This window comes from Drosophila suzukii, assembly GCF_043229965.1.
Source record: "Drosophila suzukii chromosome 2 unlocalized genomic scaffold, CBGP_Dsuzu_IsoJpt1.0 scf_2c, whole genome shotgun sequence".
Taxonomy (NCBI): domain Eukaryota; kingdom Metazoa; phylum Arthropoda; class Insecta; order Diptera; family Drosophilidae; genus Drosophila; species Drosophila suzukii.
In genome coordinates, this window is record NW_027255896.1 from 22,496,671 (window position 1) to 22,568,759 (window position 72,089).

Genomic DNA, 72,089 nt, shown 5'->3' on the forward strand with positions numbered 1-72,089 from the left:
AGGAAACGGAAACTGGCTAGAATCTAAATGGAATTTATCGAAGTTTGTGAATATATACGGTCACACTATTTGATAGGCAGATTCATTAAATATTTATTATATCGGATGGTCGGATTTATGCAAAGAACTTATAAAAATTTGCCAGGCCCACTCTAACGACCATAACACTTAAATCTGTCTGGCGCAATACAATCAAGCATTGCTGCTTGCATGTCTCTATCTCCCTTTGGTCCTTTGGTTTAGCTCAGTAACGGGTATCTCATAGTCGATGTGCTCGACTATAGCGTTCTTCCTTGTTTAGGCTAAAAAGGTGGAGCAAATTTTAAGAACCCTATTCAATTTATTTGTGTTTCAGCAGTGCCAGGAAAAGCTAAGTCAGTTAAATGTGTACGCGTAATAATTATTACTTTAGTACATGGTACTTTGTGTTTTATTCTTTTGCGCCTTATGAAAGTGGTGCCACATGTAGTGTATGCCAACAGTAGGGTATAGTGACAAATATTTTGAAGGGTATAAAGATTTAATTTTTGTTTGTTATTTTTTGACATTATATATTTTTATTCCTTCCATTTCTACAGCTGATAACTTAAACAACAATTTTTTTTGAAGATTTTAGTGAACTTAGAATTGAACAACTTAATTTGTTCAATGCAAGCCCAGAATTGATATGTACAATATAATAAGAGCGTAAGCTTTGGTGGTTTTTTCGAGCACATATAATTCAGGGTAGGGTCCCAATTCTTCACAATAACGCCTGAAATATGTAACGAAGTTAAGCCACCTTGAATGGTGCGTTAAAGTTCCTTTAAAGCTGCTCCAGACTTTTGACTTTTCAGGTGACTGTTCACCTGCAATCGCTTATTTTCGAAACGCTCTGTTAGGTTTTAACAGGCTGCGCGAAAGCCATCATTGGTGAGTGGGGATATCGAAACCATAGAATGAGCCTCTCCACTTTTTTTTCCCATAAGGCCTAGTATTAAACCTGACAAAAAGTCGTCCAATACCAAAAACTTTATATAAAACAAGGGAGAACGCTATAGTCGAGTACCTCGACTATCAGATACCTGTTACTCAGCTAAAGGAACCATAGGGAAATGGAGATATGCAAGCATTAAAGCGAGATTGACATGCGCCACCTACCCGCGATCTCAATATATGGTTATGTGGGCGGGAGACAGATTTAGGTGTTATGGGCGTTAGAGTGGGCGTGGCAAACTTTTTTTGGGGTCAATCGATAGGCATTGACGAGACTAATACGTTTCAGTTAAATTTTTTTATCTATCATTAAAATTGTGGGCACCACAGATTTGGGCGGTTTGTGGGCGTTAAAGTGGGCGTGGCATCTTTGCGTGACAAACTTGCACTGCGTAAAAGGCCAATCCAAATCTGAAGTCCCAATTCTCTATCTTCTATAGTTTCTGAGATATACGCGTTCATACTTACGATTTTTTGAAGTTTGTGGGCGGTCTGTGGACGTTAAAGTGGGCGTGGCAAACTTGTTTTGGGTTAATCGATAGGTATTGATGAGGACAAAACATTTCAGTTAATATTTTTAATCCTGTTGGAACAACAGTTTTGGGCGGTTTGTGGGCGTTAGAGTGGGCGTGGTACATTGCTGAAACAAACTTGCGCTGCGTAAGAAGCTCAGGAATTTGCATGCCAAATCTCAATATCCTAGCTCTTATAGTTTCCTAGATCTCAGCGTTCATCCGGACGGACAGACAGACGGACAGACGGACATGGCTAGATCGGCTCGGCTAGTGATCCTGATCAAGAATACCCCTTTACTCTACGAGTAACGGGTATATTTAAGCGTGTTTTATTTAAACATTAATTTCAGGTATTAGAGCAGCACCCCATGGTGCAAAGCGGCGACCCTGTCTCGCTTAAGAGATCTTTACAAACTTGTCGGTTCTGCATTAGATCAGTGGAAAAAGTTGGCGTTAACCTCTAATATCAAAGTCATGTCTTCGTCTACATGGTGACTAAGGAATTATCTGCGGAACTGTGGTTGGACTATGACATTGCTTACTGCAGCCACTGGCGAGAAGACAATATTGCCTAACATGTAACGAAAGGAAGGAATGGTTCATCTGAGAGAGGCGAGATGGAAATATTCTTTTGTTGCCCGATCGGATGTGAAATGCGTAATATGTGGAAAGAATGGTTCTTTTGTTCAAGACTGCTGGTTTTACACTACAGTTCCAAGCATTTCTGGACCATGGATCGCAAGCTGCGTTTGCATCGGATAACGGACTGGCGAAAGCCCGAATTCGTCAGTGCTATTGAGTTTTAGATCAAGGTTTGAGCCACAGGCAAAGTATAATGTGACTGTGCACGTTTTGCCAAGGGTGAGTAAGCACATGCCAAATCGTCGCTTAGCGGGTGAAAAATAATCTCATTTCAAACATATTAGCCTTGCTGATCCTAATTATTTTTGTGATAGTGTGAATTGATGTGAAATTGAGTGAAATGTATCGTGGACCTGCTGGCTCTGCTATTGGCCAAAACATACGACTTGGATTCATTATCTCAGGAAAGGCAATGAATCTTTCACAAACGTTTCGGTACACACAGTTACCGTAGTCAATGCTAAATCGTCTGCAGAGTTAGATGGATGAGGCAGCGGAAGTTCTGTCCATAGAAAACTTGTGATGTGAAGATCATTTTGTTAATCCACACGTGTGGTTACCTTCAGGGAAATACATCGTGTGCGATTGCCATTCCTATCAGCTTTGGATCATAAGTACACGGAGGTGTATTTCAAACCAGGAATATTTGGAGTTGGGTCAAATGGAAAAGGTTCTTACACAACCTGTTCAAACGGAAGAATCAGATTACTCGGGGGGAGCCCCCAATGTTATTTGCCTCACCACCCAGTCATCAAGGAATCATCATTGACCACAAAGGGCCGAAATAGCATATGGAGCTTCCAGCGATACTGATTTATTGGTGTGCAATTAGGTAGAGAAAATCTACAGGTGCATTAATATACATAAGAAAGATGTTCAACTTCAAAAAAATTTTTGGAAACCGTACAGCAGCGACCAAATAGAAGAGTTTGCTTCTTGCACGGTGACGTTTAGCACGACTATCTGGCTTTTAGAGTTATGCAACAGTTAGCCAAAGATGAACAGCATAACTGATCGCAGGCAGCCAAAGTACTTAAACGGCCACATCCAAGGACGATGATTTATTTGGGGCGAATTGCATGGCAAAAGCAAAAGAACTTCAAGCGCAAGTTATAGGTATGATGAGAAAATGATCTTTTGAGTTGCGGAAATGGTCCACCAACTGCCCTCAACTATTGTGAGGAATACCTCTAGATTAGGGTGATGAGACAATTAGAGCATTAGGGTTATATTGGACACTCCATTCGATTATAAATTAATTTTGATCTTTCCTCAGGTACACCAACGAAGAAAAAGATTCTTTCGACGATTGCAAGGTCTTTCGACCCAATGGAATGGTTGTGCCCAATCACAGTTATTGGAAAGCGAATGGTTCAAGCTCTGTGGAAGACAAAACTTTATTGGGACAAACACTTACCGATGGATTTTCAGAAAGAATGACAAAAATTCATTCAAGGGCTGCCAGGTTTGTCTAATATTCATATACCACGCTACATTATTTGGGGACTCCACAGTTACACATTTTTTGAGACGCATCTGCGAATGCCTATAGGAAAGGACGCATTTTATGCGGAATTAGTTTTAGCGAAATGCAAGGCAGCCCCTATAATGCCGCAGCTCTCGATTCTCAAAGCGGAATTGTGTGCCTTAGTCATTACTGTAAAACTGTTCAAGTATCTTAAGGATCACTTAACTATTCATAGTAATATTTCAGAGGCTGTCTTCTGGTAATATTCGATGATCGTCTGGAGCTGGATTCATGGAGGTGCTGCGAGATGAAAAGTGTCCGTTGCCAACCACATATGCAAAATTTCGGAGATATGCGATGAAAAACAATGGCGACATTTATTATCTGATGATAATACGGCCGAGATGCTGGAAACTATACACGAGTCACCAGCGAACGGAAGCAGGTACACTACAACGCTATTTCTGTAGCGAAAGAGATAGGATCATTTATATTAGAAACGTTCTCATCGTACACAAGTCTCATTCGCATCCTGGCATATATTCAGACTACTATCGGAAGGAAAAAGGTTACCTAACCAAAGCTCGCTATCACCACTCAACCCGTATAAAATGCGGGAAAAGCATTCGACTTGGAGGACGTATTGTTGTCAATTGCGGAGAAACACCCATACATTCCTTACAGCCATGCCAATACCATACATGGAGGTGCTGCCCTTTCGCTAAATTATATGAGGAAGAAATGTTGAATCCTAAATCGACGTAACGCCGTACGAAGAGAAATACATAAATGTTTTGTTTGCTATAAATGTAACCTTAGCTTCACAGCCAACAGATAAGTAGTTTAGCACCGGTAAGAATTCGACCACAGAATGCTTTTACGTCAGTTGGGATTCACTACGCGGTACCGATCAACACATCACCATCTAAAGGGAGAGGATGGACTTTGGTTATGGGCTATAACGCTGTTTTCGTTTGTCTTGTAAAAAGGCCATCCATCTGGAACCAGTAGGGGATTCTACAGCAGACGAATTTATTGAAGCACTTAACCTTTTCATCGGCCGACGTGGGAGATGTGTTTATATTTAAAGCAACTTCGGCACGAATATCGTTCGTTATATCTCGAGAAACAATTCTTGGTAGGCTAGCTGATGACGGTATTACGGGACATTTTAACTCTCCCTCCGCTCCACATTTTGGAGGATTGTGGGATACGGGCGTTAAGTCAATGAAACACCACTTGAAAAGGACAGTTGGTGATCGTACGCTTACTTACGAGGAGTTGGCCACTGTTTTAGCCCAAATCGAAGCTTGCTCAAATTCTCTTCCATTGTATCCACGAAACAGTGAAGGAATATCTGATGGTCTTAGCCCCAGGTCAATTCTTAGTTGGAGTTACTCGCTCTGCCAGCAGGCCAAGCAATAAGCTGTCTGTCACAGAGAGATGGAGGAACTGTCAGCGCTTGGATGAGCAATTTTGTAAGCAGTGGTCTCCAGATTATTTATCATGTTTGCAACGAAGACAAAAGTGGTTGGAAAAGAGGAAAAACTTGCAGGCTGGAGTTATAGTACTCGTTAAAGATGAGCGTTTGCCGTTCAATATACGGGCTCTTGGTCGAATTACTGAAACTCATTTCGGTCAAGACGGTTTGGTCCAGGTAGTTACACTTAAGTCTCAGGGTGGTGTTATCAAACGGCCAGTAGCAAAATAGTGTCCACTACCTATAGAAACAATTCTAGGTTGCACAATCTCTTTCAGCGTTCAGCATCCCAAATACCGAAGGCGTTAAAAAGGCACTTAATGATATTCCTATGCACACATCATTAGAGGGAGAATGTATGGACTGTAAAATTGTCGAGAACTTTCATCGTAACTGACATCACACACTGGAAGCGCTCTAGTAACAGACATTCTTCTTTACCCTTTATTTATAGTCTTGTTCGAAATACCGAACATATGTATATAGATATAGTCTGCGAGCGACAGTCAATATATATAGACGCACACTGCGTGCTCTTTTACTTTATATAAGACAAAAAGTTGGAACCTCTTGACTTTCCATTTCGGACCCTGGCAAACAGATCTCCAGACCGAGGAACTTCAACGCCGTCACAGGTGGACAATCACTCTGTGCTGAAGATTAGGGCTCAGTAGTAACGCAGTCATAGCGAACACATTTTGGTGCTGAGACCCGGGAAGACTTATCTTGGACTGTTTGGAAGCTATCTGCGGGTCACTTCTTCTACTACGTTGGAGCGCGAGGAGGTTTTTTATATAAGGTAAGTGCACTTTGTTTGTTGTGAGAAAGAGGGTTAAGTCACGGCTAGGACTTCTGAGGAATTGATTGCGGAACAATCAGCTTTGGTTTATTCGGTGCACCGCATATTAGAAAACAATCTCAATGCCTGAACTAACACATCGGAAGTGCACACGGAGACTAGGTTAGATTCTCTGTCTACTATTCGCATGGAGTTCCGGGACAATCATCGAAAACTGGTGGAGGCAGATCTGAAAGGAAAGTTCCAAGAGGCGTATAATGATACTAAAGGTCGTCTTCTTGCATCGACAGGCATTAACAATCTTAATGATTTTTAGGTTTTATAGCACCAGAAGAAACCAATGTAGTTGAGATTATACTCCCTACGGTTAAGTTTCCTATATTTAGCGGTGAATTCGTAGATTGACCGGCATTTAAGGAAATATTTGGTGCTCGGGTCCACAATTGCCCGAGACTCACTGATCTGCATATATTTCACTATCGGAAAGATTTTCTTTCAGGGAATGTATCAAAGATATACACCATCAAACTCTGATCGAAACATTTTCTCATGTAGCTTGACAAATGTAAATAAACTTATATTAAATTAAGCGTGATTTATTTAAACATTATATTCAGGTATTAGAGCAGCACCCCATGGTGCAAAGCGGCGACCCTGTCTCGCTTAAGAGATTTTTACAATCTCGTCATTCCTGCATTAAATCGTTGAAAAAATTTGGCGTTAACCTCTTCCATTAAAGTCATGTCTTCGTCTACATGGTGACTAAGAAATTACCTGCGGAACTGCGGTTGGACTGTGACATTGCTTACTGCAGCCTCTGGCGAGAAGACAATATTGGCTAACATGTAACGAAAGGAAGGAATGGTTCATCTGAGAGAGGCGAGATGGAAATATTCTTTTGTTGCCCGATCGGATGTGAAATGCGTAATATGTGGAAAGAATGGTTCTTTTGTTCAAGACTGCTGGTTTTACACTACAGTTCCAAGCATTTCTCGACCATGGATCGCAAGCTGCGTTTGCATCGGATAACGGACTGGCGAACGCCCGAATTTCCGAAGCGTCTTCGTCCGTGCTATTGAGTTTTAGATCAAGGGTTGAGCCACAGGCAAAGTATAATGTGACTGTGCACGTTTTGCCAAGGGTGAGTAAGCACATGCCATCTTTGCCTTGTGGATCCTAATTATTTTTGTGATAGTGTGAATTGATGTGAAATTGAGTGAAATTGAGTGAAATGTATCGTGGACCTGCTGGCTCTGCTATTGGCCAAAACATACGACTTGGATTCTTTATCTCAGGAAAGGTCAAAGAATCTTTCACAAACGTTTCGGTACACACAGTTACCGTAGTCAATGCTGAATCGCCTGCGGAGTTAGATGGATGAGGCAGCGGAAGTTAATCCACACGTGTGGTAAATACATCGTGTGCGGTTGCCATTCCTATCAGCTTTGGATCCTAAGTACACGGAGGTGTATTTCAAACCAGGAATATTTGGAGTAGGGTCAAATGGAAAAGGTTCTTACATAACCTGTTCAAACGGAAGAATCAGATTACTCGGGGGGAGCCCCCAATGTTATTTGCCTCACCACCCAGTCATCAAGGAATCATCATTGACCACAAAGGGCCGAAATAGCATATGGAGCTTCCAGCGATACTGATTTATTGGTGTGCAATTAGGTAGAGAAAATCTACAGGTGCATTAATATACATAAGAAAGATGTTCAATTTCAAAAAAAATTTTGGAAACCGTACAGCAGCGACCAAATAGAAGAGTTTGCTTCTTGCACGGTGACGTTTAGCACGACTATCTGGCTTTAAGAGTTATGCAACAGTTAGTTAACAGCATAACTGATCGCAGGCAGCCAATGTACTTAAACGGCCACATCCAAGGACGATGATTTATTTGGGGCGAATTGCATGGCAAAAGCAAAAGAACTTCAAGCGCAAGTTATAGGTATGATGAGAAAATGATCTTTTGAGTTGCGGAAATGGTCCACCAACTGCCCTCAACTATTGTGAGGAATACCTCTAGATTAGGGTGATGAGACAATTAGAGCATTAGGGTTATATTGGACACTCCATTCGATTATAAATTAATTTTGATCTTCCCTCAGGTACACCAACGAAGAAAAAGATTCTTTCGACGATTGCAAGGTCTTTCGACCCAATGGAATGGTTGTGCCCAATCACAGTTATTGGAAAGCGAATGGTTCAAGCTCTGTGGAAGACAAAACTTTATTGGGACAAACACTTACCGATGGATTTTCAGAAAGAATGACAAAAATTCATTCAAGGGCTGCCAGGTTTGTCTAATATTCATATACCACGCTACATTATTTGGGGACTCCACAGTTACACATTTTTTGAGACGCATCTGCGAATGCCTATAGGAAAGGACGCATTTTATGCGGAATTAGTTTTAGCGAAATGCAAGGCAGCCCCTATAATGCCGCAGCTCTCGATTCTCAAAATCGATAAAACTGTTCAAGTATCTTAAGGATCACTTAACTATTCATATTAATATTTCAGAGGCTGTCTTCTGGTAATATTCGATGATCGTCTGGAGCTGGATTCATGGAGGTGCTGCGAGATGAAAAGTGTCCGTTGCCAACCACATATGCAAAATTTCGGAGATATGCGATGAAAACAATGGCGACATTTATTATCTGATGATAATACGGCCGAGATGCTGGAAACCATACACGAGTCACCAGCGAACGGAAGCAGGTACACTACAACGCTATTTCTGTAGCGAAAGAGATAGGATCATTTATATTAGAAAGGTTCTCATCGTACACAAGTCTCATTCGCATCCTGGGATATATTCAGACTACTATCGGAAGGAAAAAGGTTACCTAACCAAAGCTCGCTATCACCACTCAACCCGTATAAAATGCGGGAAAAGCATTCGACTTGGAGGACGTATTGTTGTCAATTGCGGAGAAACACCCATACATTCCTTACAGCCATGCCAATACCATACATGGAGGTGCTGCCCTTTCGCTAAATCATATGAGGAAGAAATGTTGAATCCTAAACCGACGTAACGCCGTACGAAGAGAAATACATAAATGTATTGTTTGCTATAAATGTAACCTTAGCATCACAGCCAACAGATAAGTAATTTAGCACCGGTAAGAATTCGACCACAGAATGCTTTTACGTCAGTTGGGATTCAACACGCGGTACCGATCAACACATCACCATCAAAAGGGAGAGGATGGACTTTGGTTATGGGCTATAACGCTGTTTTCGTTTGTCTTGTAAAAAGGCCATCCATCTGGAACCAGTAGGGGATTTTACAGCAGACGGATTTATTGAAGCACTTAACCTTTTCATCGGCCGACGTGGGAGATGTGTTTATACTTAAAGCGACTTCGGCACGAATATCGTTCGTTATATCTCGAGAAACAATTCTTGGTAGGCTAGCTGATGACGGTATTACGGGACATTTTAACTCTCCCTCCGCTCCACATTTTGGAGGATTGTGGGATACGGGCGTTAAGTCAATGAAACACCACTTGAAAAGGACAGTTGGTGATCGTACGCTTACTTACGAGGAGTTGGCCACTGTTTTAGCCCAAATCGAAGCTTGCTCAAATTCTCTTCCATTGTATCCACGAAACAGTGAAGGAATATCTGATGGTCTTAGCCCCAGGTCAATTCTTAGTTGGAGTTACTCGCTCTGCCAACAGGCCAAGCAATAAGCTGTCTGTCACAGAGAGATGGAGGAACTGTCAGCGCTTGGATGAGCAATTTTGTAAGCAGTGGTCTCCTGATTATTTATCATGTTTGCAACGAAGACAAAAGTGGTTGGAAAAGAGGAAAAACTTGCAGGCTGGAGTTATAGTACTCGTTAAAGATGAGCGTTTGCCGTTCAATATACGGGTTCTTGGTCGAATTACTGAAACTCATTTCGGTCAAGACGGTTTGGTCCAGGTAGTTACTGTTAAGTCTCAGGGTGGTGTTATCAAACGGCCAGTAGCAAAATGGTGTCCACTACCTAAGAAACAATTCTAGGTTGCACAATCTCTTTCAGCGTTCAGCATCCCAAATACCGAAGGCGTTAAAAAGGCACTTAATGATATTCCTATGCACACATCATTAGGGGGAGAATGTATGGACTGTAAAATTGTCGAGAACTTTCATCGTAACTGACGTTACACACTGGAAGCGCTCTAGTAACAGACATTCTTTTTTACCCTTTATTTATAGTCTTGTTCGAAATACCGAACATATGTATATGAATATAGTCTGCGAGCGACAGTCAATATATATAGACGCACGCTGCGTACTCTTTTACTTTATATAAGACAAAAAGTTGGAACCTCTTGACTTTCCATTTCGGACCCTGGCAAACAGATCTCCAGACCGAGGAACTTCAACGCCGTCACAGGTGGACAATCACTCTGTGCTGAAGATTAGGGCTCAGTAGTAACGCAGTCATAGCGAACACATTTTGGTGCTGAGACCCGGGAAGACTTATCTTGGACTGTTTGGAAGCTATCTGCGGGTCACTTCTTCTACTACTTTGGAGCGCGAGGAGGTTTTTTATATAAGGTAAGTGCACTTTGTTTGTTGTGAGAAAGAGGGTTAAGTCATGGCTAGGACTTCTGAGGAATTGATTGCGGAACAATCAGCTTTGGTTTATTCGGTGCACCGCATATTAGAAAACAATCTCAATGCCTGAACTAACACATGGGAAGTGCACACGGAGACTAGGTTAGATTCTCTGTCTACTATTCGCATGGAGTTCCGGAACAATCATCGAAAACTGGTGCGTTCGGATGACAAATTCCTTAAAAACGATTATATGGAGGCAGATCTGAAAGGAAAGTTCCAAGAAGCGTATAATGATACTAAAGGTCGTCTTCTTGCACCGACAGGCATTAACAATCTTAATGATTTTTAGGTTTTATAGCACCAGAAGAAAGCAATGTAGTTGAGATTATACTCCCTACGGTTGTTTCCTATATTTAGCGGTGAATTCGTAGATTGACCGGCATTTAAGGAAATATTTGGTGCTCGGGTCGGGACTCACTGATCTGCATATATTCCACTATCGGAAAGATTTTCTTTCAGGGAATGTATCAAAGATATACACCATTAAACTCTGATCGAAACAATTTGTCATGTAGCTTGACAAATGTAAATAAACTTATATTAAATTAAGCGTGTTTTATTTAAACATTATATTCAGGTATTAGAGGAGCACCCCATGGTGCAAAGCGGGGACCCTGTCTCGCTTAAGAGATTTTTACAATCTCGTCGTTCCTGCATTAAATCGTTGGAAAAATTTGGCGTTAACCTCTTCCATTAAAGTCATGTCTTCGTCTACATGGTGACTAAGAAATTACCTGCGGAACTGCGGTTGGACTGTGACATTGCTTACTGCAGCAAGTGGCGAGAAGACAATATTGGCTGAAATGTAACGAAAGGAAGGAATGGTTCATCTGAGAGCGGCGTGATGTGAAATATTCTTTTGTTGCCCGATCGGATGTGAAATGCGTAGAAGATTGGTCATTTTGTACAGGACTGCAGGTTTTACACAACAGTTCCGAGCATTTCTGGCCCAAGTATCGCAAGCTACGTTTGTATCGGACAATGGACTGGCGAATTCCCGAATTTCCAAAGCGTCTTCGTCCGTGCTAGTGAGTTTTAGATCAAGGTTTGAGCCTCAGGCAAAGTATAATGTGACTGTACACGTTTGTCAAGGGTGAGTAAGGTCTCATTTCAAACATCTTTGCCTTGCTGATCCTAATTATTTTTGTGATAGTGTGAATTGATGTGAAATTAAGTGAAATACATAGTGGACCTGCTGGTTCTGCTATTGCCCAAAGCATACGACTTGGACTCATTATCTCAGGAAAGGTCACAGAATCTTTCAAAAACGTTTCGGTACACACAGTTACCGTAGTCAAGGCTGAATCGTCTGCGGATATAGAAGGATTACTTCGCAGATTCTGGGAGTTTAAACATATGGATGAGGCAGCGGAAGGTCTGTCCAGAGAAAACTTGTGGTGTGAGGATCATTTTGTTAATACACATGTGTGGTTACCTTCAGGGAAATACATCGTGTGCGGCTGCCATTCCTATCCGCTTTGGATCCTAAGTCAGTAATTGGGTCGGGGTGTCAAGGTGCTTTGAAACGGAGGTGTATTTCAAGCCAGTAACATTTGGAGTTGGGTCAAATGGAAAAGGTTCTTACACAACCTGTTCAAACGAAAGAATCAGGTTAATCGGTGGGAGCCCCCCAATGTTATTGGCCTCACCACCCAGTCATCAAGGAATCATCATTGACCACAAAGGCACGTATCGTGTTCGACGGATCGATAAAGACAAGTAATGGATAATCCTTGAATGAAATCTTAGAAATCTAAACGTCCACATACAAGGACGACGCTTTCTTTGGGGCGAATTGCATGGCAGAAGCAAAAGAATTTCAAGCGCAAGATATAGGTATGATGAGAAAATGATCCATTGAGTTGCGGAAATGGTCCACCAACTGCCCTCAACTATTGTTAGGAAGACCTCAAGAACAGGGTGATGAGACGATTAGAGCATTATAGTCTCTCCAACTCTCCCGTGTGCAGTCGCTTTATTGAACGCTCTATAAAATAAACGATATTCCACGGAAAATAAAATTTATAAAACTGAAGAAAGTCTATAACCGCTTATAATGCCACCAGCTCTATCCGCGAGCAACACAACATAGTGCTAATAAACAAAGTTGACTCTGTAAATCAGAAAATTAATTCAGCAAGAGCTGAACAACAAGTGCGGCTGTGCGTGCACCTTCAGTGAGAGACAATCGGTGCGGCAGCATCTTCGGAGTGCAAGAAAAAAAAAAATTTGCCCCATCAGCTGCGCTATCGCCGGTAAGGCAGCTATTGACTATTGACGATAAAGAAGTTTGTAGGTAAAGCAGTGTGTGGTTGCAAGCTAAGCTACAATTTAAACTTAAAGACTAAATTCGAAAGATACAATACAAACACAACCGACAAATACACCTAACTTTAATCAAATCAAACAATAAATACACTTACAAAAGTCATGGGTTCTTCTGCTCCACCCACTAAACGTACCCGCAACAATGCTGGAACTGCCAGCGAATGCATTTCGGAGGTCAATTCGCCACAGCTTCTGGAGACTCGCTTCGAGGAACAAACCAAGAAAAGCGTACAAACCGCCGCTGCGAAAACCGCCGCTCCCGTATATTCCCACTACTCGACTGAAAAAGGCAAAAAACGACGATGACCGCCGATACCGTAATTAGTATAAATTTGGTATCACTGGAAAGCATTTTTTAAGCCCTTTCCAATGAGATAATTTCTCTGTTCTAAAATAAAAATTGCACATTTTGAACAAAACTCACAAAATTAAAATTTCACACCTTCGCGCACAAGCAGTCAAGAGCAAGGACTCGAGGGTAGGGGGTGAGATTCGGGTTCGTGGGTACGCACGTTCACTTTCTCCTGCTCATTCTCAGAATATATCGAGGGGTCACAATATTTGAAATGCAATGAAACGGGAGGGTTCCGTGGAATACCAAACACACTGATTATGGGATGAGTATACGCTTGCAATTAAAAACAACTCATACAAAATACATTTAAAATCGCCTAAAAACCTCTGCAACCGCTTTAAATAGCTACTCTAAACTTAAGGCTTAGGAAATTATATTCGAGAATTAATCGGATTGGTTCTATGAGTACAACATGCCTGTATGCTTTTTACATTTTCAACGAGTGGGTGAAAATTGTTAACAACATTACAACAAATAACAATATATTTTTTTGAATTAAAAATTAAAACTAAGACCCTAAAAATGAAGTCATTCATTGCTTGTGATTTGTGCACCAACAATTTAGAGATGAGTGCCTTCGAGGTTTTAATGTGTATATCAAAAATAAGGTGTGACTTATGCTCTACCTTAGTTCATAATTATTTATTTGACGAGCACTAACCAAATTGTAATGGACCTAAAAATGCATTCAATATTTTAATGAATGTTGAAAACGGCAACCACAAAACAGAAGGCAAAACCATCTGAACGATCATCCCGCAACATCATCAAATGCTCTCAAACGTATGAGAATGGATGAAAGTAAGGAAGTACTCAGCCAAGAAAAAAAAGATTAAGATTAGCGAAAATAAAAAGGATTTATAAGTAAAAAATAATGAAAATATAATTCTTCTTAACTGTTTTTCCAGTAAAATCATATCGAATCAATAGTACAGACCAAAACACTATTGATTTAAAAGATTTTTATCAGCATTGCCAAAAAATTATAATTGAAATTATAAAGCATTGCATGATAGAATATAGAGCCATTAAATTCAATATAAGAGTTTAGGGTACCTATATTAAACAAACAGACGAAGGAGTTACTGTCGAAACAACAAAACATTTTGGGACTGCATATAAATCTGTATACCAAAATGAAAACATTATCGATGCACTAAATATGGCAGTAGATAGCTTATTAGCATCGAGCAGTGAGTTTCAAGAAAAAAACTCTGGTTGGGCAATAAAAAATATCAATTATTTTGAAATTACTATAATAAAGCTAGAAAACATTTCTGCTAGCGGATACATACAGGCCCCGAAGAATATAAGAGCCCGAAATGCACTTATAAACGTACAGAATACTGACGTATTTTGTTTCAAATGGTACATACTGGCATTCATAGCTACCAAAACTAATGAGAGTGCTACCTTTACAACAGCAAAGTAAAAAAAGTGTTCACGAGAGAATATGACAAAGCCCACAATTTACCACATAAGTATTAATAACGAAATAATTGTTTATGACGGAATAAGATTGGATTTTTCAGGACTCGAGTTTCCAATCACGAATAAACGGATTATTCATTTCGAGAAAAATAATAAAGATTTTAGTATAAATATTTATGAGATCGATGCTGATGGTGACAAAAATATCGATCCAACGTTAACAACTAAATGTATTCGAACTGATCAGATAAATATATTGGGAATAAATAACGTAATACAAGAAAGTATGCATTACGCTTACATAACAAGTGTAAAAAGATTATGCTATTCACAACATTTCAAGGCCAAGTCAGGAGGATATTTTTGTGATAATTGTCTAAAGTTTTTCACAGTTAACAATACTACCCACAACAAACTTGAATGCGGAAAAGTGGCCTCGTTTTACCCTGAACCAAATACTACAACTTCATTCAAGGGCTTTCACAAAAAATTATCTCCTCCGGTGGTGATATATTCCGATATCGAGGCTGTTCTTGAGTAGTAGGGAAAGACGGGTTCTGGGGCAATTAGCATATTAATGGCCCCCGACCCCCCTCCCTCTCATTAACATATGCGGGTTCTAGGACAATTAGCATAATTCAATAAATTAACTGATTTTAATAGGCTTCGAAGTCATAAAAATGTCACGATCATGTCCATAAAGAGTATACTTAATTGCCTCCACATACCCATGTGACAATATTAATCATGAATCCTTTCCCTCATTAATATTCAGCAGGTGTTGCTGTACACGGGAGAAAGGTCGCACACTTCCCCCACTTCCCCATGTGACAATAATGATCATGTATCCTTTCCCTCATTATCAGCAATTAATATTCAGCAGGTGTTGCTGTGCATGTGAGAAAGGTCGCAAACCCAAAAAATCTAAAGATGGTTGTTGGGGAATAACATTTAATATGATTGTAAAACTAATTTAAAAATCAATAGAACCCCAATAAAATAAATCTCCCAAGACATTTTTTTTTCGCCCTAGAATGTTTAGCTGGTAAATTTTCCAAGATCTCTCCTTTCCTTAGACGGGTCATAAACATATCATAAAAGGGATTCAAGCAAGAGCTACCCGAACATGCGCACCTGTCTATTACCTGACCGGAAAAAAAGGCCGAAGGCGCACGCTCATTGACAAGATCATGGGCTTCACGCCAACGATCACACGGCTGACTGCTACCTCTAATACGTTCCCTAAGGGTTGAAATAGCGACCGCGCCATAACTCGCAAGTAGCCGACATACCTCACTCAAGGAAATATTTTCCATTTTCCGTACCTGTAATTTTAACTCGAAATAAAAGGTCAGAAGTTCATTTTGTAGCATAAAAGTATATTAATTCATTTATTTTGGTATTGCGAACATGTTTTATTATATATTGAAATTAATTTTCTGCTTTGATTCCGGCGATTTGCATAAAAGAGGCAGGCGCACGTTTACGACGTCAAATCAGGATTACAAAATTTAAAGTGTTCAAGAAAACTCGTAGTTTTGAGATCATGTCAACCTCGATTCATGAACATAGTTTTTGTCCTTAGAAGGTAATGAAAATGCTGACCAATTATCTGTCCTTTAAATTGTTCAATAAACTGATCAATTTGCACATCTTTACACATCTAGTCTCAACTTTAAAATAATGTATAAAAATTATTTTATTGTTTTGGAGCTACATTAAAAAAACGTCAATATAATGTATACATTGTTAAGAGCACAAACCCCACCTTTAAGGTGTGATTCACAATAGGGAAACCGGTTTCCTTTAAACCGGTTTAATGATCGACAGCCCATTTCCTCGATATTAATGAGCTGATGACTCCCAAAAAAACGTCTGCAGAAATCGTTTCTTTTTCACACCTTTACAAATAATTTGTTTTTCCGCTTGTAATTGTCCTAAGATACTTTCGAGTTTGTAAAAAACTATTTTCTCCATCGTTCCAAAAAATTTTGTGATGTGTATTGGTTAACCAAATTGCAGTCTTTCGAGATTTTGTATTTAGCAAAGTAAAATCATATTTTCAAAACAATTCAAATTTCCTTTAAAATAAAATTATTATTAGTATCAAAGAAACCTTGAACATAAATCGAAACAGCATCTTTCAACATTTTTCTAATGTTAAACAACTCGTTGTACTAGTCCGTTTAATGGGTTATACTCAACTAAACGGTCATGTATGAGGAGATAGTAAGCTTGGGTATTTTCATGACTTGGTTTCTTCAGTTCTATTGAAATTCTCACATCAATAGGGCCAGTTTTTACTGATTCGTTTTGATATGAAAGATCAACCACAATAATAGGGTCCTTCAATTTAAATTCATTTGGGGTCAAAAATGGTTGTGACTCACGATTATAGTGACTAGATTGAAATCTTGTATACATTTCATATAGGTGAGCATACTGATTCTTACTAAAATCAACATTCAGATTATCATATGGATATGACTCAGAATTCAAGTGAACTTTCAAGTTTGATAAGTTATTTGTGATAAGTTCTCCATTTAGTGTAAATCCAATTATGGCAAGTCTAGAGAGTCCTAATGGATTAAAATTCGAAAATGTTTATATATTTTCAAAAAGCTTATATCAACCTAAATATGAGTACTTGGAGAAATTAATCAAACCGATTAAAGGAATGGGATATCAAACATTCTCCCATAATGAGGGTGTACTAGACCCCAGTGAAGCTAAAAACAATTCCATTATGATATTCGATGACGTAGCTTGTGAAAAACAAGATAACATAAGATCTTTTTTTGTATGGGTCGACACAAAAATATCGACTCTTTATTTATGTCAAACGTATAGTCATATTCCTAAACATCTGATTCGTGACAATGCCAACTTTATTATAATGTTTAAGCAAGATGATTTAAATATGCGACATATATATCGGGACCATATGATATGAATTATGAAACATTTGTGAAAATTTGTCAAAAATGTTGGGAGGACAAGCACGGATTCCTATTAATTAGCAAGGATAACGATATGGATAACGGAAGATACAGAAAAGGATTTGATCAATTTATTATGAGTTAAGGAGTAATTTCAATGTAAAGCTTGGTTAGATACTTACAATCCCACAGTTTATCAAGAGCTTTCAATATGTCTAGATCGCTTGCATTATCCTTGAATGGAAATAGTTCCATTATAAATACAAACTTTTTTCCACCTATCGAATTGAATGGTCGATATGAGTGCGCTCTTATCGATTTTAATATGTATAATTCGATTCCAAATATTGATGAAAAAATACCCTCTTCCACATCGGTGACAAGGTTAATACAATTCCAACTGGATCATATGAATTGAATGATATCACCGATTTTATTTACAATAAACTAAAAGACTATAACCTGGAAAATACATTTAAAATTCAAAGTAATAATAATACACTTCAAGTTGAAATAACTACCATGCGAGAGTCAGTTTACTTTAATAAGGAAAGAACGGTTGGACAACTGTTTGGTTTCCATCAAAAAGTACTAGAGCCACATCCTACAAAAACCTATCGATCAGATCAGACCGTGAACATATTAAAAATTAATACAATTCGTTTGGAATGTAATATAATCAGCGGTTCATATGTAGATATTACACCGAATCATATATTACATGAGTTTGGTATTAATGTTCCGCCTGGGTATAAAATGACAGTGACACCACAAACCCAAATTTATTTACCCATCAACTGTGACGAAATAAGCACACTATCTATACGCATAGTTGATCAAAACGGTGATTTGGTGAATTTACGTGGTGAAAACGTTTCTATTCGCATGCACATTCGGTTAATAGAATGATTATTTATAATAAAAGACGTAGCTTAAGTCCTCAGCCAAGCATTACTAATTGTAAAGCTATAGAAAGAGGATCGACAGTAAAAAGAAGCTCACTTACTTTGAAAAATAAACTATTTTTAAAGTCGTTAGGCTTAAAGCTTCGAGTATAATATAAAAGGTGGAAAGGAAAACAATGAACGAAATTTTAAATGTTCGAGAAAAGGTTTACTCAGATGTGAGTATTTCGAAAAAAGAGTTTCATACTTATTCACCGTATAATCAAACATTTAAACCAAACGATGAAATTCGAATTACTATTCAAAATCAAGACTTGTACGTGCTTCCTCACGAAAGTTACCTTAATTTTCAAGGAATTATTAGAAAAGATTCACCGAATGGACCTACAACTGATAATGTTACCACTTTTTTTAAAAATAATTGTATGGCTTACTTTTTGGATGAAATTAAGTACGAAATAAATGGATGTAAGATTGATTAAGCACGATTTGTCGGTATGACTACAACCCTAAAAAATTATATATCTCTGGATAATCTTCAAAGTCAAAATCTATTAAATTCCGGATGGAGCAGTGGGGACGAAATTTCTACGGGACCCCACTTTAACTTTTCTGTACCATTAAACAATTAATTGGGATTTGCTGAGGATTATAAAAAAGTATTGTTAAATTGTAAACACGAACTAGTGTTGATGCTAACTAAGAATCTTGGTGATGTGTTTGAACAAACCAGAAATGAACAAACTTTTAAGTTGGAAATGACGCATATAACCTGGAAAATCCCCCATGTAACTCCGAGTGATTTTGCAAAAATTAAGATGTACGATATTATTAAAAGTGGTGTAAACCTACCAATCGCATTCCGGAGTTGGGATTCATATGTTAACCCCAAATTGGGGTATGGAAGTCAACACAGCTGGAATGTGAAATTGTCGGCTAACCGCGAAAAACCAAGATTTGCCATAATTGGATTTACACTAAATGGAGAACTTATCACAAATAACTTATCAAACTTGAAAGATCACTTGAATTCTGAGTTATATCCATATGATAATATAAATGTTGATTTTAGCAAGAATTAGTATGCTCACCTATATGAAATGTATACAAGATTTCAATCTAGTTACTATAATCGTGAATCACAACTATTTTTGACATGACATACATTTACTCATTACTGAAATAGAAGGAGACTTCAGCCCCATACCCTGTAATAAAGAGTTTTATATAGCGCTAACGTAGACAATTAAAATAAATGCCTCAAATAGATATAAAATAAGATATATCGATTCGATTAGATTTTTAAATTCTAGTTTAGAAAAACTATCGAGCTACATGGAGAACAAAGATTTTAAAATTCTAAGTACTAAATTTCAGGGAGAAAAATTTAAGCAAATGCGTAGGAAGGGTGTTTTCCCTTACGATTATTGACATTGATAGTTTTTACAATTCTCTCAGCGAAGAAAATTGTGGTATAGATAATAACAATTTTGCCCAAAAGGTTTGGAAAACTTTTAATTGTAACACTATAAAAGATTATATAAAACTTTATTTAGAAAGTGATGTTTTAATTTTAACCGATTTTTTCGAAAATTTTAGAAAAATGTGCCAGAAAATTTATTAGTTGACCCTATTAACTATGTTACAGCACCGTCAATATCTTGGGATGCTATGCTCAAGTATACTAATGTAAATTTAGAACTTATTAGCGACGGAGACATGTATAATTTTTTAAAAAGAGCGATAAGGGGTGGGTTAGCTCAATGTACTTGTAAAATGTACTACTGAATTTCTATAGCTAATAATAAATATATAACTCACTTTGATTCAAGTAAGCCAACTAACTATCTGAGCTATATTGATGCACGTAATTTATATAGTTGGGCAATGATTCAACCCTTACCGATTTCAGGATTTAAATTTTTAAGTAATGATCAATTAGAATCGTTCGATATATATTAGAAGTTGATTTAGAATATCCTACTGATCGGCATGACACACATAGCTACTTGCCTTTCTGTCCAGAAAACAAAGTTCGTCCAAAGTTCCTTTGTATACAGCATGGTTTAATTGTAAGAAAAATGCATAAGGTTTTAAGCTAATGAATAATGCAGTATTCGGCAAAACCATGGAAAATGTCGCCAAGCATAGAAATATAGTATTAGTAAAACAATATAAGTCAAGACAAAATTCGCCAGGCTTCAGGCAACGCATAGCTAGACATGATTTCCATAGCGTTGAGATATTCGGGACAGATCTTGCAGCGATTGAATCAACACCATCAAAAATTATGTATGATAAACCAATATACATAGGAGTTGCTGTTCTAGAATTATCTAAATGGTTAATGTATGAATTTTATTATAATTTTCTAATACTTAAAAGTCCTCCTTCGAAAATAATTTATATGGATACGGATTCCTTTATTTTATCTTCAGAGGAAGACTTTTACGAAACTATAAAAGAAAATCCCGAACGATTCGATACCTTAAATTATAATCTAGACAATCAATTTAATAAAGTTCAAGCTAATAATAGAAACCTGGACAAATTAAGGATGAACATGCAGGAAGGGTTATGACTTCTTTTGCGGGACTTAAGGCTAAGGAAAACGAATGTATAAAAAAAATTAAAGGAGTTTAAGAAATCTGTTATTAAAAAACTGAATCATGAAGATTATATAGAATGTATAACATATAAAAAAACATTTTATGGATCCCACCGAGTTATTCGAAGTAGGTCGCACATCCCATATACTGAAATTATGAACAAAATAAGCCTTAATTATAAGGATGATAAGAGATATATTTTACCAGATAATTGTAATACATTGGCTCATGGACGTTATAATATTGAACATATATTAAATAGTAACCAAAATTAAACCCATTATTAAATAAATGTTTATATATTAATATTATAAGAATAAAAATTTGTAAATAATTAGATAAAAAATTAAACTTGTTATTGTTGCGTTTTATTACTTTAGCAGGTAATTTACAGATATCCATGAGTTGTGGCTGGAATCGAAACCGCTCCATTTTACAAGCACTTGATTATTTTTCCTTCTTAGTATTTTCTCTACTAGGAAAGTATTTTTGTCTTTCACTTTATGAAGTTCCTCTTCATAAAGTGACCCATTAATAGGGGTACCCAGATAATCTTGTATTTCATATGTTACGGGGTATGTATGTTAACACTGTTAAGGAGTAATTATAAGTCGATACAGATCTTGGGTGATTTTTGGATCACCCTAGTGTTTAGTTGCAAAATCAGCATAAACATCTTTAGGGGCCGTGCCTGGTTCTTATTGGTGCATAGCTTACGTAAAGTCAAATATGTTTTTAGTTTTACTTGGACATTCATTAAAGAGCATTGGCTTGAATATAAAACTCCGGCATTGGCCGTCAACATTTACTTTATTAATTGAAATTGGTTATCGAGCCTTAAGGGCCGTTAGCAACGGAGTTAGTTACTCCCGACGTAATCTTCATAAGAAGAGAGCCAGTGGCAACCGCCCAGCTCATCCATAATAGCAGCCAGCCACGGCGGCAACTGTATCATCACCCCTTCCCCCGGACTAGCCACGGTGGCAATTGGATCGCAACCCCTCACCCTCACGGACAGCGGCGAGGGATAGATCGTGGCTCCAGAATTAAAACATAATTGGCACCCAACTTTAACACGAATTCACGGCACAAAAATATGTAAGTGGGCTGATCAAAATTAATACAGTCAAACTTCAAATACATACAGGGAAAAAATAAATAAGAATCCCTACAAATTATTTACACAAAATTAAAAAATTTTACAGTTTAAATAAAGCAATTGTAAACGTGACTTATAGATAAAGTGAATTAATATCAGCCGTCCCTAAATAAAATTTTCTTTAGGACGCCAAGCACCCGGTTATTAATATAAAATTTTAATAAACAAAATTCATTATGTAAAATTAAAACATTCGGCCTTCCAATAACTTGTGTTTAGTGTCAACTAATTAGTGGCCTTATGAGTTTTCCAGGCCCATATAGGGAAACTAAAAAAAGACTTGACAGTGACAGTGAAGAAGAATTAATCCGTAGTTATCAACCAGCACGGGCACAACAAGAAAATAACGCAGAAACCATGAACGCGGCACAAATAGAGGCGGTAATTCAGGCCGCATTAGCTAACCAAGAACAGAGGCTCAGAGCCGAATTCGCGGGTCAGATCAATGCCGTTAATCAACAGCTTCAGAGCTTGCGTATAGAAGCGCCAGAGGTAGAATCTTACCAGAGGGTAAAGGTAGTACCGGGAGCACCACAGTGCGATATACCATTACATATAGTGAAGTCAATTCCAGATTTTACTGGCGTACAAGATGAGTACGTGGCATGGAGGCAATCCGCCACCGATGCCTATGAATTATTCGAGTCTTACGAGGGCAGTTCCGCGCATTACCAAGCCGTTACTATTATTAGAAACAAAATTAAGGGACCTGCGCGCGCGCTGCTAGTTTCTTATAATACAGTGCTTAATTTTAAAGCCATATTAGCTAGATTAGACTGCTCCTACGCAGATAAAACATCTTTGCGCCTATTACGGCAGGGACTCGAGTCGATCCGCCAGGGCGACCAAACACTTATGCAGTATTACCATGAGGTCGAACGAAAATTGACCCTCGTTACGAACAAAATTGTCATGACACATGACGAAGAAAGGGCTTCATTACTTAATACAGAAGTTAGGGCTGACGCCCTACACGTATTCATTTCTGGTCTAAAAAAATCACTTAGGGCTGTTGTGTTTCCAGCACAGCCAAAAGACCTGCCAGCAGCACTGGCATTAGCTAGAGAGGCAGAGGCCAGCATTGAACGAAGTATGTTCGCGGCCACATATGCCAAGGTAGCCGAGCCAAGAAATCAGAATACTGATTTTCACAAGGGCCAATACCGAGCGCCCGAGAAATAGGGGAAAAATACTGGTGCCGACCGCGAACCGGAAAAAAATCCCTATTTTTTCAGAAAGCAAAACATAGACCAGAATAAACAAAACCAATCCACGGAACCTATGGACATCATCTTCTAAGTTCCGACAACCTTCAAATTTTAGAAAGGGAGAACTATAAAAATCCTTTTAGACACGGGGGCGGCAAAGAGTTATGTAAAGCGTTTAAAGGAGCTCAAGAACATAATGCTTGTTGACTCCCCATTCACTGTGAGTTCCGTTCATGGCTCCAGTACTATAAGAGAAAAATGCTTTATGCACATATTCGGCCTAAAGGCTCCATTTTTTTTACTTGATACTATCAACACTTTTGATGCCATAATTGGTTTCGAGTTGCTAACGCAGGCCGGAGCGGCATTAGATTTACGTAACAGCGTAGTCAGGTATGGAAACATATCTGAACAGCTCATATACCACGAATGCGATAACGTGAACTTCACAAATATCGATGACTTAATAGTCCCAAATTCAGTGAAAGCTGCATTTAAAAAAATGATCCTTAAGAGGAAACAAGCGTTTTCTCACTCTAACGAGGCGCTACCTTTTAACACCTCGATCATTGCAACAATTCGTACGGAGACTAACGAACCCGTATATTCCAAGCTATATCCCTACCCCATGGGAGCAGCAGATTTCGTTAACACAGAAATCAAACAGCTGCTAAAGGATGGCATTATCCGACCTTCTAGGTCGCCATTTAACAGCCCAACATGGGTTGTTGACAAAAAGGGACTTGATGCAGATGGCAACAAGAAAAAACGGCTGGTGATCGATTTCAGGAAACTGAATGAACGAACTATCGCCGACCGTTACCCTATGCCAAGTATTCCTATGATTCTAGCGAATCTGGGAAAGGCAAAATTTTTTAGTACCCTCGACCTAAGATCGGGGTACCACCAGATTTATCTGGCTGAAAAAGACCGCGAAAAAACTGCTTTCTCCATAAACGGAGGAAAGTATGAATTTTGTCGTCTACCCTTTGGACTGAAAAATGCGGGAAGCATCTTTCAAAAGGCGATCGATGACGTACTACGTGAGCAGATTGGGAAGATTTGTTACGTCTACGTAGACGACGTGATAATTTTCTCCCAAAACGCTGCCGACCACGTTATACACATTGACACAGTCCTTAAATGCCTGTGCGAAGCCAACATGAGAGTGGCACCAGAGAAAACAAAATTTTTCAAAGAAAGTGTTGAATTTTAAGGTTTTATTGTTACTTCAAACGGAGCCAAAACAGACCCGGAAAAGGTAAAAACCATTCAGGAGTACACTGAACCAAAAAATTTGTTCAGCCTCAGGTCTTTTCTAGGGTTGGCTAGTTGCTACAGAAGTTTTGTCAGGGACTTCGCTACCATAGCCAGACCACTTACCTCCATACTTAAGGGAGAGAATGGCACGGTTAATAAACACATGTCGAAAAAGGTGGCTATCGAATTTAATGAGTCCCAACGCAGAGCGTTCGAGCGCCTGCGAGACATTTTGTCATCAGAAGATGTGATACTAACGTATCCAGATTTCAAACTCCCTTTCGATTTGACCACCGATGCCTCAGCAAGCGGTATCGGTGCGGTACTTTCCCAAAAAGGCAGGCCAATCACAATGATATCTCGTACGTTGAAAGACTGTGAACTCAATTACGCAACCAACGAAAGAGAATTATTGGCAATTGTTTGGGCTATAGGAAAGCTACAAAACTACCTATATGACACAAAAGAGATCAGGATTTTTACGGACCATCAACCTCTTACTTTCGCTGTATACGAGCGAAATACGAATTCTAAAATTAAACGATGGAAAGCATTCATCGAAGAACATAACGCCAAGGTGTTCTACAAACCCGGAAAAGAAAATTTTGTGGCCGATGCTTTGTCACGTCAAAACATAAACGCTATACAAAACGAACCCCAATCTGACGTAGCCACTATTCACAGTGAACTTTCCTTAACCTACACGGTCGAATCTACCGATAAACCCCTGAACTGCTACAGGAATCAAATAATCCTGGAGGAAGCAGAGCAGCCTTTACGGCGACACTTCATAGTTTTCGGGACCAAAAACCGACACATAATCCAATTCAATAACAGGGACTCGCTGTTCGGATTGGTCAAAGAGATAGTAAACGTAGACGTTGTTAACGCCATTTACTGCGACCACTCCACACTGGCATGCATCCATTATTCCTTGGTGACCGAATTCCCAGCAACCAAGTTCTGGCATTGCAAAGAATTCGTGAATGACATCACGGATGCAAATGAACAAAAAGAAATAATTATCTGCGAACACAACCGCGCTCATAGGGCAGCCCAGGAAAATGTTAAACAAGTCCTTCAGGATTACTACTTTCCAAATATGTCCAAAATCGCCAACGAAGTGGTTGTAAACTGCAAGACATGCACCAAGGGGAAGTACAACAGACACCCCAAGAAGCAAGAGTTAGGTATCACACCAACCCCCTCATATGCTGGCGAAATGCTGCATATTGACATATACTCTACTGATAAGAGATTTTTTTTAACCTGCATAGATAAATTTTCAAAGTTCGCTGTAGTACAGCCATTACTTTCTAGGGCCATAGTCGATGTGCGCAGCCCCATATTACAACTAATAAATTTTTTTCCAAACATTAAAACAATATATTGTGATAATGAGGCGTCTTTCAACTCTGAGACTATAACCTCATTATTGAAAAATCAATATGACAATGACATTGTTAATGCACCCCCTCTACACAGCAGCTCAAACGGGCAAGTGGAGCGATTCCACAGTACCCTAACTGAGATAGCTAGGTGCATGAAAATCGACCAAAAGATTGACGACACCGTTGAGCTTATTATGAGAGCCACGGTAGAATATAACAAGACAATACATTCAGTGACAAGACTGTCACCTAAGCAGGCCTTGCACTCAGCTAATGCCGAACAAAAATTGACAATAATAGGTAATATTGAAAAGGCACAACAGGCCAATCTAGACAGGATCAACCCTACTAGGCAAAACAGAATTTTTGAGGTAGGAGAAAAAGTATACCTCAAAAATAACAAAAGGTTAGGTGTACGCCGGGGGGCAGCGGGGTACCGTGCTGGCGCTGGTGGAATGGCGTGGGAGGCGACGGCGGGAAAACGTTCGGCGTCGGCGGGCTGGTTCGAAGGGCTTCGCTGGCTTGCTGCTGGTGCGGTTTGCTGCTGGTGCTGATGAAGCTGTAGGGGAGAAACCACTCGAACGCGTATTTGCCCCTTAGTCGGAAATAAAAAGTTCACAAGAAGTTAAACTGGGTAAAAAGTAGGCGGGGGTACGACCGCGGTTTATTCTCTTGAACTTCAGAAATCGAACTGACTTAGTCTAAGCTCCGCTCTGCGCTCCAAAGCGCAGCGGAGACTTCATGGCGGGAGCTAGGAACAGCGCAGGAGAGCGGGAGCGCTAGAGAGCGGGAGAGCGGGAGAGCGGTAGAGCGGTAGAGCGGTGCAGCTGGTGCAGCTGGATAGCGGGGCCAGTCCAGATTCGCCGGACAGTGGGCCTGAACATTCCGCCCCCCTTGCAATCGCTAGCGTTGCAAAAATAATAACGGGGACGGAACTTCGGCCAGCCGCCTACGCCTCAAGCCTGCGTACAGGCGCCGGAGACGATCCACCCGAACACCGTCTTCTGGGCTACCGGCAGTCCCTCGTCGACCATGTGAAAGCCCGGCTTTATCACCTTCGGGTAGACGTCTGCGCCCAGGATCAATGAGATCGTGGCTGGCCGGTGGAAAACCTCATCCGCGAGCGGTAGCTCCTTAAATTTTTGGACGACGCTCTCACTGAGCGCACGGATGGGAGTGCGGATGCGCACGTTAGGCTCGATCTTGAGGACCACCTCCAGCTTGATGGCCTCGTCGACCCTCGAACGAATCGTCGCCGTGCATATGCTCTCGTCGCCCACGTTCGTTGTCGGCAAACGCAACGCGGCGGCCAGGGATGCATCAATGGAGCTTGTCGGGGTGCACGGATCGATGAGTGCGGCGGTGTCGAACTTCTTCTCTCCGGTCTCGACGATCACCACAGCAGTCGGGAGGACATTAACGCTATGCCGCTGGAGAAGTGCGGCGAGCGACGGAGCTGGTGTCGAGGATGCTGAGCGCGGTGGAGGAGCAGGCGTTTGGCGAGTTGGCGGATCTTGCCGGCGCGAACGCTGCGGAGAAGCGGGCTGTGGCTTGGAGCGGGACTTTTGCTTAGAGCGGGACTTTTGCTTGGAGCCGGACTTTTTCCGGGAACCAAGGTCATGCATGTGCAGCAGCGTGTGATGATCCCGGTTGCACGTTCTGCACCGGTCACCGCTACGACAGCTCCCAGTGGAGTGCTCGTGTGCGAGACAGTTCGCGCAGTACTTGTTAATAAGCACTGCCCGCAGCCGCTTCTCTGCGCTCAGCTTTAGGAACCTCTGACACTTCCGAAGAGGATGGATTCCGCGGCAGACTCGGCATCGGTAGGACTGAGTACCTCGAGTACGTCTGCTATCCAGAGCCTGAGCGCTACGTGGACGGGGAGCCATTTTCCTGTTTAGAGTGTGGATAAGGAAAAAAACAAACGGCTGATTAACACTGACGTGGAAAATGGCTACGGACTAGGGTGTGTAAGAAACGCGGCTCGTTACGAGGTAGTTTTGGGCGGCTCTCTTGGAAGAAGAACCACCTTGGTCACTGGACGTTTGACAATGCCGCGTGTCGTACGAATGTCGACTACGCGGACATTACCATCGGCTCCCGGAAAAACGGAGTCTATTCTTCCGAGTCGCCACTCATTTGAGGGCAAATTGTCATCCTTAATGACGACCAGATCGCCAACACGCAGATTTTCTGTGGGGACTTGCCACTTGTTGCGCTTGTGGAGCTCCTTAAGGTACTCATCCTTCCATCGAGTGCGGAATTGTTGATGGAGAGACTTTAAGTGCTGCCACCGGTTCAGAATGGACTTGGATTCGCCCTTTACTTCAGGTTCCACTATGGATAGAAGAGGTCCACCAACAAGAAAGTGCCCTGGTGTCAACGCTAAGAGATCAGTTGGATCCTCGGACATGGGAGATAGCGGTCTGGAATTCAGACAAGCTTCGATTCTCGCTAGGAGGGTGGACAGCTCTTCAAAGGTGTACTTCCGCGTAGCGGTGGACTTGTAAAACAAGGTCTTGAAGCTCTTGACACCAGCTTCCCATAGGCCTCCCATGTGGGGTGCCCCCGGAGGAATGAATTGCCAGGTGAGCTGCTGATGACTATAGGCATCGGTCACAGACTCCTTAACGGCTTGCAGGAAGTCTCGGGAAAGCACGGTGGAGGCGCCGACGAAGGTCTTTCCATTGTCGGATTGGACTTGGCGAGGACACCCTCTTCTAGAGACGAAACGAGCGAAAGCGGCCAGAAACTTTTCAGTCGTTAAGTCGGATGTAGGCTCTAGATGGATGGCCTTTGTAGAAAAACAAACGAAAACCAACACATACCCTTTCGTAATGAGACAAGCTCTTCCGGTATAATTTTTTATGTCAAACGGGCCGGCGTAGTCCATCCCTGTGTACGTGAACGGGCGGGAAAAGGACACTCGCTCTTTCGGAAAACTTCCCATCATCTGGACTTGCAATCTCTTTTTGTGGATAACGCAGACCTTGCAGGAGTTAACCACTGCCTTCACCAAGTTCTTTATTCTCGGAACCCAGTATCTGGACCGAGTGAGACGCACCACTAACTGGTTGCCACCCTGCAACGTAATGAGATGCGTGAATTTGACCAGAAGCCGCGAGAGTGCACATTCGTACGGCAGGATTATCGGATGTCGTTCATCATACCGCAAACTGTCGGAGGCCGTTACGCGGCCGCATGCCCTGATTACCCCTTTCTTATCTAGAAAGGGGTTCAGGGAGAGAATCGAACTCGCCGCGGGCACAGGACGCTTCTGACTCAAGCAGCGGTATTCTTCAGAAAAATACCTGCGCTGAGTGCAAATCGTCATGAGTTCTTCCGCGGCGGCAACGTCCTGGGCCTCTACACGGACCCCGGAAGGCGGTGATTGTCTTCGACATCGTTGGACAAATCGATGGACATACGCGAGGACCCGCAAAGCTCTATCTAAATTGGAAAAGCGATCTAGGAAATCTTCTGACGGCATAGACGCCACATGGACTTTAACGGCACGCTTTTCGATCTCAGTCAACGGCAGGTCGGTTCCCTGGCTGGGCCACTGATCGCGTGGACGTTGCAGCCAAGTGGGTCCATGCCACCAAAGCGGGTTATCCACCAGCTCTTGAAGGGGAACTCCTCGACTAGCCAAATCAGCTGGATTATGTTCGGATTGAACGTGCGACCAATTGGCCGCCTCAGTGGACTCGGTGATCTTCGTCACCCTGTTGGCAACGAACGTAGTCCAATGGCACGCTGGTTTTGCTAACCATGCTAGCACAATCGTGGAATCGGTCCAACAATGGAATTTTGAGGTCAGCCTCGGCATATTTGGAAGAATGGCTTCGGCCATCTCGGACAAAAGGAGAGCCCCACATAACTCCAGCCTGGGAAGGGACACCGTTTTGACTGGCGCCACACGCGTCTTGGCCGTGAGCAAGTGCACCATCGTCTTATGGCCCACTTCTACGCGCACATAGATCGCAGCACCGTATGCCTTTTGCGAGGCGTCACAGAATCCGTGATGCTCTACGCGGAACTCTGGACGGAAGGAAACCCATCTGGGTATTCTGACCTGGTCTAGGACCGAATAGCTCTGGAGAAAGCTGTTCCACCTTTGGCACAGCTCAATTGGAAGTTTATCGTCCCAGCCTAGATCCTGAAGCCAAATCTCTTGCATAAAGATTTTGGCACACACAACAAATGGAGCGAGCCAGCCTGCTGGATCAAATAGCTTGGCAATTTGGGAAAGGACTTGTCGTTTCGTGTGGGAGATTTCCGTTGCTAAATCTGGTGGGACGAAAAAGAACTCATCGGACGTCGCCTTCCATCGTACGCCGAGAGTTTTGGCTGTGCTCTCAGTGTCGATCTCGAGGAAGTCGGCTGTCAGAAGATGATCGCTTTGGATATGAGCTAATATTTCTTTGTTGTTGGAGGTCCATTTTCTCAGTGGAAACCCCGCGGAATCTAGAGCACTTTGTAGCTCGCGAACTATGGACTTAGCGTCCTCGGCGGAGTCAGCTCCCGCAAGGACATCGTCTACATACATATTATTTCGAATGACATTGCTCGCTCTTGGATGGCTGAGCTGCACGTCAGTTGCCAACTTTTGCAGGACTCGAATGGCCAGGAATGGCGCGCAATTGACTCCAAAAGTTACCGTCTGTAATTCGAAATCTCGAATGTGCCCCTCGCTGTTGCGGAATAAAATGCGTTGGAACGGGGAATGCTTCGGATCTACCCATATCTGCCGATACATTTTCTCGATATCGGCACTGTAGACGTATCGGAAATATCGCCACTTCAGGATCTGGATAGTTAGATCGGACTGTAAGACTGGGCCAGCATGAAGGATATCATTTAAGCTGACCCCATTCTCTGAAGGGCTGGAGGCATTGAAAACCACACGTAACTTAGTGGTTGTACTTTCCGGCTTGAGCACAGCATGATGCGGAAGGTAATAACTGGCAGAATTATGGGTAGGACGGACCTCTTTCATGTGATTGAGGTCGAGATACTCTTGAATCACGGAGTCGTATTTGGCTTTCAGCTGACAGTCCCTCTTCAGGCGTTGCTCGGTTCTTAGGAACTGCGACAACGCGGAGGATCTGGAGTGACCGAGGGCGGATTTTACGTTTTGAGGATCACGAAACGGAAGACTTACGACATACCTGCCGTTATCGTCTCTCGTAGTCGTTCGGAGAAAATTTTCCTCACAAGCCAAATCGGAAGATTTTGTCACTTTTACTGGCAGATCCTCCACCTCCCAAAATTTGGTGAGAAGCCTATCCAGGGACGTGTCAACTGTGTGGGAGATTCGTGTGGAAAAAACGGAAATCTGATTTTCCCTTGGAGCAGGAACGGGTCCTGTTAGGATCCACCCGAAAATGGTTTCTTGCCCGAGAAGAGAGCCACAAATATTCGGCCGGGTGCCGCTTAGGAGAATGGATGGCAGTATGTCGGCCCCGACCAGAATATCTATCTGTGCACTCTCGTAGAACTTTGGATCCGCTAGTGACAGTTCGGGAAGATCCCGTAGAAACTGTTGCGGAATCGGACAAGATGGAAGGTTTCCAGCTAATTGAGGAAGAACATAGGCCGTCGTGTTTATTTGCAAGCCAGGCCTGGTCGGAGAACGGATGGTAAACTGACAGAGCTTTTTGGATTCAGCGGATACTGTCTGGTTTAAGCCTGATACTTGGGCTCGGATTACCTGGTGAGGCAACTTAATTAGATTGAACAGCCGCTCAGAAATGAAGGTTGCCTCTGATCCTGAATCTATCAAGGCACGAGCTTTAAAATTCGACCCCAAGTGACATATGTCAATTATGGCGGTGCCCAGCAAGACGGATCTATACCCCGTCGCGAAGTAATTTTGTACTGTCGAGTCCGTGGACCGGGAAGCGGTGGCAACTGGTGTACTTGGTCTTGATCTGGGTCTTGGGGCGGGATTCGAAGGCGATTGGGAGGAGTTGCCTCTGTGTAGTAAGGTGTGATGGCGGCCGCGGCACGTAAAGCAACTATGAGTGCTCTCACAATCACGCAGCTGGTGCCCTCGTGCGAAGCAGTTTAGACACAGCTGCTTCCTCTTTATGTATGCCGAACGCTCGTCGACCGTCATCTGGAGGAACCGTGCACATGTGCGGACAGGATGGTTTTTCTTCTTACAAAGGTCACATCCTTTTGGCTTGGGTGCTACCCTTGTCTCGTATGAATTTATTCTTCGAGGCGCTGCAGTGGGGGCGGATGTTTTTGGCAGAGATTGACTCGATCCCGACGGCCGTACGTCGTCTATGGCTTCTAAGGTCCGGTGACGCTCCGTAAGGAAGGCGTTCAGTTCCTGCCACGTCGGAATCTCTGCCTTATTGTGCAGGGACTGTTCCCACAAGGATAGCGTGAGCTTAGGAAGTTTGGAGGAGCACATGTACACTAGGAGGCAATCCCAATTTTCTGTTTCAATTCCGGACATTTCTAAAGCCGTAAGGCAACCCTGGATGGTACGTTGAAGTTCACGGATAGCTGACCCAGATTCCTGATTAACGGACTGCACATTGAAAAGTATTTTCAATTGGCTATTTACTAACAACCGCTTGTTTTCGAAACGCTCAGTTAGGTTAGCCCAAGCTGAGCGAAAGCCGTCGTTAGTAAGGGGGGAGTTTGACACTATCGTGTGTGCATCGCCGCTTGTTTTGGCATTTAGGTGGAACAATTTTTCGACTGGCGTCAGCCTTGGATTGTTTATGTAAATGGCCGTAAACAGATCCCTAAAGGTCGGCCACCGCAGATAGTCTCCGGTGAAAACCTCGGTATCGCACGGAGGCAGCCGACATCCAGAGGGAATGTAAGTCTGGGTAGGAACAGCTTGAACTTGGGGAGCCTGGGCTATCATATCCGCGATCTGAGCCCCACATCTCTCGTAAACGGAATAGCAGTAGCCGTATTTAGCCTTGAGAACTGGCAAACTATCAGCTGCACTGTCTCCGGCTTCTGCTATGCACCCGGTGCATTCATCGTATTCTGCCTTGATGCGGTCCCATAACGCGCGTATTTCTTCGCGGCGGATGTTCAGCATAGACAGAGTAGGAGGGATCGGCGAAGGAGTGTTTGCTCTGGATTCAAACTCACTCAGCCGATCTGAGACCTCAGTAAATTTGCTTAGAGCGATCTGGGAAGGTGTTAGTGCCATTTTGACGTTTGCACGGGTGACCCTTTTTCGGGGCGACGAGGTCTTGGCAGTTAGTTCGGGTGTGGGCGGATCTACGGATATGCCTGGGACTACGGCAGGTGGAATAGACAACTTGTTGTTATCACTTCCAGCGGACATTTAAAGAGAAATTACCTTTATTTGGGTCTGAATCTGTTCGCCTTTGTTTATGTCGGATAAATAGGAAACCTGGCCCACTTCTGGAACAGTGAAACGAGGTGTCGACAAAAAAGTAGTGGATCGGAGAAATAGAAATTGGAAGCAAGCACCGACCTGGTTACTTTGCGGAATTAAACCCAATAATACGGATTAGGAACAGTGAGTGATGAGTTCGAATATCACCCGTTGAGAAGTAATTCTATAATATTTAACCCTTTTGGTATATGTATTATGGTTGGGATCAAGTTTGGTATATTTTTTGCTGGTATTTTTGCGTTTGGATAAATTGAGGGGGGAAAATACCAACTATGTGTATATATATAGTCCCCGGTGGAGTAATTGTAATATTTTCGCCTTTATTTAAACTTCTAAATGAAGAAAAAATACCAAAATTTGTTGGTCGGAGGATGAGATCGGTTGATTATTTAATATTGGAGTATTGCTTTAATTTGATTTAATATTTCGAGGAAAAAATACTAAAAATATACCAAAAAAATGGTGGACGGAGGATGCTATGCATGCAGTGGAGTGCTGGTATTTTTCCCGTTTAAATAAAATAAATTTTACGGAGTAAATACCAAATACCAAAAAAATACTAAAAAGTTTGATGGTAAATAAAAACACAATGACCAAAAAATTTTCTCGTCGGTTGGTGTAATTTTTGTATTTTATTATTTTTTACCGGATGGCCGACGGAAAACTTTAATTAGTCGGAACGGGATGGTGGAGTTAAAAATTATATGTGACTGTATGTAGATATGTGTATATATGTAGATTTTTGTATGGATGTAGATATTTGTATGGATGTAGATATTTGTATGGATGTAGATATTTGTATGGATGTAGATATGTGTATATATGTAGATATTTGTATGGATGTAGATATTTGTATGGATGTAGATAATTGTATGGATGGAATATATTTGTATGTATGTAATTTTCGCCGGTTTTAAATTTGTTAAATAATTATTGCCGGCGGGGTATGTGTTGTTGTGGAAGTTTTCGATTTATTGTGTGTGGACTGTATTTGGAAAAACGAAAAAATATGTGCAAGTATTTTAGCGGCTGCGGATATACAGAGAGAAAAATCTTGAAAAGTTTTGGGGGCCTGAATTGGCAGAACACTAGAAATTTAATAATTCTCACTGTATGCTTGGCTTATATTTGCACAATATTTTTTTTTAAGCTTGGAATTTTTTTTCTCGATTTTGTATATGTGTATGTAAGTATGGATGAGCGGCCAAATGCAATTAAAAAAGGAGTCGGAAAAAATTGGCAATATGGCCGCACGTAGCAAAAGGAAAATCGAAGAAAAAAATGGCGAAGTAATTTTTAATTGCCGTTGTCGGATTTAATCGGACTAGGATTTTAGACAAATCGTACAGAAAGTCAAACGAATTATTTTCGAGTGGCTGACTGCAGACCGGCAATTAATATAACGAAAAGCTTTACTTATCTTATCGGCTCGAATGGATCAAAATGTACGCCGGGGGGCAGCGGGGTACCGTGCTGGCGCTGGTGGAATGGCGTGGGAGGCGACGGCGGGAAAACGTTCGGCGTCGGCGGGCTGGTTCGAAGGGCTTCGCTGGCTTGCTGCTGGTGCGGTTTGCTGCTGGTGCTGATGAAGCTGTAGGGGAGAAACCACTCGAACGCGTATTTGCCCCTTAGTCGGAAATAAAAAGTTCACAAGAAGTTAAACTGGGTAAAAAGTAGGCGGGGGTACGACCGCGGTTTATTCTCTTGAACTTCAGAAATCGAACTGACTTAGTCTAAGCTCCGCTCTGCGCTCCAAAGCGCAGCGGAGACTTCATGGCGGGAGCTAGGAACAGCGCAGGAGAGCGGGAGCGCTAGAGAGCGGGAGAGCGGGAGAGCGGGAGAGCGGTAGAGCGGTAGAGCGGTGCAGCTGGTGCAGCTGGATAGCGGGGCCAGTCCAGATTCGCCGGACAGTGGGCCTGAACATTAGGAAATAAACTAACCGCACTGTACACAGAAGAGCGTGTACAAGCAGACATGGGAACGTCTGTCCTTATTAGAGGGAGGGTGGTCCACAAGGACAACCTTAGATAAAAATACCCCTCATCCTTTTTTACCTTTTTTACTTTATTTTCATATATACTTACACCTTAGCATAGTTACTCCATTTTATACACAGTAGATTAACATTTGCCTTCTTACAGGATCGCGGGAATTTTATTGATAACGTTAACTGTAGTTAACGCTAGAGTAACGGATTATTCGCATGCTCAGTATATCCCAATTTCGGACGGAATCGCGTTGGTATGGGAACAAAGAAACTTGCTTCGACATTCAAGTAACTTGTCCGAATTTTCAATTATAGTAGAAGAAACTACTAGGTTGTCCGATTTATTCCCACAGTCTCATATGAAAAAATTGTTAGACGTCGATACCGAACATGTTAGATGTTTATTGTCTGTCTTAAAAATACACCATAGGATGGCCAGGAGCCTAGACTTCCTAGGCACCGCACTCAAAGTAATTGCGGGCACACCTGATGCGGCCGACTTCGATATGCTAAAAGTGTCCGAGGCACGTTTAATTGAGTCAAATAACCGGCAGGCTATAATAAATACGCAAACGCAGAATAAAATTAATGAATTAACAGAGGCCGTTAATAAAATTATCAAGGCAAAACAAAATAATATAGTTGACACTTCCCACCTATACGAAGTACTTTTGGCCAGAAATAGAATACTAATAACCGAGATTCAAAACGTAATGCTTACAGTCACCCTTGCAAAAGCCAACATCATAAACCCAGCAATTTTTAATCAAAATGATTTGAAGTCTGTATTTGTTGATCACCCCACAGAAGTCCCCATCATTAGCCTACTAGAGGCGTCTAACATTAGAGTCCTTCAGTCCGATAGTATAATCCATGTGCTAATCGCATACCCTAAGATTAAAACTATTTGTAAAAAAGTCACGATCTTCCCTGTATCACACCAACATACCAACCTGCAATTGAAGGAGAACACAGTAGCCGAATGCAATAGCGACGTCTTAGCAGTCACCGATTGCGTAACAACAACTTACGCGTCGTTTTGCAAGCTGGCGACCCATGATACTTGCGCTCGAGGCCTACACGCGGGGAGTACCGCACTATGCGAGACGCAAGCCAGCCACCTAGACCCCATCACGTTAATAGATGACGGAGAAATAATAATCAACGAGTGTCCAGCTAAAGTCAGCACTGACGACGGCCCTGAAATAGCCACCGACGGCACACACCTCATTACGTTCGAGCGAGTGGCTTTCATCAATGGCACCAAATACTCAAACCAACGTGAAGCCATAAAAAAAACTCCGGGCATGGCGGCATCCCCGTTACTCAACATCATCGGCCACGATTCCACACTAAGCATGCCACTTTTCCAAAGAATTAACACCCAAAACTTGGAGGTTATCCAAGGGCTTAAGGAAGAAGTGAAATCGGCTGGAACTATCGACACCTGGTTCGCGGTTGGCTAGGGAGCCAGTCTTCTCATCAGCTACTCCTTCCTACTCATCAAGATGCTGAGGAGGAGACGAGACGCACGGGAGATCCAACAAGTCGTTGACAAATTCCAAATGACCGAGGACGGTCATATTCCTAAGGGGGGAGTTGTTAACACTGTTAAGGAGTAATTATAAGTCGATACAGATCTTGGGTGATTTTTGGATCACCCTAGTGTTTAGTTGCAAAATCAGCATAAACATCTTTAGGGGCCGTGCCTGGTTCTTATTGGTGCACTGTATGGTGAGTTATGTTGATTTTGCTAGTGTCAGCACTTTGCTGCACGAGCGGTCGGCTTGCCGGCCGCGCATAGCTTACGTAAAGTCAAATATGTTTTTAGTTTTACTTGGACATTCATTAAAGAGCATTGGCTTGAATATAAAACTCCGGCATTGGCCGTCAACATTTACTTTATTAATTGAAATTGGTTATCGAGCCTTAAGGGCCGTTAGCAACGGAGTTAGTTACTCCCGACGTAATCTTCATAAGAAGAGAGCCAGTGGCAACCGCCCAGCTCATCCATAATAGCAGCCAGCCACGGCGGCCACTGTATCATCACCCCTTCCCCCGGACCAGCCACGGTGGCAATTGGATCGCAACCCCTCACCCTCACGGACAGCGGCGAGGGATAGATCGTGGCTCCAGAATTAAAACATAATTTGTAGACTTGACTTTTAAAACTTTAAAAACTTCTGTGGTCCAATTAGGTTCGTATCCCGTCATAAATGCTCCCTTGTATTTACTTATTCTAACAAAATAACCTACTAAAAATGTATGTTTTGGTAATATTTTTGGTATATTATATACTGATTTTAAAATAAACTCTTCATTTTTCGTGCAGACATCTATAGGCTTCATTTTAATTGTTCGGTGATAAGAATTATTGTATTGATTTACGAGATAATTGATGTTATTAATCCACTTATACTTACCCTGCATACTAAACATACGATTTTTTAATGTACGATTAAAGCGTTCACATATAGAAGCCTTGAGATGCGTATAAGTATGATAATGATTTATATCAAATTTATCCATTAATTTCCTAAAAAGGGAATTAAAAAATTCTTTCCCTAGATCTGACTGAATATTCTTGGGTGCACTTTTACTCTTTTAAAAAACAGATTTCATTGTCTCTGCTACATCCAGGGCAGACTTTGTCTTAACTACCTCGGCGTATGCATACTTTGAGAACGTGTCAATAACGGTCAGTAAATATCTAAAACCCTTTTTTTTCAAAACGGGATCATTTCAACTAAATCAATTTGCCATGTGTCATTTATACCTTTTAAAACGAACTTTCGCCTTATAAAGTTTTTTCGCGCTGCCTTATAAATTTCATCGACAACTTGTTGTTTGCTCATCTTAAGGTGTTGATTTATTAGTGTTATTATACCCGTTACTCGTAGAGTAAAAGGGTATACTATATTCGTCGGAAGGTATGTAACAGGCAGAAGAAAGCGTTTCCGACCCCATAAAGTATCTATATTCTTGATCAGGATTACTAGCCGAGTCGATCTAGCCATGTCCGTCTGTCCGTCTGTCCGGATGAACGCTGAGATCTCGGAAACTATAAGGCCTAGGATATTGAGATTTGGCGTGCAGATTCCAGAGCTTCTTACGCAACGCAAGTTTGTTTCAGCAGAGTGCCACGTCCACGCTAGCGCCCACAAAGTGTGGCTCCTACAGTTTTGATGCTAGAATAAAAATTTTAACTGAAGTGTTTTGTTCTCATCAATACCTATCAATTGACATAAAAAAAAGTTTGCCACGCCCACTTTAACGCCCACAAACCGCCCAAACCTGTGACGCCCACATTGTCATGCTAGATACAAAATTGTAACTGAAATGTATTGGTCTCGTCAATACCTATCGATTGATCAAAAAATTTGGCACGCCCACTCTAACGGCCATAACGCTTAAATCTGTCTATCGCCGGTAGGTGGCGCATGTTAATCTCGCTTTGCTGCTCGCATATCTTCATTTAGCTGAGTAACGGGTATCTGATAGTTGAGGTACTCGACTATAGCGTTTTTTCTTGCTTTTTATTTGATGACGATGGTTGCTTAGTCAATAATGCTTGTTTATATACAAGAACATCCCTTTTTATTCCTGTACGCATCTTTTTTGAAATTTCAAAATATAATCGTGTTAAATCTATTTGCACATCTTTATCATAGGTACCGTCTAAATCAGGTAGTTGAATATCAAATTTTTGTAAAGATACACACTTAGGAATAATATGATTACTGTAAAGATATATTACTTGCTGTCGTTATATGGAGTTCCAACCTATGCCTAATCTTAGTAATGATCTCCAGGACTCAGAATCAAACTCAATTTTGTTACCATACTGATTAATCACAAAACCGTACTGATTATCTGATTTCCTAAATCTAAAGTTAAATTTTATGGAGTGCAAGCACGGATGATCAATAATTGTATCAGGTATCAAGAAGTCATACTGGTCCAGTTTCAACTGAATAAATTCCTTATACGTAAGCAGTTGCATCCATTCGTCTTTGTCAAATCCAATGAAATTATTTTTACTTTGCTGCATCCAAACCATCGGCAAAAATTTTCGAGTAGTTGACAGACCACATTTCAATTTTAAGTTATGAACAACATAATACTCGAATGCAAAAATGACTTCGTGGTCCTGTTTCTTTCGAGAAGTTTTATTTCTTTTAGTTACACACATGTCCATTAGGTAAGACTACTTTAAATAAACTGTAAACATGTTCTTGTCTTACCGGTATATAAAGGAGAAAGCCCTAGTAAGCACACCCTCAGTTGATTAAAAAATCTCAACCAATGATGAACACAGTCGATCGTAATTCAAGCATTATAGTAGATTTTCAATATGTACTTGGTAACAACAAACAAGTTTTCGTTAAGGAGCTGGCGTTTATGCCTGCTGGAACTGTTAAACAAAATTTTTTTTTTCATTTCAAACCGCCATATAACATAAAAGAATTGGATAATGGAGCTCTTAGGCAGCAGCACCTTAACCAACAGAACGTAAACGCATTGGATTGGTCAGCTGGAGATATTCCACACACAAGTCTTGAAGAAATACTCCCACCACTCAATAAGTATAACACAGTTATTGTTCGTGGTGAAATTAAAAATAATTTTTTAATCAAGTATTTATCATCAAACATTATCGATATAGACATTGGAAGAAGTTTAACTCAACTACCCAATTTTTTTACGAATTGTAGAATACACAAGAAAAAACTTCCACTTCGATGTTCATTAAATACAATTAAATACACACCAATTATGAAATATATAGCAATGGTGACACATGTGTTTAAAATTTAGTAAAAAGAAATTTATGGTCCTATCAGGTTTTAAGAGATTTTTTGGAAATGATAACTTATTTATTGCTCCAAGGAACGCGATCAAGAGAATATTAATAAAACCTAGTGTAACTTAAAAACATTATATAGGCAATTAGTAATAATATAATATATTAAAATGCGTTCCGAATAAAATACATTTTTTTAATAAAAAAATGTTTACGCTATTTATACATTTTTTTACAATGCTTATTTGTGGACCCTCAAGATCGGGAAAAATAACCTCTTTAGAAAATTTAATCACCAAAAAGAATAATCTTTTTAATATTTCAATGGACCGAATTACTTGGTGTTATGCAGAGGAGAGTGCCAAGCCCAATTTCGAAAAGATTTAATATTTTAAGGGAGTCCCTGAAACAGTTGAAAATGAAACGAATGAACCAATTCTTTTAATATTGGATGACTTGATGATGGGAGCCTTTAATAAGAATGTGTGTGAGCTGCTTACAAAAGGATCACACCATAGGAATTTATCAGTAATAGTGGTAACTCAGAACATATTTCATAAATCTTCGCCCACCAGAGATATTTCACTAAATACCAAATACATTATTGCTTTCAAAAATCCTTGTGATAAGCTTCAATTTCAATGTTTAGCAAGACACATTTACCCAGAAAACCCAACGGAGCTATTTAGAATATATGAAGAAGTAACGGAGCAACCTCACGGTTATTTACTTATTGATCTCACTCAGGGCATTAACGATCTCTTAAGATTTAGATCTGACATTTTTAATTCAGAATATTCTGTGTGCTATTCAAATGAAAATGGTTTACAAAAAGAGCCTAAATCGCTTGAAAACGAACAAACATTTATTGTATGTGCACAAAAAGGCCGACAATAGACTACGTAAGGCAATTATAAGCAATATTAATAGTGACCTGGTAAAAACAATAAAAGAGATTGTATTGAACACATTACAAAGAAACCATAAAGTTACTAAATCCCATCTTAATGCTCTTAAAAAGTATAAAAATGCTTTCGTGCCCAAAGCGTACATTAAACTCTAAGAGAAAAGTCCTTATTAAAAAAACGGGATTTCTACCGATTCTAATGTGGGATTGGTCTGGCAACCTAGAGCAGCTGGTGGTAAAAAAAAAAATTGAGAACAAAACGTCGGGGCAAGCCTGCCAAACTAAAAGACGAAAAAAGCAGAAAGAATTCGCGAGACGACCGGAGAAGACGTAAAATACGACGCATTTGGTGAAAAGAGAAGACGAACATAAAAATACGCAGACTAATCAGTTTAATCATATCAATTTATAAAACAAAAACTCATTAAAATTAAACTATAATAAATAAAATACATATAACAAAACAAGTGAGATCGGTTTCAACTCATTTGGAAAGTATAATCACAACCCAGTCCCACACTAATAATTTCATTGCTTTCTGGAATTTTTGAAAACTATTAAAAAATGATTAAGAATAAACATAATTTAAGCAAAGTAATTTTAATGCATCCTAACAGCTATGAGAAATTTATATACAATGATAGAGGAAATGAAATAATAAATATAAAAATTTTACCAATTTTGAATAAAACCAAAATAAGTAATTTCGATAAATGGCTCAAAATTCGTCAAGAATTAAGTTACTATCAAAATAAAACGCGTAATAAATCATGGAATCTTCAAAATGAACAAAAAGCGAATCCTATTACAACAAAAACAATTGAATCCCAATCCACTGATTGGATTGATATAAAACCCAGCACATCAAAATCAACATCAAAGTACGATCAGTCACGTCCGGAAAAATTTGAGTTTCCCGATTTACCACCTGAAAGTGATGATGAGGATTTTACTTCAAATAAAAAAGAAAATGTTGTATCAGATAAACGAAGAGTGAGTGATACCTCTTTTTTAGATAGTCAAACAGATAAAAAGAAAATAGGATTAGAGAAACCAGTGCTCAAAGTGAAGCTTAATGAACGACAACGTAAATTAAAAGCAAAACTACAAAAATTGAAAACGAAAACTTTACCTTATCAAAATTTTAAATATGTAACAGGACGTGAAAGGTTAATGCGATCGGTTAGAACAAAAAATCCAGTACAAACTGGTAAAAATAAATTAAATTGGATTTCGTTTCATTAACTTCCATAAAAATCAAATATGGGTTATTTAAATGAGATTTGTATCACATTGTTAAGTAATGAATGTATTTCCTGACAACGTAAAGTGTGCATTTACAAACATTGTAAGCATTCCAGAAGACATGAACGATGATTGGGAAGTCGGTATTACAGATATATATTTGAATAATTACATTAAATATACACCTAACCAAGATAAAAATGTCGTTGAAGAAACAGAATTTGTTAGACTTGTATATGCTGAAACATTTAGGTATAAAAATGTATCCGTTCAAACGAATATACCTGAAAATGAATTGATTTTTATTTACACTGACATAATAAAACCAAGGTCAGTAGTTAGTAAGAGACCGCGATGCCTTCGTGTATTGCATTATAATGGAAAGAAAAAAATATTCAATTTAAAAATATTGAATATTATCATTTGGACATATGGTCACCAAATGAAATCTCAATACTAATTACTGATTCCAATGGGTATAAGGTACCATTTGAAACTTCAGCTGTTCCGATTTTCGTTACTCTTCACTTTAGAAGAAGGAGAAGATCAGGACTATAAATAATGCATACCCAAATATTATTTATTTATAACTAAAAAAGTCATCATGGTGAAATCTTATCAGCATTATTATGTAAATCAGTGTGGTGGGGGAAGTCTTTACATATCTCCGCATATAGTGCAACAAGGACGAGGAATCGGAAATTTTTTTAGCGGTATTAAAAAGTTAATTACATAAAATTACTTTTTGTTTCGGGCATAACTGCTATAAGAAATCAGGCCGCTGAGACTGATAGGGCTGTAATCAATAAATTTGGGAGAAATTTGTTCCTTTAAGAAATAAAATTCAAGAACAAAGTAAAATTGGTTGAAAAGTGAATTAGATTTGTTTGCGGCACACCCCACGCAAAGTTCTATTCTAAGAACTGAAGAAGTCTCATACAATCCAATTGCTTTTTTGGACGGCGTCTCTTCAATCGAATTTGTTTGCTTGGGAAATGGTGAAACGTATCGAGATTTATCAAGTGTTTATTTACGACTTGTTGTGCAACTTTAAAAAAATGATAACAACAGCATTGAAGGAAATGCTGTTGGTGTTGTAAACAATATTCTACATTCAATATTTAGAAGTTCGTCAGTTTATTAAAATAATATACTGGTATCGCAAAGTGATAATAATTATCACTATAGAAAATTTTATCAATTTTAAACTATGGGAGTGACGCCTCTGAAAGTCACTTGGCCTCCCAAGGTTATTTTCCCAATTTTGGAAGAATAACAGCAGGGAAATATGTTTATCTGGACTCAAATGAAACCCTTAAAAATATTTTTCTAAATAGTAACAAAGTTGAGTTATTCGGAAAAGTTCATGGAGATATTTTTAATCAAGCCAAACTGCTTGTTAACAATGTTGATTTAAGAATTAATTTCAATCACTGAATCAAATTTAAAGATACTTGAAGCACAACTTTTCATGAACCACATAACAATACACTGTCGATAGACAACGCAGTTATTGGTCAAATACCAAATTTTCTGGCCTTTTGTATGGTAAAAAACCGCTTATACTCAGGAAACCGAGCCTGAGACCCATTTCAATTTGAACATTTTTAAATTCAACGCTTGAACTTATTGGTTAATGGAGTTCAAGTTCCTTCTCAGGCTCTGAAATTCGTTATATTATGCTTTTTAGATCATGTGGAATTAAACATTACGATCGTGGACTACTAATTACTAAGGAAATGTTTGATTTAAACAGTTTTATATTAGCCTTTGACTTAACTGCGGATCAATCAAATTCAACTTTATGTTCAAATTTATCCTCTAAAGGTACTAAAAGAATCGAAGGAAGATTTTCGGAACCACTAGCGGAAGCCGTTACTTGCTTGGTATATTGTGAATACGATTCAATGATTGATATTGAGAGGCATAGAAATATTCGTACGCTCTTTTAAAATGAATACTTTACAAATTGAACATTTTGAACATCTTACTAAGCATTCAAAGACAAAATCTATTTTTCAAGTCAGTTTATTTTTAAAAACATTGAAATGGTGAAGTATCATTGCGAGTTGTGCTCAATAACCAAATCCTTTACTACTCGCAGCGGCCTAAAGGCGCATACCTTAAAGATAAACAACTTCGCCCATCAGAAATCTAAATTTTATTTTTATTATTGTTATTTCTGTCCTAAAGTACGGAAAATTTGGTTGGTTAATATGCATTGTCTGTTGGTTCACAACGCAGAGCTAAGGCTAAGGCATAGAAAAATAGTCCAATAAATAAAAAACAATTATAAGCTCACAATTTTAAAATAGTTTTTACATTATTTTTCTTTATGTAGCGGGTTTTTATAATTAAAAAGTTAAGAATCTAGATCAAATAAAACAGCTAGTAATGCGTCGTCATCTCCATCATCTAGCAAAGTTAAATAATGGTTAGTCGGTGGCGGTTGAGGTCCCATAAGTTCTTCAAAGATGTGGTCGTCGTTAGGAAAAACCTCATCTTCTGGCCTGGATAGGTTGTCGTCCAATTGAAATTCCTGTGCAAGTTATCCAGCTCATGATCCCAGCTTCTTTACCCAATTTATAAACAAACTCTTCATATACAATTCTTAGCTGAGAACGCCTTCCAGCTCGAGCGCCCAGCCTCCTTACGCAAGTCGTAAACAATTTCTTATAAACAATTCTTAGCTGGGATCCCCTTACTCAGCGTTCCCACAGAATCCCAATTAGCTCCCCCACTTCAATCGAAGTTCATTATTAAGATTCAATTGCGCCGCAGTCCTCCTAGCATAAACTAAGCTGGGTCCAGTTAATGTAAACACAAGCATCCGGTCAACACCCGCGAGCCCCAAAACTGCAGCGTAATCCGCTTAGCAATCGAGAAGAGAATTTGATCATCCCATTTCCCGACTCTCTTGAGTCCAACCCTTGTCCAACTCTTAATGAGTTCCCCAATTCTCTTAAAGCGAAGTTTGTTTATCAGATAATCGGCCCTTGGCCAAGCAGTCCGTTTTTGCATCCGAGAAGATCGGTTCAATAGAAGAAACATTGTGAACAGTAGAATAAAAGTCGGTATTAAGGAAAAGTTGTAAAGTTGTAACTTAGTAAATAAAAAATAAAAATAAAATTTTTTAAATTATTCGCAAGTGAAATAATTCATTGGCACACTGATATACAACTTCGCTTTCATCGTGTGTAATAAGGGATTCCAAAAAAGCCTGCGTAGTAGTCCCTAATGGAAACTGGCTCCACTCAAGATTCTCCAATCCTGGGTCCCTATTTTGGGTCGACGATGCAGCCGGTTGAAATACGCTTTGTAGGAGGCGATCAACCGAATCTTCTGCTTCGGAAACCTGCACAAGATCCAGATCCAAATTTTCAATTATTGCAAAATTCACAATCTTGCGTAGGTGGTAATTCCAGGCTGTCAATCTCAACCTCGTTTTCCGAATCGATAAATTCAACGGTTAGATCCATACGTATGCAGTACTGAGGCATTTGAAGAACTGATCCTGAGCAATTTGAGTGGTGTCATTTTTATAGTCTAGAATGTTCACTTAACAGGTTGACATCTACAGGGAGTGCATACAGGCATGTTGTACTCCTAGAACCAATCCGATTGGTTCTCGAATATAAGGAGCAGCCCAATACCCCAGTAGAATGGTTATTAGAAGAAAAACGAACACAAGGATTGATAACAAGTTACCGGGGGTTAACGTGGTGTAGGAGGGGTTAGGATGTAGGTAAATATCGAAGGTGTACTACTTTGACATAGGTTAAGGAAAGGCAATCTCTGTGTAAGCAAGATATGAATAAGTGGTCAGTTAAGTTATGTCGCGATGCAACCATTCGAATTTCCTAAGCCTTAAGCTAAGAGTAACCGCTATTAGTAGGTTGCGGAGGTTTTTTAGGCGGTTTTAAATGTATTTTGTATGAGTTGTTTTTAATTGCAAGCGAATACTCATCCCATAATCAGTGTTATCGTTATCTTCTGAGAATCAGCAGGAGAAAGTGAACGTGCGTACCCACGAACCCGAATCTCACCCCTACCCTCGAGTCCTTGCTCATGACTGCTTGTGCGCGAAGGTGTGAAGTTTTAATTTTGTGAGTTTTATTCAAAATGTGCGGTTTTTATTTTAGAAAAGCGTACAAACCGCCGTTGCGAAAACCGCCGCTCCCGTATATTTCCACTACTTGACTGAAAATGGCATAAAACGACGATGACCGCCGATACCGTAATTAGTAAAAAATTTGGTATCATTGGAAAGCATTTTTCAAGCCCTTTCCAATGGAATACTTTTCTCTGTTCTAAAATAAAACTGCACATATTGAACAAAACTCACAAAATTAAAATTTCACACCGTCCCGCAAAAGCAGTCATGAGCAAGGACTTGAGGGTAGGGGGTGAGATTCGGGTTCGTGGGTACGCACGTTCACTTTCTCCTGCTCATTCTCAGAAGATAACGAGGAGTCACAATATTTGAAATGCAATAAAACGGGAGGGTTCCGTGGAATACCAAACTCACTGATTATGGGATGAGTTTACGCTTGCAATTAAAAACAAACCATACAAAATACATTTAAAACCTCCGCAACCGCTTTCAAATACGTATGCCTTCGAATACAAACACTGTGCTCGAGAAGGCAATTTTTAATAAATGGTATCCGATTATGGAACTATCTACCGCAGTAATACAAAACAATTAGGAGCGCAGCTCAATTTTACAATAATGTTAAAGATCTTTTAAAATGCCAGTACACAGTAGTATACAAATTAAATGAAATGAAATAAAATAAACAAAAAAAAATATATATAAAAAAATATTAAAAACAATAATAAAAGTAGCTAAGAAACTACGAAAATTTGATGTTAGTCATTAATATTAATTAAGAGAGTGAGAGAAATTGTTTTAATAATTTAAAAATAATAATAATGTAAAATATCAACTCAATGTGACTAGCGCGATAATTATAAGTGTGCACTTGTAGCGCTAGGATATAAAGAAATAAGTAAATAATTACAAAATTTGGGTTATATTGGACGCTTAATTTAATTATAAATTAATTTTGATCTTCCCTCAGGTACACCAACGAAGAAAAAAATTCTTTTGACGATTGCAAGGTTTTTCCACTCGATGGAATGCATGAGCCCAATCACAGTTGTTGGAAAGCGAATGGTTAGTCATTAATATTAATTAAGAGAGTGAGAGAAATTGTTTTAATAATTTAAAAATAATAATAATGTAAAATATCAACTCAATGTGACTAGCGCGATAATTATATGTATGCACTTGTAGCGCTAGGATATAAACAAATAAATAAATAATTAAAAAATTAGGGTTATATTGGACGCTTAATTTAATTATAAATTAATTTTGATCTTCCCTCAGGTACACCAACGAAGAAAAATTTTTTTTTGACGATTGAAAGGTTTTTCCACTCAATGGAATGCATGAGCCCAATCACAGTTGTTGGAAAGCGAATGGTTCCAGTTCTGTGGAAGACAAAACTTTATTGGGACGACCACTTACCGATGGATTTTCAGAAAGAATGGCAGAAATTCATTCAAGAGCTGCCAAGTTTGTCTACGATTCATACACCGCGCTACATTACTAGGGGACTGTCGATTGAAACTCCACAGTTACACATTTTTTGAAACTCATCTGGATGACCTTACGGTGCTGCAGCTTACTTAAGAATGCCTGTAGGAATGGACGCATTTTATGCGGAATAAGTTTTAGCGAAATGCAAGGTAGCCCCTATCAAGCCACAGCTCACGATTCCCAGAGCGGCATTGTGCGCAGTAGTTATTTCTGTAAAAATGTTCAGGTATCTAAAAGATCACTTAACTATTCATATTAATTTTTCTGGTCAGATTCGATGATCACCTGGAGCTGGATTCATGGAGGTGCTGCGAGATGAAAAGTGTTTTTTGCCAACCCATAAGCAAAATTTTGGAGATATGCGATGAAAATCAATGCCGATATTTGTTATCTGAGGATAATACTGCCGAGATGCTGGAAACGATACACGAGTCTCCAGCGAACGGAAGCACGTACACTGTAACGCTATTTCTGTAGCAAAAGAGATAGGATCATTTATCTTGGAAAGGTTTTCATCGTACACAAGTCTCATTCGCATCCTGGCATATGTTCAGAGATTTATAAGCAATTGTCAGACATCGAAATCTGCTCAAATAGTCAATTCTCTCGCGGTGAACAAACTTTCTGTAGGGTTGTTGTGTTCGCTTCGTATTTGCCAAAAGGAGTGCTTTGCGGAAGGAAAAAGGTAACCTAAACAAAACTCGCTATCACCACTCAACCCGTATAAAATGCGGGAAAAACATTCGACTTGGAGGACGCTTGAGGGACGCATTGTTGTCCCCCATACATTCTTCCTTATTAGCATCCATTCATTTATTCGTTACAGCCATGCCAATACCATACATGGAGGTGCTGCCCTAACGCTAAATCATATCAGGAAGAAATGTTGAATTCTAAACCGACGTAACGCAGTACGAAGAGAAATACATAAATACTTTTGGTTTGCTATTAATTTAACCCTAGCATCACAGCCAACAGATGGGTAATTTACCACCGGCAAGAATTCGGCCACAGAATGCTTTTACCTCAGTTGGGATTGACTACGCGGAACCGCTCAACATATCATTATCTAAAGGGAGAGGACGGACTTTGGTTATGGGCTATATCGCTGTTTTCGATTGTCTTGTGACAAAGGCCATCCATCTGGAACCAGTAGGGGATTTCACAGCAGACGCATTTATTGGAGCACTTAACCGTTTCATCGGCCGACGTGGGAAATGTGTTCATATTAAAAGCGACTTCTGCACGAATTTCGTTGGAGCAAATCGGAAGCTGCAAGCAGACCAATTGGCATCCAAATTGTATATCGAGAAGCTATTCTTGGTAGGCTGGCTGATGACGGTATTACGCGGCATTTTAACTCTCCCTCCGCTCCACACTTTGGAGGATTGTGGGATACGGGCGTTAAGTCAATGAAACCCACTTGAAAAGGGCAGTTGGTGATCGTACGCTTACTTACGAGGAATAGGCCACAGTTTTAGCCCAAATCGAAGCTCTCGTCCATTGTATCCACGAAACAATGATGGAATATCTGATGGTCTTAGCCCCAGGTCACTTCTTAGTTGGAGTTTCCCGCTCTGCCAACAGAGCCAGGTAATAAGCTGTCTGCCACCGAGAGGTGGAGGGACTGTCACCACTTCGATGAGCAATTTTGTAAGCCGTGGTCTCCGGACCAAAATGGTTGGAAAAGAGGCAAAACTTGTAGGCTGGAGATATAGTAATCGTTAAAGATGAGCGTTTGCCGTTCAATATACGGGCTCTTGGTCGAATTACTGAAACTCATTTCGGTCAAGACGGTTTGGGCCAGGTAGTAAAGCTTAAGACTCAGGGTGGTGTTATTAAACAGCCAGTAGCAAAGTTGTGCCCACTACCTATACAAAAAAATTGGATAAATCATGATCTTGACTCTCCAACAATTCTAAGTTGCACTATCTCTTTTAGCGTTCAACCTCCCAAATACCAAGGGCGAAGCACTCTTTTTTGCCCATTATTTGTAGTCTTGTTCGAAATACCGAACCAGATCACAGTTAATTTGTTTCTACATACATATGTATATAATGTTGGTCAGCTGCAGCTTCGGTAAAAATGATGTGTATATGGATATAGTCTGCGAGTGACAGTCAATATATACAGACGCACGCTGCATGCTCTTACATTACTTAAGACATAATGTTGGAACCTCTTGACTTGCCATTTGGGACCCTGGCAAACAGATCTCCACTCCGAGGAACTTCAACGCCGTCACAGGTGGACAATCACTCTGTGCGCCGCATCCTATTCTGCTGAAGATTAGGGCTCAGTAGTAACGCAGTCATAGCGAACACATTTTGGTGCTGAGACCCGGAAGACTTCTCTTGGACTGTTTGGAACCTATCTGTGGGTCACTCCTTTTACTACGTTTGAGCGCGAGGAGGTTTTTATATAATGTTAGTGCACTGTGTTTGTTGTGAGAAAGAGGGTGAAGTCATGGCTAGGACTTCTGAGGAAATGATTGCGGAACAATCAACTTTCGCATAGCCTGAACTAACACATCGGAAGTGCACACGGAGACTAGGTTAGAATCCCTGCCTACTATTCGCATGGAGTTCCGGGACAATCATCGAAAATTGGTGCGTTCGGATGACGAATTGCTAAGGAACGATTATATGGAGGCAGATCTTGAAGGAATGTTCCAAGAAGCGTACGTTGATAACGATTAAAACTAACCCTAATTAGACTAAAGGTCGTCTTCTTGCAGCGACAGGCACTAACAATCTTCATGTTTTTTAGGTTTTATAGCAGCAGAAAAACAACTGTCGTTGAGGTTATACTCCCTACGGTTAAGTTTCCTTTATTTAGCGGTGATTTCGTAGATTGACCGGCATTTAAGGTTAATATATGGTGAGCGGGTCCACAATTGCCATAGACTCACTGATCTGCATAGATTCCTCTATCTGAAAGACTTCCTTTCAGGGAACATATCAAAGATATACAGCATCAAAATCTGATCGAAACAATTTCTCATGTAGCTTTACAAATGTTAGTAAACTTATTTATTTCAACATTATATTCAGGTATTAGAGCATCACCCCATGGTGCAAAGCGGCGACCCTGTCTCGCTTAAGAGATTTTTACAATCTTGTCGTTCCTGCATTATATCATTGGAAAAAGTTGGCGTTAACCTCTTCCATTAAAGTCATGTCTTCGTCTATATGGTGACTAAGAAATTACCTGCGGAACTGCGGTTGGACTGGGACATTGCTTACTGCAGCCAGTGGCGAGAAGACAATATTGGCAGAAATGTAACGAAAGGAAGGAATGGTTCATCTGAGAGCGGCGGGATGTGAAATATTATTTTGTTGCCCGATTGGATGTGAAATGCGTAATATGAGGGAAGATTGGTCATTTTGTACAGGACTGCAGATTTTACACTACAGTTCCGAGCATTTCTGGCCCAAGTATCGCAAGCTACGTTTGTATCGGACAAGGGACTGGCGAATTCCCGAATTTTCCACATTTCTCCTTAACACATACATTTTTTGGGAAAAAAAATTTTATTTTTTTTCTATAAGCGTGAGAAAAAATTTTCAAATATGATTAAATAAAAACGTATTTGACTAAATAAACGATCTCATTTGTTTTTGTGTATATTCTGTTAGGAACCACCACCACCTATACCTCCACTGTAGAACTGAAACATTTAAGATTACCCTCCCCTTAACTTAATACAAGTAAGAAGCAACATACTTTAGATATTCACGCTCACTTTCCCATCTAATGCTCGCTAAAAAGGGGGAGGATCTCGAACTCACGCTTGTTTCACACCACAAAAGTATGCGGTCTAATATCTCTCAATCCAACACCTTTTGACCACAAGACCGAAGACAGGTTACACTTAAAGACATCATCTCCAACCCTAATTGAATCAACAAAACGAACACGCATAATAAAACAACTTCCCCTCCTCCTCCTTCTCCTCCTCCTCCTCCTAAATATCGTTTTATAAATTCGTTTTATAAATTCACACTCCTACACACCCTATTCGGGTAAAGATCACTCTAGACAACCACAAATTCCTACGCATGACAAAACACCCCTCACACACAAGCAACCACAAATTCCTACGCATGACAAAACACCCCTCTCACACACTCCTTGACACCCTATTCGGGTACAAGTACTTTATGCCGCCCCGGTATGGGCTAAAGCCGCCACGACGCCCTCGTATATGAGTGGCGTGGCTCGCACGCACAGACTATGTGCAACAAGGATATCGTGTGCCTTCCGGACAATCTCTGAGGAAGCTGCGCTGGTCATAGCTGGTCTAGTTCCGGTGCAAGAACTGGTAAGACAGGCGGTAGAAGTAGAGGAAACGGTCACGACCACGGACGACCAAACTAGGCGCGAGGCAAGACGGCCCGCGAGAGAGAGATCCATCTCTCGGTGGCAGGAGAGGTGGGATTCCGCAACCTCTGGACGCTGGACCCACGATCTGATTCCCGTCTTGAGTCCGTGGCTGGAAAGGAGGCACGGGCAGGTGGACTTTTACCTGACCCAGATCTTGAGTGGGCACGGATGCTTCCGGTCGTACCTGAAGAAGTACGGTCACGACACGAGTGACGGATGCCCATCCTGCGGCTCTGGAATCGAGGAGAACGCACGCCACGTCCTGTTCGAGTGCGTGCGGTTCGTAGAGGACAGGACCGCCCTGGAAATAGCGACCGGTGTCAGCACTAGCCCCAGCACGCTAGTGCCAACCATGCTAAGAGGCCAAACGGAGTGGGACGCGACGACCAAATTCGCTGCGTCTGTAATGCGAAAACTCAGGATAGCTGAGAGAGAGAGGAGAGGCCTGGACACGTAAGCTGCCGCGGTTGTGCGAAGCATTGCTTTGCGGCCGTACCGCACAACATCTGCAGTTTACGCCCATTTATCTTCTAAATGTATATTTATTAGTTGTAGTAATAAAGCTAAAAAATGGAATACAAAAAAAATAAAACCCTATTCGGGTAAAGAAACAACCACAATCTTTACGCATGACAAAACACCCCTCACACACACACACCTTTGGGGTGAGAAAAAGGCAAGACAAGACAAGACATGACAAAACACCCCACCCCCACTTTCACCATTCCTTTGGGGTGATCCTCATACCTCACACCCTTTCTAACCGCAATAAGTGACCTTTTTATGCTTAGGTCATTATAACAACTGTGTGCAGCCTAACGGTCACCCCCACCCCCTTTTTCACACACTTTTATTACTTAATTATGGTAATTTTTTTGACATGATTTATTACATATTTATAATACCCGTAATATCCTATTACTGTGGAGTTTCAATCGACAGTCCCCTAGTAATGTAGCGCGGTATATGAATCGTAGACAAACTTGGCAGCTCTTGAATAAATTTCTGCCATTCTTTCTGAAAATCCATCGGTAAGTGGTCGTCCCAATAAAGTTTTGTCTTCCACAGAGCTTGAACCATTCGCTTTCCAAAAACTGTGATTGGGCTCAACCATTCCATTGGGTCGAAAAACCTTGCAGTCGTCAAAAGAATCTTTTTCATCTTTGGTGTACCTGAGGGAAGATCAAACTTAATTTACAATAGATTTCGTCTTTATCGATCCGTCGAACACGATACGTGCCTTTGTTGATGATTCCTTGATGACTGGGTGGTGAGGCCAATAACATTGGAGGGCTCCCACCGAGTAACCTGATTCTTTCGTTTGAACAGGTTGTGTAAGAACCTTTTCCATTTGACCCAACTCCAAATATTCCTGCCTTGAAATACACCTCCGTTTCAAAGCGCCTTGACACGACGACCCAATTACTGACTTAGGATCCAAAGCGGATAGGAATGGCAACCGCACACGATGTATTTCCCTGAAGGTAACCACACGTGTGTATTAACAAAATGATCCTCACACCACAAGTTTTCTCTGGACAGACCTTCCCCTGCCTCAAGCATATGTTTAAACTCCCAGAATCTGCGAAGTAATCCTTCTATATCCGCAGACGATTCAGCCTTGACTACGGTAACTGTGTGTACCGAAACGTTTTTGAAAGATTTTTGACCTTTCCTGAGATAATGAATCCAAGTCGTATGTTTTGGGCAATAGCAGAGCCAGCAGGTCCACTATGTATTTCACTCAATTTCACATCAACTCACACTATCACAATAATAATTAGGATCAGCAACGCAAAGATGTTTGAAATGAGACGTTCCTCACCCTTGGCAAACGTGTACAGTCACATTATACTTTGCCTGTGGCTCAAACCTTGATCTAAGACTCACTAGCATGGACGAAGACGCTTCGGAAGTGTAGGAGCGTGAATATCTAAAGTATGTTGCTTCTTACTTGTATTAAGTTAAGGGGAGGGTAATCTTAAATGTTTCGGTTCTACAGTGGAGGTATAGGTGGTGGTGGTTCCTAACAGAATATACACAAAAACAAATGAGATCGTTTATTTAGTCAAATACGTTTTTATTTAATCATATTTGAAAATTTTTTCTCACGCTTATAGAAAAAAAATACAATTTTTTTACCAAAAAATGTATGTGTTAAGGAGAAATGTGGAAAGTAGTTCAGTTTAAGAAAACTATTCGAGTTGAGCGAACCATCTAAAATCGTCTTGCGAACCCACCGGTAATTCCATGTTAAAGTAAAGTCGTGTTAACTTGCGTTTTACCCGAATTCGATTTGTGTAAACTTACCAAATTAATAAAAACAAGGAAGAACGCTATAGTCGAGTACCTCGACTATCAGATACCCGTTACTCAGCTAAATGAAGATATGCAAGCAGCAAAGCGAGATTAAAATGCGCCACCTACCGGCGGTATACAGATTTAAGCGTTATGGGCGTTAGAGTGGGCGTGGCAAATTTTTTTTGGATCAATCGATAGGTATCGACGAGACCAATACATTTCAGTTAAAATTTTTTATCTAGCATGAAAATTGTGGGCGTCACAGATTTTCGCGGCTTGTGGGCGTTAAAGTGGGCGTGGCAAACTTTTTTTTAGGTCAATCGATAGGCATTGATGAGAACAATACATTTCAGTTAAAATTTTTATTCTAGCATCAAAACTGTAGGAGCCACAGTTTTGGGCGGATTGTGGGCGTTAGAGTGGGCGTGGCACTGTGCTGAAACAAACTTGCGCTGCGTAAGAAGCTCAGGAATCTGCACGCCAAATCTCAATAGCCTAGCTCCCATAGTTTCCGAGATCTCAGCGTTCATCCGGACAGACGGACAGACGGACAGACGGACATGGCTAGATCGACTCGGCTAGTGATCCTGATCAAGAATATATATACTTTGTGGGGTCGGAAACGCTTCCTTCTGCCTGTTACATACTTTCCGACGAATCTAGTATACCCTTTTACTCTACGAGTAACGGGTATAATTATAATACTTTACTAACTGTAAAGTAAAGTTGTGGGAACTTGTGAATTACCCAGATTTGAGTTGTGTGAACTTATCAAATTGTTAAAAAATAAAATACTTTACTAACTGTGAAGTAAAGTTGTGTGAACTTGTGAACTACCCAGATTTGAGTTGTGAGTTATCAAATTGATAAAAATAAAAAAAAATTACAGTACAATACAATATTTCCAAAAACAAAACAAAAGTTATAAGTATTGTCCAAAGTGCAACATTACCCTATCGGGTAAAATTTCGAGGAGTGATTATCTGCGAACGGAGCAACATTAGAGGAATGTTATTGAACGATTAAATCATCAAGGATTAAAAAAATCAGTTCTGGATTCCAAGGAAGGATTATTCACTACCTCTATGAAAATACCAACAAAGAGGTCATTTATCCAACACAATTTATGGAGGAAGCAGGAGAAGATATTCTACCTCACTTGTACCTGTTCGGAGCAGATCGCCAGCGCCTAGTCATGCGCGCATAGGTGTACGACTGCACCTGCAGCGCTCTCTGCTTATCTTTGTCGCATTCTTTCGTATACCACTAAAGCTGTCGCTTATCTATTCAGCAACTACTTTTTAATCCTGCCAAGGTCTATATGAAGTTCTTGGAGCCGAGCTTTTACACAGTCCGTCTGCCGCTCCGAATAAACACTATACTTTTAATATAACCTATTCGTGCGTTATTAATTATAAATATAAGGGTGGCATATTTGTTGTCTTCCCCACAAACATTTGGTGACCCCGACGTGATATAGTTTTTATCGGAGTCTGCAACTCGGTCTCGCGATTGTTTAATAAAGATTAAACAAACGCTTTGTTTCGCTGTCGTTATCGTGCATTCGGTCACAAACACACGAACATACATACATATGTGCATATAAAAGTGCACAGCCGGCCGTTTGATTTTTTGTACAGTTTGCGCTGTGAAAAAACACCAAAACTGTGCTGTGCAAATAATTCTCAACAAAGTGAATCTCATTTAATTTTTGTTAAAAGCGCATGTTACATATATATATATGTACTTATAGCCATACATACATTCGTTTGCCAGTTTCATATATCCGCTGTTGCTAGGCATGCAAGTTATCGGCAAGAACAACAACAACCAAGTTAAAGGTTCCGCTGCATCTCGGCGACGCTTGTTAACCTTTACATTTTCGCGGTTAAAGGTATACGGTGTTTCGTGCCTCAAACGCCGTCGGACATTTTATTTTATTTCATTTTTTTCTCGAGATTGAAAAATGTCTGATACGGAAAACTCGGTTCGGGCTCAAAATGAATCCACAAGTGACGCTGACTACTACCGAGTCAAAGCCCAATCTATTTCTTTCTTTCTTTTCTTTCTTTTCGATCTAGGTAGCCTCGGTTGCCAAATTTGGAAATTGCTCGTTTTCATGGATCCTACTCTGAGTGGCCGATTTTCGTTGCGACTGTCACTACGGTCATCGGAAATGATGATGAGCTAAGCGACATTGAAAAATTACAATATTGGAGTTCGAGTTTGGGCGGCGTGGCTCTGGAAACCATACACTCGCTTAAACCCTCGAATGCTAATTTTAAAAAGGCTATGAATTTGCTGGTTAATCGATTTGATAATTAAGTTTTACACTTTCAGGCACACGTTCAGGCAATATTTGGTTTAAAGGGTGTCGAGGAGGGATCTTAGATCAGATATAACCAAAACACACTTATTGCTCCTGCTACTTACTCAAATCATTTGATATGTTTATTTTGCGATGAACGGGAACGTTATTGGTCAAAGTGTTCTCGATTTTTAAATTTGAGTCCGAATTTTCGATATAGGGTAGCTGTTTTCGCAAGGGGCATAGTTTGTAGCAATGCAAGTCGACTCACTGCAAATATTGTCGCATTCATTATTACACATGAACCATGACCCATCCGCAACATCCACCTCATTTTCATCTCCATCATGCGATCCATCCTCGAGCTCTCAGCCATTACCATCTACTTCATCAGCATTAGTACCATGTTCGCATACATCATCACATCCTGATCATCATTTACTAAGCCCTCCACCCAAAACCTTAAATATTTTGCCGACTTACTTCTGGCAGGACCAACAATTCAACAAAAAATCCACAATATACTGCTTCGCTTTGGATTTTTTAAAGTTGCCCTTTTTTGGAGATATATGCAAGATGTACCGTTGCGTGCGTGTTTCGTACCAAGATGATTTTTTGCAATGCGTCGTTTGGAGAGAGAGCTCCATGGAAGAGTTGAGTATTTTTAAACTGAACACGGTGACTTATGGAACCAGGCCATCTGCCTTCTTGGCTATAAGGGCCATCCATCAACTCTCTTACGATGAGGAGGATTCATTTCCTATTGGAGCACAAATTGTTCGTAGAGATTTCTACGTGGATGATTTAATATCTGGTGGGGACTCAGTTGAGGAGGTGAGAGAAATTCATCGTCAGAAGAAGGAACTACTGTCGCGAGGCCATTTTCCAATCCGCAAATGGTGTTCGAATGAGTCTGTAGCCCTGGAAGGAGAGTCTGAATGCGACAAGGAGCAGCTTATCAAATTTCACGATGGATCGGATGTCGCCAAGGCATTGGGACTAGTCTGGGATCCATCCTCTGATCAACTCCTGTTTAATTTTTCTCAACTGCCAACCAATCAACGACCCACTAAGCGGGTTGCATTGTCAACGATTGCCAATTTCTATGATCCACTCGGTTTAATAACTCCAACCATCACAAGATCTAAGATTTTTCTGCAATTTTTATGGAGTGCTAACGTGGATTTGGATGACGCACTGCCAGAGCCCATTCTTTCGTCATGGGGGGAGTTGACCTCACAGTTATCGGCAGTACAGAGCTTAAAATTTCCACGATTCGTACTGCAACCAAGGGCTTCCGTTGAGTTGCATGGATTCTGCGATGCTAGCATGTCAGCTTATGGAGCGTGTCTATACTTGCGATCGGAGACCAATGGAGAATCGAAAGTCCATCTGCTCTGTGCCAAGTCAAGGGTAGCTCCATTGAAGGCCTTAACAATTTCAAGATTAGAACTTTCCGCAACGCTTTTATTGGCTTAGCTAATCGTAAACGCCAAGGAAGCCATAGATTTCGAATGCACCTTTCATTGCTGATCGGACTCGTTTATTGTGTTGGCGTGGATTCGGCAACCTCCGAGGGAGTTAAACGTTTTCGTATCAAACAGAATTGCGAAAATTCAGGAGATGACGAAAGATATGACTTGGCATCACGTTCCTACAAACTTGAATCTGGCATACGTCGTATGGCGAGGATGTACCCCAAGAGAATTGTTGGAACATTCCCTTTGGGCTTACGGGCCTCCATTCCTTCTGCAAAGCTCGTCGAGTTGGCCGTCCCTGCTAGACTCTGTAAAGGATCTTCCAGACCGCCGTTCTGTGGCTCTAATTGGGTCCTTTTGCATAGACAGTTCATCAAACTGCAAATTCCTCAACTCTTTCGATAAGTTGCAGCGTACTTGCATACATTTATCGGTTCACTTCAAATTGCAGAGCCAAATCTGCGCCGTTAAAAGGTCGTCTTTCGGTGCAGGAGAGCAACTCTGGAACTGTACTTTTTTTGAGGAGCATTCAACAGGTTAACTTGGCGAAGGAGTATGGATCTCTTAGCCAGGGCAAGCCGTTTCCACAGAAAAGCAAGCTGGTTTCGCTTAGGCCTATACTCGGCTCCGATGGGTTACTTCGCGTGGGTGGAAGGCATCAGAACGCAAACTTGGACTACGATACGAGGCATCCGATAGTTGCCCAAGGATCATCCAGTCACCAAGGCGATCATCGTTTATTATCATGAGAAATATTTGCATGGATGATCGCAGGCGCTGCTTGCCGCATTACAGCAAAGGTACTGGCCGATTGGAGGCCGCAAGTTCGTCGCCAGCGTTATCAACAAATGCGTTTGATGTTTCCGAATGAAGCCTGTTACTTGGGAGTACGTCATGGGTAGCCTGCCAGCAAATGTATAGAGTGCAGCCCAATGCAGCTTTTCATACCACAGGAGTGGACTATTGTGGGCCATTCTATCATAAGGCAGAGGCCAGAAATAAGGCACCCTACAAGTGTTATATCGGCGTCCTTGTTTGCTTTTCCACGAAGGCTGCTCATTTGGAAGTGGTCCAGGATCTCACGACGGATTCTTTCATCGCAGCGCTGAGGAGATTCATCAGCCTGAGAGGCAGTCCGCGTACCATTTGGAGGGACAATGCTAAAAACTTTGTCGGTGCAAAGAGCGAGCTTGCCGAGCTGAAAGAGCTCTTTTCGAGCGAGCAGCACACAGCATCGATATATTCCGTTTGTTTAGATAATGGGATCGATATGAAGTTCATCCCTCCTCGTGACCCGCACTTCGGTGGTTTATGGGAGGCTGCTGTGAAGTCAGCTAAATTTCACTTCTACAGAGTAGTCGGTGCATCCATCTTAGCCATCGATGAATTAAGAAGTCTTGCTTATGAGATTTCTGCTATACTTAACTCCCGTCCACTCTGTCCAATTTCAGAAAATGCTGAAAGCCTTGAGGTGCTAACACCGGAGCATTTCCTGAATGGTTCCAGCTACACTAAGTTTCCTGAACCTGACATTACTCATCTTCGCGAAGGCCGCCTCAGCAGATGGCAGCGGGTGACCCAGATGCAACAACATTTCTGGAAAAGGTGGAGCACCGAGTATTTGTCCCTACTTCAAGAGAGCCGTTGCCAAGCTGGCCGTTCTGCCCATCGATTCCGAGATAGTTGGAACCTTACCTCTTCCAACGGGGGGAGTATGTTCGTAGCAGATCGCCAGCGCCTAGTCATGCGCGCATAGGTGTACGACGGCACATGCAGCGCTCTCTGCTTATCTTTGTCGCATTCTTTCTTAAACCACTAAAGCTGTCGCTTATCTATTCAGCAACTACTTTGTAAGCCTGCAAATGTCTATATGAAGTTCTTGGAGCCGAGCTTTTACACAATCCGTGGTGCGTTTTTACTTATAAATATATGGGTGGCATATTTGTTGTCTTCCCCACAAACAGTACCCATTGTTGGAAAGTTATTCATCGGTGATAATAAATGTTGAACTTTTTGGAGAGTACGCACTTTTGAAGAAAGAAAAGGAACGCATTGAAATAAAGTCATTTCAAAGTAAGATGACAATAATTAGTGCCTACTCCAATATAGAAAATGAATACAACGAACATATGGAAAAAATGTTGGTGATGATGGAAGAATTCCAGGAAAGGGATAGTGGATGGACTTTACTTCATCTCATTCGATTGGAGATGAATATTAATCAATGTTCAATATATTAAGATTAAGTTATACATTAAACTACCCTCTTGTTTGGAAACTAAAAAACCAATTATAAGTGTAAAAATCATAAATGACGAATATTGTTTTAAATGGAGCTTAATCACAGCATTAAGTAATCTAAGTAAGAATGCAAGCAGATGTAGAACCTATAATGTTAATATAAATGATGAATTGGAATTTCCACTTAAGCCTGCAGATATACCTAAATTTATGGAAATAAATAAAGATATAAATGTTACACTTTTCGGACTCTACGATGGAGTTATATTTGGACCTATATTATACTCCCCTGAAGTGAGGACAAATTCTATAAATATGCTGCTACTGGAGGAAGGATGTAAATCACATTATACTTGGATTAAAACTCTCTAAGTAAGTTGTTTTATCATATCATTATTAAGTATTTTTTTTTGTTCTTGTTTTTGTTTTAAAACTTCATAATATTTATTTGTTTTCATATTAAAAAAAAATTTTTTTTGTGTTTATTTTTATTTTAGTTTGATTTCCTCTCAGGTTTCGAGAGATAAATCAAAAAATTGGTTCTGTACACGAATATTCAAAAGGAAGTGATGGTACCATTCACAGTTTACGCTGACTTTGAATGCATCCCTCAAAAAAAGAAACGTTAAATTTAAATATTATACATATATATAAACCTGTTTCATATGCATACTATATATAGTGTGCACATGATAACAGTTTAGATAAGTTTTTTTTAGAAACTAGATTAAACTCAGGAATGAATTTCCTCTTATCTTTAATGTAAAATTTAACTTTTATATACGAAAACCATATTTCAAAACTTGTTCCTATAGTAATTACTGATGTTGAAGAAGATGATTTTAAAAAATCTAATAATTGCCATATATGTAACACTCCTCTTTTATTAGATAGAGTTAGGGATCACTGTCACTTCACAGGAAGATTTAGGGGTGCAGCACATAATGCGAGCAATTTAAAATATAAAGTTCCAAAATTTATTCCTGTTTTCTTCCACAATTTCCCCAGGTGGATTGCCATCTATTTATAAAAGATTTCGCAATCATACCTGGTGAAACAAAGGTAATTCCGTTAAATAATGAACAATATATCTCAATTTCAAAAATTATAACTATAAGTAATGGTGATAGCTTTGAAATTAGTTTTCTAGATTCGTTTCGATTTATGCCTTCTGCATTAGATACATTAGCTTCAAATCTAGATAGTGAAAAAATGTATATAACAAGATCATTTTTCATTTTTTCAACTTAATGCGAAGAAAGGGTGTATTTCCATATGAATATTTAGATTCAGTTGAGAAATTAAAAGAAAGTAAATTACCTCCTAGAGAAGATTTCTATAGTTCCTTAACCGAAAATGAATGTTCAATTGAAAATTATACTCACGCGCAAAAGGTATGGAATGAGTTTTTTTGTAAGAATCTTAAAGATTATTTAGAATTGTATTTGAAAACAGATGTTTTGTTAATGTCTGATGTCTTTGAAAACTTCCGAAGACTTTGTACTAAAATTTATTTACTCGATCCAGCACATTTTTTCCCTACACCAGGATTATCATGGGAAGCTATGTTCGAATGTACTAAAATTGAATTAGATTTATTAACTGATATAGATCAGTATAAATTTATTCAAAGTGGTATTCGAAGTGGTTTAGTACAATGTACATGTAGATATGCTAAAGCAAATAACAAATATGTTGAGAATGTTGATAGTTCTCAAAAATCATCATATTTGATTTATTTGGATGCAAATAATTTGTATGGTTGGGCTATGTCACAATCTTTACCATATGGAGGTTTTGAATGGATTTCAAGGGGAGAACTTGATAGTATAAACATTACAAAGATTGCAGATGATAGTGAATATGGATACATTTTTGAGGTAGATTTAAAATATCCTTTTAAATTGCACAATAAACACAATGATCTTCCATTTTGTTGTAACAATCAGTTACCAACAAAGTCAGATAAAATAAAAAAATTAATTGCTGATTTAAGGGATAAAGAAAAATAAATAGTTCATTATAAAAATCTTTAACAGTGTATAGAAAATGGATTATTTCTAACAAAAGTTTATAGAGGTCTTCACTTCATTCAGAAGCCTTGGTTAAAAACATATATTGATTTGAATACATTCCATAGAACTAATGCAAAAAATACATTTGAATTAGATTTTTTTAAACTTTTAAATAATGCTGTCTATGGAAGGTATTGTGGTAGATCTCTTATTTCAAAGTCTAACTTCCGTAGTGTAAATAAGTTTTCAGAAAACTTTTTTGCATTTCAAATGAAAAGATTAAATTTGTTGTACAACAAACCTTTATATTAAGGTTTTTCTGTATTAGATTTATCGAAATGGAAAATGTATGATTTTCATTATAATTATATTAAACCTAAATACAGTAAAAATGTTCAATTAAATTATATGGATACAGATTCTTTTATATATATGTCAGGGGCTGAGACATTTGCTGGTCTCCTTCTTGCATATTGTTGCAGATGCGCAGTGAGTCGCGGTCAACGTCTTCTCCGTTCAGATATCAAAAGCAAAGTGAAGTTGGCTTCCTTCTGCCGGCTTCTTCTGACACACGTCAAATCGACAAACGTCATCCAATTGCTAATTCCTTTCTTTTCTCTCTCTCTCTCAATTGCAATTCCTTTTTGGTCCTTCTCTCTCTCAGAGTCCTTGACCATGACCGCGCCACACTCGGCTGAGACGACACTCTCTATCGTTCTCAATCCACGCTCTCAGCAATTGTGCAAATAAAAGGAACCACAAATAACCTAGTGACTAGTTTATTTTATTCCTATTTTCTTTCTCTTTCTTAATGCTCTACAGTTTCTTTTACATTTTCTTTCTTCTTATACATCTCCGACACGGCCATCCTGACTTTCACACGTCCTCGTGTGCATACTGTAACACTAGGTTGGTATCATTCTTGCTTTATTTCTCTTTTCAACTTTTACATCTCTCAACATCATTCTTAATAACAAACAAATAGTCTACACACACAACTTTATAAATTGCGTCATCAAATGTCGGTTTCGCAGGCTATCTCGCTTTCTCACATCATACAGTGAGTCAAATCAAACATGTCACACCAGTCAACCGCGCCACACACCATGACAGAACACTCCTGGTTCCACACTTGTGCCTCTCAGTAGCTCGTACTCTTCTGCGCAGACCCGACTATTTGGCTATCCTCGTTATCAAACCACAGTTACAGGCTCTTGCCGCCCCACGCGACGCTTTGCACCTTTAGTGCCACGATCTGCTCAGATCCAAACTGCATCACGCAATATCATCCATACTAGGCATGACTATTGTTGATCAAATCTAGCCCCTGTGTTTGATGTCTCACGACGAGTGTCTTTTTCACCACTGTCACTTTCCACAATAGTCTCATCAGAGATCTGCTCGTCCGGCAGCCTTCTCAAACACTCGTGCGAATACTTGTAGGTTCGCTTGCTAGTTAACGATTTTAAGAAATATCGAGTACCTTCCAACAACTCGGCAACCACAAAAGGTCCTTTGAACTTAGGATCCAATTTGGTCTGATGCCGCTCTTCACTTCTAAGCAAGACATGATCCCCAACCTTGTGTTTTACAATCTTGGCCTTATTCCTATCAACTCGATTCTTTTCATATTTCTCATTTATTTTAATATTTTCTTTGGCCTGAGCCCTCGCTTGCTTACAATCTATTTTAGTTTTTTCATTTATTGGCAATAAGCCCATTGGCCTGGCCTCTCTTCCAATCAATATTTCTAATGGGCTATACTTTGTTACCCTTACTTCACTGAGTGCATCCTGCCAGGAACGTTCACCTATCTCTACCGCTGTCAACATACTCTTCATCGTGCTCATGACTCTTTCAACCTGTCCATTGGCCCTACTTGCACTTGTTGATATCAAATGTAACTCTATTTTATGCATTGAACAGAACTCACGAAATTTTCCACAAGAGAAACTCCTGCCTTGATCTGCTATGATACGGTTAGGTACCCCAAAAAGTGACATTGTTGATTTTACAGCCCTAATACAGTTTTCTATTTGTACTATGACATATTCCTTGGTATCATTTTTACCACTCAGCCTTCCACTAATATCAATGTGCACAGTATGCCAAGGTATCTCAACTTTCAGAATTGGATGCAATTCCATTTGAATTTTCCCTGATGGAGGCTTTGCTCGTTTGCACGTGATGCAGTTTTCTACAAATTTTCGTACATACTTGGACATATGCTCGAACCAATACTGCCCATAAACCTTGTCTAACGTTTTCTGCCACTCCAAATGCATGGTTGCTTCATGGACGTGATTTACTACAGACCACCTCAAGGCTCTTGGGATTACAGGTAGACAGCGTGTTTTTCCATGTCTCTGAATTTTCCGATACAGAATTCCTGCTCCTAGCTCATACGTCTTCGCTAAACTCTCCAGCAAGTCTCCATCATTCAACTGGACTATAAGTTCCCTTACACACGAATCACGCTGCTGCTCAGCTACAAGCCAGTTGTCTGTCACCTCTGTCAGGTCGATGCGGACTTCGGGTACTCTATTTGTTGCCTCACATTCAGTGACAATCGGATTTCTGGATAAAAAGTCCACGTGCGCCATGCGATTTCCCTTGCGGTACTCTACAGTGAAATCAAATAATTGCAAATATGCCCACCAACGGTGAACTCTCGGCGTTAGTTCTACTTTAGCACGACTTGCTTTCAATGAATTACAATCTGTAAATATTACAAACTTTCGACCGTGAAGGTAATGTCGGAAACTTGTTACAGCGTTGTATACTGCCAGGGTTTCTAATTCGTATGAATGATACCTCGTTTCTGGGAACGATGTACACTTGCTAGGCTTACCGTCTATTTTGTCCATGAGAATGGCACCATAGCCATTAAAACCGGATCATGTGTTAGTACTGAGATGATCTTCTGCCGTATTTCTTCATGCTCAGCTTTCCAAACGAAACTACTAATTTTGGAAGTCAACTGATATAACGGTTTCATCTGTTCAGAGAACTGTGGGACAAATTTACGGAAGTACGACGCTAATCCTATAAATTGTCGTAATTGTGAAACATTCTTTGGTTGAGATAGTCCAGCCAGAGCTTGTATTTTTCGCGGATTTGGTTCAATACTACCGTCCTTGACCAAGTAGCCAAGATATTCTATTTCAGTTCTCAGAAAAGAGCATTTTTTTATATTAAATGAAAATCCTGCTTCCGATAGAGCCTTTAGCACAACTGTGAATCTTTCAAATGCTTCCTCTTTTGACCTTGCTACTATCACTACATCATCAATGTAAACAATTGCATAGGAGTACGCCAGGTCACCCAGTGCTCGCGCTATAGCTCGCTGAAAAATCGAAGAGGCATTCTTTAGCCCAAATGGCATAGACAGAAATTCGTACTGGCCCTCAGGGGTTACAAAAGCAGTTCGCTCTATAGATCCTACATCTATTGGAATTTGATAAAACCCACTAGCCATATCTAAACAAGAGAAGCATTTACCCCCACGCAGTCTGTTTACTTGATCTGTTATTAGAGGCAAAGGATATTTGTCAGCCACTGTATTTGCAGTTAGCTCTCTATAATCTATGCACAAACGATCACTGCCATCTTTCTTCTTAACTAACAAAATTGGACTCGCGAATGGAGAATTACTTGGACGTATTACATTTGCCACCAACATTTCTTTGATTTTATCTCTAACTAATTCTTTTTCATCTACGCCAAGTCGATATGGATGTCTCTGCACAGTCTTGTTGGCATCTAATAAACGAATTTCTAATTCTCCAGTCGTGACACGTCTGCTCGGTATTCCAACAATAAAATGCTCGGTGTATTGGTCAACAATGTTCTTCAATTTAGACTTATTATTATCACTTAAATCATAATTTTCATCAAATAGCTTATCATAATTTGTAATAGTTTCATCGGATATTGAATTAATTTGTTTTCTTTTAAAAATACTAAATTTATCAGCATCCATCGTTATGCCAAAGCCAAGTGCCAAGATTTCACGACCAATCATTATGTCATGTTTCAAATGCTCGTCCACAACTACATTAAACATGATTTCCAAATTAAATTGACAAAATTGTATGGTGGACAGTATTTGTAAATTACAGTGTACAACATTTGTTCCAATTCCTTTTAGAATGACTAAATTATTAAATCTTTTTTCGGCCAGTTTGACTGCTAACTTTTCCATTATTAAGGAGCACTCGGCACCCGAGTCGAAAGAGAAAGGGAAAGGCCTCACCAAATTGATACAAAATTCCTTTCGGCTCCAACACTGCACAGACATCTACTCGCTTCTCGGTCACACTGCTACTCGATGCTGCTGTTCCCTTCATGCATGCGGATGCAATATGACCGACGATTCCACATTTAAAGCAAGTCACTCCAGTCCTGTCTCGTACCGCCAGTGGTCTTCCAAACGATTGATTTGGTTTTAATTGTTCTGCCTTCATTTTACGGCATTCCAGCATCTTGTGTCCAGAAGTTCCACAGTAATGGCACTTCATTGGTGTGTGTGCCTTGAATCTCTTCCTGTCGGGGCCTGCCAAAAGATCTGAGGCCAGATGCTCACTTCGCTTGCTGTATGCGTACGCCTTCAACTGCTGCTGTAGTTCATTTCTGTTCGTTATATTGGTGGTGAACAGTAGACGCTGCAGTCTAGTGTCGATTTGTGACGTGTGTGCCAGCACGAAAGAAACAGCTATTCCCTCGATGTCCATCGACTTCCATTTTGTCAAAAGTGGCGTCACTAATCGGCTACCGTACGCTGACAAACACTCGCCCGTTTTCGGCCGTCCGTTAAGAATGTTCAACAAGGTGGCGGCCGGCGTCTCAGAATCGTCGTAGCGCTGAACAAACAACTCTTGGAATTGTGGCCAGGTAATACCAGCATAGCTGATTTGTGCAAGCCATTGGGAAGCGCTCCCTTCTAGTGCTCCACTCAGCGACATAACCAGCGCACTGCCCTCCAGAGGATGCTCCGTGAGAATCATGTCGGCTGTTTTCCGCCACGCGCTGGCGTCAGCTTCAGCCGCGTCTGGATTAAACTTTGGTAGTCTCAATGACTTTTCACTTGTTGTTGTTGAAGCAGGTTGCTGCATTGTTTTTCGATGAATCGTAGATTTTGTGCTTCCAACAGAGATCGACATTCACTATCGCGCTGGGCCTGAGCCGATCCCACTTCTGATGTCAGGGGCTGAGACATTTGCTGGTCTCCTTCTTGCATATTGTTGCAGATGCGCAGTGAGTCGCGGTCAACGTCTTCTCCGTTCAGATATCAAAAGCAAAGTGAAGTCGGCATCCTTCTGCCGGCTTCTTCTGACACACGTCAAAACGACAAACGTCATCCAATTGCAAATTCCTTTCTTTTCTCTCTCTCTCAATTGCAATTCCGTTTTGGTCCTTCTCTCTGTCAGAGTCCTTGACCTTGACCACGACCGCGCCACACTCGGCTGAGACGACACTCTCTCTCGTTCTCAATCCACGCTCTCAGAAATTGTGCAAATAAAAGGAACCACAAATAACCTAATGACTAGTTTATTTTATTCTTTTTTTCTTTCTCTTCCTTAATGCTCTACAGTTTCTTTTACATTTTTTTTCTTCTTATACATCTCCGACATATACTATTAAAACTGAAGATTTTTATAAAGATATTCAGAATGATATTGAGATGAAGTTTGATACATCAGATTAATCTGATGAATAACTTAATCTCTATAATTTTCCTAAAGCCAATGAAAAAAAGTTGGGTTTTTTTAAAGATGAACTCAATTGAACCCTTTGACTGAATTTGTTGTTTTGAGATCAAAAATGTATGCCTTTAAATCATCTAATAGTAATGACAACTCTAAAAAAACAGTGAAAAAATGAAAGGGAGTTAAAAGGAGTGCAATAGACCAATTAACTTTTAATAGTTTTGAAAAATGTTTGTTTTCGGAAGAGGAAGTGGTAGGCTCTATGTCAATGATTAGATCTAAAAATCATCTTCTATCAACAGTTAAATGTAAAAAATTAGTTTTCAGTCATAAAGACAAAGGTTCTTATACAAAACAATAAAATTAATACACTACAATATGGACATTATAAAATAGAAGAAAAGAGATTAGAAAATAAAATTAATGAAATAGATTCAAATATTTATGTTTATGAACAAAGAATAAAAGAAATAGAGAATTGTCCTAATAGAAATAATTATCAGTACATTGAAGTAGAAAAATTTTAGAAAAATATAGATGATTGTACATTTGAAATGTTTAATACAGAATTAGAATTAAAGTTACTAAATTGTTAAAAAGAATATATGTAACCTATAATTGTAAATAAAACAAATGAAATTTTATTAACAAACGTCGCTTTTTATATAGAGGTTAATGTTAAAGTGTAAGAAAATGTGTTAACCAATTATTACAATTCAAAACATTATAAAATTTTTATTTAACAGAACAATTACAATATTTTCTTTTATTTTTCTATTTAGTGGTATAGTTTGATTATAGTTATCTATACCACCCTCTAATCTATACACTTTTTTGTCATCATTACTTAAAGGAATTGATTTATTGTATTCATCATTATCTTCATCCAAATTAAACGGTATAGTTTGAACATAGTTATCTATCTATCAAAAAACCCAATTATTCTCTAAAGAGAGCGGACGTGTCTCGTGCGAGCTCCGCGAAAAGTGCAAGAAAGTTGATAAACTAAATGCAAACAAAACACAAAAACTAAACTGACCGGGGACGGAATCATTCATGTTGTTCCGGTCACAAAAGGGGATATCCATGAAACCAAGCTTCAGACCAACTAAAAAGCAGCAAGGGCCTGCAAGTGGTACTAAAAGGAATCGAGCCCGACGTAACCGCCAAGGAAGTTATCGATGCTCACAAGGAAAAAGGGTTTTCTGCAAAGAACGGCAAACTACAGAGGCTGTCCGATCTGCAAAGAGATGAAGGACCGCATGCAACGAGTGACAGCAACGCGCCATCAGAATACCCAAAATGCCTAAACTTACTCGCGTACGACTCCGGAAGCATTTTTCGGCACGGCTGCAAGATCCTCATTTGGTCAACTAAACACCCAGAAGGGCTTCTTATACGCCGATGCCCTTTGATCAGGGATGGAAAAACCACTCCAGTCTAATCTAGGAAACGCTCAGCAGATCCAAGTACAATCACAAAGCACTCTGGAATCTATGATGGTCACCATGCAGCAAAGTATGATGGAATTTATGAAAACGACCATGCAAACACTGGTTCAAAACCAGAACATGGTGTTACAGATACTTGCAGGTAAGCAGTCTAAATATCACATGGCAAATCTACTATTAACAGTGTGGAACGCCAATGGCGTTTCACGGCACAACCTTGAAGTAACACAGTTCCTGAATGATAATCATATCGACATTATGCTACTGGTAGAGACGCACCTCACAAACAAATACAACTTCCAAATAAGAGGCTACACTTTCTACCGCTCAGCCCATCCAGATGGTAAGGCCCACGGCGGAACCAGCATCCTAATCAGGGAAAGCATCAAGCACCACTATTAAAGTGCAGTCAGGCAACGGAAACCTCACCACAGCCGCTGTCTACTGTCCGCCTCGCCTTACAATTTCTGAAGGACAATTCATGGACTTCAACAACTTGCTTGGAGATCGCTTTATAGCTGCAGGGGACCATAATGCCAAACACACGCACTGGGGATCACGCCTTGTGACTCCCAAAGGAAGGCAATTATACAATGCAATCATAAAACCGAACAACAAATTAAACTATGTTTCCCCTGGCAGCCCCACATATTGTCCAACAGACCCCAGGAAAGTTGCAGACCTAATAGACTTGCGGTGACAAAAAACACTCCCCGCAAAATAATAAGCGCCAAAGCGCTTTCAGACCTGTCGTCACACACTCGCCAGTGCTAATAAGTCTTCGTCAAAGCACAAAAACTACAGATAACCCCCTTAGGCTGACGTCGCACAGAACCAACTGGTTAAAATATAAAAAGTATGTAAGCTCACACATCCAATTAACCCCTCACTTCAACATCGAAGAGGACATCGACTGCTCTACCGATGGTCTTGAAGAAGTATTCGTGGAGGCAGCCACTATCTCAACACCACAAGGCAGGGACGTGCAAACCAGCCACTTCAAAACAAATCTGCAAATTGAAAGGCTAGTCCTAGAAACAAACAACCAATCCTAGAAGGCAAACCAACAGATCACCGTCATCATCGCACTCGCACACTAAATCGAACTCTAAAGCAAGACACAGAACCTCTGTGGAGGGTTTGCCCAAATCTGAGCTCACCAATCGAAACAGTCACTCCGATAAGAAATTCATCTGGCAGCTGGCTCCGCAGCGACGAAGATAGAGCCGAAGCTTTTGCCTTATATCTCAGAAACGTCTTCCAGCCGAACCCTGTCACTGGTTCAAATCGAATCAGAATCTATTTCCCTACCATTATTGTTTCAGCCAAAGGAGATCGCGAAAGTCAATGGGGAACTGAAATCGAAAAAGGCCCCTGGCGGTGACCAAATAACCCCAAAAATGAAAATTGAACTTCCAAACTTTGCCCTTGAGGTTATTTGTAAGCTACTATCTGAAAAAATGGAGAAAAATATTAACATTATGATATCAAAGCCCGGAAAAGACCACATAATTCCGTCATCCTACAGACCAATTAGTTTATTATCGTGTCTGTCTAAGTTGTTTGAAAAATGCCTTCTAACTCGCATAATACCATATCTAGGAGCACACAATCGAACAAGTAAACAGAATAACGTCAGAAATACGCATAGCATTTGAGCTTCGGGAATACTGTAGCGCAATATTCCTCGATGTATCTCAGGCCTTTGATCGAGTATGGCTAGATGGCCTCATGCACAAAATCAAAACACACTTGCCTGATTACACTCACAAGCTTCTTATGTCGTATCTATACAACAGAGCCTTCGCAGTAAGGTGCAACACGAGAACATCCGACGACTACAGTATCAGAGCTGGTGTCCCGCAAGGAAGCGCGCTAGGGCCTACTCTTTTCCTCCTATACACAGCAGATATTCCCACGAACGAGCAGCTAACAACATCCACGTTCGCTGACGACACCGCAATTTTAAGTCGCTAGAGGTGCCCAGGCCGAGCCACATCACAGCTAGCAAACCACCTCTCCGTAGTAGAGAGGTGGCTATCTAATTGGCGGATTAAAATATATGAACAAAAATGTAAAAACATAACGTTTACTCTTAACAGGCAAACGTGCCCTCTACTATCATTGAATAATACGCAGATTCCCCAAGTCAACGATGTAACGTATCTCG

The 72,089-nt window shown here is 40.2% G+C and overlaps 1 protein-coding gene and 1 long non-coding RNA gene across 2 annotated transcripts; both read left to right on the plus strand.

Annotated features, from left to right (window-relative positions):
- The first annotated feature begins 37,061 nt into the window (after positions 1 to 37,061).
- Positions 37,062 to 51,611, plus strand: LOC139354183 (uncharacterized). Its single transcript, XR_011605269.1, has 3 exons — positions 37,062 to 37,668; positions 47,511 to 47,605; positions 47,819 to 51,611. It is a non-coding gene; the product is annotated as an uncharacterized lncRNA (long non-coding RNA).
- Positions 51,612 to 59,417: 7,806 nt separating this feature from the next.
- Positions 59,418 to 60,260, plus strand: LOC139354354 (uncharacterized). The gene has a single exon (XM_070998578.1). It carries the CDS (start codon positions 59,418 to 59,420, stop codon positions 60,258 to 60,260), a length of 843 nt encoding a protein of 280 aa, XP_070854679.1.
- Positions 60,261 to 72,089: the final 11,829 nt, after the last annotated feature.

Coding starts and splice junctions, on each gene's coding strand:
- LOC139354354 (XM_070998578.1), top strand. CDS start 59,418: ATGTATAGAGTGCAGCCCAATGCAGCTTTTCATACCACAGGAGTGGAC.